Here is a 71,105-nt window from a genome sequence, read left to right on the forward strand (position 1 = left end):
GCACCCTGCTGCGTGCCTTTCGTCTGCTTCGGGGCCGCCGTCCCGGCGTGCACCCGGCGTTCCTTCGACGTGGCGTCTTAGGCGCCCACGTCAATACTACACCAGTACCTGGTCTGTTGGCTGGTGATTTGCCGTAGACGGAAGTGCGCCTCGACCTGCAGAAACCATGTGCTGGGGCTGTTGGGCCAAAATGGTGGCAGGTTGACATGTTGGATCGTAGCGACCGCAGCACCGCTAGGTCTGGCGTCTTCTTGGGCGTCAGGAGCGGTAGGATTGGTGGCAGAGCCGGCGGGATCCATGCGGGATGATCGGGGCTGCGTGTTCTTTATCGGGTCACCATTAACTGTCGGAGCTAACGCGAGAAAGATCCAGCCCTGACAGCGTTCAGTTTTCGAACTGATTTTTTATTATTGCGCTGCACCCGACGCGCGGCCGAATGCCAACTTCTTCTTCTTTGCCGAGCGCCGCATTCTGAGGCGCTACATATATATATATATATATATATATATATATATATATATATATATATATATATATATATATATATATATATATATATATATATATATATATATATATATATACATATATATATGTATATATATAGTCTTTCCTGTCGAAAGACCTTATTGTAAACTTTATAACTTTATGCTTTCTCTTTGTATGAAAGTTTCCGATTTGTGACGAATTTGAAATGCGTAGGACACCTAATAGATCGTCTGTGTTCAGTCGTTCAAAAGTTAATGGCAACGGAGAAACATGTTTTCTCGCCAACCAGTGTACCGAGTTTAATGAAGATTGTTGCATTTCAGTGAAAAAACGAAAAAAAAAACAGCAAAGAAAACTTTAGGCAGCAAATTTATCATTTAGGTCGTCAGTGTCTAGACAAACAAACAAACAAAAACACCAGAAAAACTATCCTACGAGAAAATTGACAACTCTGACTCGACAGCAGCAACAAAAAAGTATATATGTACATTTTTAGAGTGCCGCTGATAGAAAAAAACAAGTACTTTGCACCGCTCTTATAAATCATTCATTTGCATGTAGGGTTTCTGCGAAACCATCGGAAACTTAACAACCATTTGACGTAAGCGACAGTTTTTAATTAAATGTGTCGGCTTCAGATGTCCAAATGGATGCAGTTCGCTGAACTGAGATGCGTCAGCTTGTTTTATACACATGATACGAACACGTCAGAACGTACAAATTTGTTTGGTACACACAGTAACAGATCTCTAGGGGAAGGAGAAAAAAAACTATGGGGGCACCCAAGAAATTCTTATGATTTGTGAATGCGAGAGCGTTATTGTCGCTGAGTTTATACATGCCACGGTGGTCTAGTGGTTATGGTGCTCAATTGCTTACCCGCAGGTTGCGGGATAGAATCCCGGCCGCGGCGGGCCCATTTTCGATGGAGGCGAAAATGGTTGAGGCCCGTGTACTTATATTTGGGTGTACGGAGTACCCCAGGTGGTCGTAATTTCCGGAGCCCGCCACTACGGCGTCCTTCATAATCATATGGTGGTTTTGGGACGTTAAACCCCAACAATTATTAGTCGCTGAGTTTTGATCCAGTTGCGGCGAAATACGTCGTCAAGAACTGCGCGGAATTTTAAACGCGGACAAAACGAAGTGTAAAAACGCAGGACGAGCGCCACTAATTTTGTAATAAACTGATAGTTCATTGGAAAAAGGAAAATATATACATGGAAATTGCTTGCAATTGCTCATGCGCATATATCTGATCAACTGTCCGGAACGCTCACATAGAAAACAGTTACATGTGCGTATGGTTACATATTATGATTTATCAAGTAACATAAGCCCTTTATCAGAAAAAGATACGGAAGCTATCTGGGCTGATGCATTGCTCTCCCAACTTATTAACGTTGCACGCGTTTATTATTTCTCGAGGGAACTGACCGTTGTTTTTGAAAGATTGCTGGTCTTATCTATGTTGCTGAATATGTTGTTGAGTTCACTGCTGCTGCTTTTTGCTTCCGTATGTTGTGTTGCTGTGCGCGAATGAGGTCACAACAACGCAAGACGAGAAAACGGCCATATTATGATTTCTCAGCTGAGATTAATTTGCGGAGTTCTCATTCAAGTATTTTTGCACATCGCGTTGAACCTGACCAGCTTAACATGTGGCCCCATATGTTCATCACTGTAGTTTGTTTATGCGCACTGGTAAGCTTGATCGGCCACTGAGCGGTGGCAGTGGGGTAGAGACAGCAGAGTATTGGCATGGCGGAGGAGAGTGGGAGGTTTAGTTTTTCAATTTTGCACTTGTATACGCATACACGCAAAAGCATGTGTGAACATACATAAAGGGTGCTTGACCCACCTCTAAAAAAAGATTTGTGGCCACGCTCTTGCAGCAGAGAATCGAACCCTCACCGTCTCCACTTTTCTCGTAGTTGAAGATGACGCGATTCGCCGCCGCGGATGGCTCAGTGATTACGGTGCTTAGCTGCTGACCCGAAGGTCGCGGGTTCGATCCCGACCGTGGCGGTCGCATGTCGACGGACGCGAAATGCTACTTAGATTTCGGTAATATTATAGAACTCCAAGTGGTCTAAATTTCGGGAGCTCTTCGCTACGATGGGCCTCTTGAACATGTCGTGGTTTTGGCAGGTGAGATTCAAGGTATTATTAGGATGACGGGACCGTGGGCCGTTTTTCTGCCACAGCTTTGCGAGGACGTCGGGACCATGCAATGAGGCTCGTAATGCCCTCGCTTTAAAAAGGAAATATTGATAGCTCACTTTCCGCTGTTTTCGCCTTAAATAAAGGTTTGTGCATCAGTTGTTTTTATATTAAGCGATTTCCGGGAATTTTTCTTTTAAAATTTCAGATCTCGAATCAAAATCATGCTTCCCGCAGTCGCTGAAGTTAAACTTTATCTCTAAAACTCGACAAATTTGATTCAAATCGGTGCAGGAATTTTCTGAGAAACAAGCAACGTTTTGCATGTATTCGAATGGGCAGCATCGGAGTTTGCCCGGAACATGCACCGAGAGTAAGCGGACTGCCGCACCATTTTATCTCGGGTTGTCCGTACTCTCGCGTGCGTTCGTTATCGGTACAAGTCGCGTCTCTGGTCGCGTGGCCGATGGGGCCAATTGTCAGACGACGTAAATAGAGTGTACTAGAACTGTTGAGTGGCGTGAACGCGCCTCGCCGCCTGATGCCTTCCGCGTCGACCGTAGCGGCGGCGCTGCAGTCGCTCGGTACTGAAGGCGCGCAGCGCCGCGCGCTAGAACGGGCCGCTAGAACTGCTGGACGCGTCGGCGGCACCCGGCAATCGGCACTGATGTGGCTTTCGTTGCGTGTCTATCATTATTTAGCGTAGGAAACGTCGTCTTAAGCCTTGATGGACGACACTTCAAAGCTTTTAATGGATGCTTGCTTCATATATGCCTTTGAGAGATACTGCAAATCAGTTCTTGTAGCCGAAGTGACTGCTGGAAAGTACGCAAAATATAAAATGAAAACAGGCTGACACCGACCGTGAATATTCACGATCTCAGTGTAATTGAGCCGAACTCATTGCTGGGCTATTTAAAACAATTATTCTCAATTAACTAGACGCCGAACGACGGCTAGAAGAAGGAGACAGAGGAAACAAAAAGGGCGTGTCTTATTCTGATTTCTTCTGCCTTAATGCTTTTTTGGTGGTGATTCGGCGTCTAGTTTATTCAGAGTAACTGAGCTGCTTTAATGGAATTTAAGTGTGCTCAGAAAGCTGTGTGCTGATATTGTGTCGAAAGCACACCGAACATTAACCGCGCGTTGGCGAAGCTGCGTATACGGCGCGTATCTTTACAAATGCGCTGTAAATATGACTTCGACGTTACGAGGGCTCAAAGGTATTGGAACTCAAAGTTAACTCGACCGGTACAAATAACGGTCGTCCTCAGGTTCCTTGCACGGATATTTTATTAATTGCTAGGCGCCGGGTTGGGGAGGGGATACCTTACTGTCCGTATTTGTGCGTGTAAATATATGTCCACGTAATATATATATATATATATATATATATATATATATATATATATATATAATATATATATATATATATATATAATATATATATATATATATATATATATATATATATACATATATATATATAAACATAATCTCGCTTTATTATAATACAAAACGTTGTCAAAAAGAAGTTTTTCTAATGGCATCGATAGAAGATCAGGAAAAGTGCAATATAAGCTGTCCATTGAAAATGAGAACTGGCTGTAATGAATTTAGGCAGAATAACCGACGGGCTACATTTCCATCTGCGCATTTTAATATGCTTGAGATAAGCCCTGATGCATGAAGTTTGTGCCTCGAAGGCGAACACGCGCCTTCGGCTCGGCTTCCTGGCTCGCCTTCCTGGTATTTTAAGCCCTCAGAGGTCGCATAACCGATGCATCGTAACCGCGGAAGCATGCTGTTTATACAAGATAGCCTTTCGGCATTAAAGAAGCAGCGCAAAACTGGCAGAACTCAGCCGTCACTAATATAAATGTTGCAATAGAGTCATTTGTACTCAGGTTACTCACGAAACAGTCGAGCGCATTGGAGCTCATACAGAGATCAATGCTCTGGATATATCGTGAGACTGCCGGCAGAAGAATTGTAGGCTTTTTTTCGTCGCTGGTTCGTTAGTTCTTCGTAGTAAGTGGCGGCTCGAAGTGCTGCTTGCAAACCGCACAGCAATCAGTGAGCAGCTAGATGCATGTGCGCAAAATCCCATTGTCGCCTTCATTGGGGGTCGGCAGGCTCCAAGAACAGGGAACATCTCGGCGCAATTTTGGCACGCCAGCATATTCACTCATGCACCTGGAGCGTAGCAGGCGTTGAGACACCGATTGAAGCTCAGTAATGTATTAAACGCGCTCAAAACGTGCATTTACACGCTTTCGTAGGCTGCGACGAGCGCGCGCCAAATGCAGACGCTCTCCACAGCTTCGTACAAAGTGACTACAGCGCCGCGCTACTGTCGCCCGTCGGAGCATCACCCGAGATGCGGCGCGGCCGCTTCGTTCGTTCCACTGCCCCCTTCTAGTACACTGTAACGTAAACAACCGGTTCACCGCGAATCCGAAACTTCTTTCACGCAGCGACTCACTTGTTTGCCGGCGTCGAAGGAATGCGTGTCGCTGTGCGAGATATTCGCGCTCGCGTGGTGTGCTGTGCACGGTTAGGTTTGCGCTAGTGCAAGACGCTGTAGCTTGTGTGCGGTCGTCTGAGCAAGCTACTGTACGTGGATTTCGAGAAACAAGAACGTCTCTCAATCCCCTCTCCAGCAGTCTGTGTTTCCAGACGAGGTCATTCAAGAGGATCAAACTAACGGTACGTGTGTTTGACTATTCCACGGTCACATAGTTTTTGTTTCTGTACGAATGGTATTGCAGACGCATATATGCAAAATATCTCGTTGCTCTAACAAATTCTTGTTCATTTTATTTTTTTTAATCTACTGAGACTAACACCTGACATTTGTGGTGCGTTTTGCCAAGGATAATTTTTATATATAAACCGGCCCGTGCAAGTAACCGCTGCGCATACAGCCTATAATACATATAGCTGGTTTGACTGCATATACATAAATCGTTTGTTCGTTCGAATACACCCGCGCATGTTTGCGTGTGCGCAGGAAACATTGACGTCACAGTGAAGGTACTCGCGAAGTGTGGTACTCACTAGCGAAAATGAGGGTCAGCATATTTTGTATTTGCCCACGCTTTTATTTCTGGCACGCGCATGCGTTATGAGATACATGTAAAATGGTGACCCGCTGTTGTCTAATGTCGGGTGATGTTGCCGTTTCAACATCAACATCGTTTTCATTCAAGGAGAATCCAGAGTTTGAGTTATCTGTGTGTCGCTCTTTCAAAGTATAGGGCACTCAAACTGCTCTGTAGCGCCTCTTATGAGTCAGAGCTAGGTGGCAAAATTACCACTAAAACATAAATGATATTTTTTATTACTTTTGTTGAATATTTTTATTAGAATTACATTACACATTACAGCTGGCCGCGAAGGCAATGACATTACTTTGCCGTTACTTTTGAAATTAATACAATTAAATTACTTTGAAATTACTTTAACAAATGTTCATCATTCATGTACTAAATCATGTACGCTTTATTTACAGCACATAATAATTGAAATCTGAGATTTTTGTTGCATCGCAGAATCAGCTGAGGCTTAATTTCGCATTCCTTTTCTGGTTTTTCTTCATGCCACAAGGGAAGGGGACATGCTAAATTTTAGTAAAGTGCTAATTGGGAAAATTATGAGTAATTTTCTTGAAATTACTCGCTCGAAGTAATTCATTGCATTACTAAATGACCAACCCACAAGAGTAGTCCATTACATTACTCATTACAGTAAAAAAACATGAAAAATCCTCGGACAGGCTTTGTCGCTGGAGCCAACGTTTTGACAAGCAGATTTGTCGAGGCAGCGGTATCTCTTCAAGCTACCATCTTCCTCTGAACTTCTGCATTACAGAACAAAGTAATTTAATTGCTCTAATTTCATCACTGCCAAGTCTGTTATGAGCGCTGCTTTCCTTGCTGCATTCCAAAGACTTTGCGGCTGTCGATAAAGACATGCGGTGGGGTTCTGACAGGAAACTGGGTACGCAGCGTGGCGAACGGCAGGAAGTGTGAAAATGCTGCGTTGCGAAAGATAGCGGCGGCGGCTGGTATGATTTGTCATACACGAATACCGTAACGCGTTGTGCAATAGCTGCAACATTTCCTACCACGATTTTGTACAAAGAATGCTGGCGTGGCTGTCAGACATATTGGAAGCGAAACGTAAGTTGTTGTTTTTTTTTTTTTTTTTCTCGCCAGTGACCCCTTTCAGGGCAAAAGAAACGAGCGTGTGTCTGAAGGGATATGCTTTATAAGATGTGTGCAGTTTCATTTGAGAAACGAAACTTTAGTCACATTCAATCCCGTGGGCTTTTATGTCTGTGGCTTTTTACAATTCTTCAATTTATTACCCTTCAATTCGTTGTAATAATTTAATTCTTTTGTTGCTATTGTCTAACGCACGGTCTCGCATCACTCATCTGGTCACTGTCGCCGTAGTAGCAGCAGTAGTAGTAGTAGTAGTAGTAGTAGTAGTAGTAGTAGCAGCAGTTGTGCTACCCTGTGTATGACTCATACCCACTGCAGGTGATTGGCCGAGTACTGGGGGTATTTTTAAATGCGAAGCATTTCTTAGCGAACCTCTGGCACTTTGAGCGTTTCTATCTACGTATCTATCTACGTATCTATCTAGCCGCCTACGTCTGGGTGCTCTCGTGATCGCCTCCTTAACTTGGTGTAGACCAAAATTAGCATGGGAGGGTAAAAGGACTTGACGAATATCACTGTGTGGTCATGACATTAATAACGTGAAAATCCTGTCGCGTGCGTCGTCGAACCCTTTCCTCCAGACACGTGTGGCACATACCCGTTTACCACCGGCCGCGGTGTACGGGTATGCGCCACAGGTGATTGACAATTTATATCTAACCAGGAACGGCGAGAACACACATCGGTAATTTAAATGCGAGAGTGTTAAGAAAAACCGACATCGGCAGCGTTGACCCGACGAATGGAAAGATTAAAAATCAGGATCCAAGCAGGAATCGAACCCAAGAATTCTGCGTGGCAATCATGTATTCTACCACAAAGCCACGCCAGGTCTACAAACTGGTTTGGAAAAACAGCCTATGTAAGCGTAATGGCGGTGCAACGTCAATTGTGGTTGTGGTGCAGGGTATCTAATTTTACAAGAAAGCAATAAACGCTATATGTAGTCCTACAATACAGGCGTCATATAAGATTAACGTCCGTAATTCCAGTGTTGGCTCCACTTTTATAGCAGTCTGGAAAAACAGCCTATGCAGGCGTAATGGCGGTGCAACGTCAATCGTGGTTGTGGTGCTGGGTATCTAATTTTACAAGAAAGCAATAAACACTATATGTAGTCCTACAATACAGGTGTCATATCACATTAACGTCCGTAATTCCAGTGTTGGCTCCGCTTTTATAGCAGTCTAATAAGCACTACATTCTTATTCCTATGATTCAGCAGGCTATATTGAAGCATTGCTCGACCCTGGAGGAATACATATAACAAAAATTACGTATGATATTCACATCATCGCAGCGTAAAGTGCACTTAGTCCGCCAGAACGACGCAGTGTCCTCTTCATTTCTTACGAGGCTCGGCGATGACCTCATTCTGACCGACGATGATGAGAGATTCATTGACAGCCGCTTTGTATACTAGGCTAAGTAGCTCACATACGCCCAGGTAGGCTACGACTACGACAAGCGCCATCCACTCATGTTGGTCTACGTAGCCCTATCCAGGCCTACCAGCGTCAACGGCCTAAACCTCACCAACGCGATGGGTGACTTCAGATTCCGACATATCGCCGGCTCTATGGACAGACAATTTGTCGAGGAAATGATCGAGGCATCCACGATTTCTAACAGCTGTACTGTAACTCATACTTCACAACACATGGAGCCCTCGCCACCGTGATCGCGACCGGATCCTATAAGTTATGACCAGCGTCTAATGCTCACTGATCACGGTGATGATGACCTTGTTCGAGAACTGTTAGGAACCCCTTCCACACATGCACACGGGTTCGTGAAACTTGCGTGCTTTCTCCACGATAACGGACAAGCACTACATATCAGCTTACCGCTTCTGGTGTTGCTAATATCCACGTTGCCATTGGCAGCGTTACCCAACTGTAAACAACTGGTTTATATCACATATGCGACTGTTCAGCATATATGTGTGCGTATAAAATTTAATAAATCTTTAGCATCATTTAGTAGCGTTTCGCTCAATAAAATAAATACGCCACAGTAACCTTCCCGCCGCATGCTTCGCATAACATCGACTCCCACGGTACGTGGGATCTGCCGAATGTTTTTCCAATATTTTCTGTAGGGTAACATTGTTAGATGCTGCATATAATATATATATTTATTGGAATTGCCAATTATAAGTAATGAAATATTTAAAGCCGGCAGAATTGAGCTATATATGTCTGGGTCTCAGTGATAGAAATAATAATAAGTAATTTTCAGTAATAGAAGTAGCAATAGTTGTCGTCGTCGTCGTCGTCAACATTCGTCGTCGGCTCATTGAAATTGCTCATATTGGAGTTGATGAAAAAAGGCGCACAACAAAGGATAAAATAAAATAAAAGCAATGAAAAGGAAGACACTGAACGACTGAAGCTCGCATAGAAATGTAAAAATCAATTGAAATTTTATTTTTCTGAAAAAACGGGATGATAATTTTTGGTTCAAAGATGACAACAGCACGACAGTGGAACGCGTCGCGAATGATACTCGCGGACAACTTTTCTTGGCAATGAAGGGAAAGCTACGGGGGCGGAGCGTCTGCACATGTACTGCTACGCGAAGTAGTCCGGTTTGGCGCGCGTCTCGTAACGCCGTAAAAAGTGATGGCTAGCGTTGCATTTCGACGCAAACGCTGCTTAGCGTCTAAGGTACGGGTAAAAGGCGCGACTTTTTCACGCAAGCAAGAACGCAAAGTGACAACGTATAAAGAAAAATAAATACAAATATCTCGCTTGTGTGCGCTGCGTTGCGGCTCAAAAAGCTACATGTAGGAAATGAAGGAGTATGTTGTATATCTCACGCAGAAAATACGGACGCAATTGTGGAACTACATTCATTAGCGGTACGATACGTGCATTGCGGCTCTGTAGCCTTCGCTTCATTGCCAAGAAAAGTTATCCGCGAGTATAGTGTGTCTTACACAGAAAAAAGAAACAGACATGTATACACCATGGTCAGCACGCATAAGCAGCGTAACTATTTCGAACGCTTCAATGAACTTACCAAGTTCTGAAGAATCATCATCATCAGAATCGGACGAGCAGGAAGAGACATGAACACCTCACCGATAAAGTGCTTTACGTATTTGCTTGGCCGATCTCTCTCTCGAGGTAGGTGTCTCATTTTTATAGGGAAGGTAGCACTCCATACCAACGTCAGCACTCGATCATGTCGTGCTAGTTCAGAGGAAAGACGGGTTTGAAACGGTCATAGACTATGCTTGCCGGCCTCTGTCGAACGCGGAAGCCGATTTCAGGCCAGAGGAAACGAGTGTGTGTCACTCTTCTCTGTTTTAACTAATTTGAAGAACTTCTACCTTACTCTGTCTTACTTACTTTCTTAAGGTTGGTCTATTCACTTTCCTTTAACCTCCAGCTCCTTGGCCGGTCTTTCGTTGAGGTAATCGCCATGGTATGATGACATGGCAAGTGAGGGGAGAGCTAGGGCTAGGGGTGAAGTTCTGTTGCGCTCTTTAGACTGGAAGGAAGGCGACTATATCGCCTCGCGGGAGGTGCTTGAAGAGTGGTGGAACCAGACACGTACGTCTTGGGCAGAAAGGGGTTTCCATGACTTGTCTTCGTCGGGACGAGTCGGTCATTGCCAAAGATCTCTCATTGGTCCCTCCCCGCGTCATCCCTAGGTCCACGTGACAACGTTAACTCCTACCAGAGACATATTCCTGTTTTTACCATCGTTGATAGACATTTTGACATGTCATCTTGTACACCTCGCAGGAGGCATGCCAAAGCGCAAGAAGACTACCGCAGTCGGGGACACGTCGGAGTGCACAGCTAGGAGCGCTGAAAAGGAAAAGCCAGCACAGGAGGAGTCCGGCTTTCCCGACGATGAACTCGACACGCTCATTTCGGCAGTGGACACTATCGTGCTCTGCGTGGAGGACCGCAAGCACATTCGAATACCGGAAGGCTGTGTCTTCAACCCCGACCTCAGACGCGTGTACACCGATCCTAAGACCCTGGTGGCCCGCAAGGAGGCGTTTGCAAACATCGGCGTTTCGGGTGCCGTGTTCGCCGGCTGCGCCGCGTTCTCTTCGTCGAAGCCTTATCGTCGCGCCGCCATGTCGGTTCTGGCGACGGCACGCTATCTGTGCATCGTCCACAACAGGTTGGTGCACAGTCATCGTAATCATTATAATGTATCGTCTCTCTTGCCTGTGTCCATCAACGGTGCCTGTGTCCCCTTGTGTTTTGCGCTATTCCACAATGGGAATCATAATCCCTCGGTTACAACCTCAGAAAATGTTAACTCCACTCACAAAACCACGGCGTAGTAATCGTTTAAGGTTCGTTGTTACTGCCTAAAACATTACGTTTGGCTGAGCAATGGTGTCAGTATCCCCAAGTAAGTTTACCAGGACGTTCAAGTTTCCGACATAAAATCGGCGACACAAACGTGTGCTTGTATGGGAAAGTCACCTCTCTGAAAAACACGAGAACCGCTCGACGTCATGGAAATGAGTAAGTGCCATCGAATGGGGCATTTATGCAAATTCTCTGTAGGAGGCCCAGCGATATCTGTGGGCGGAGCGGACATTTTTTTTTTTTTTTTTTGCAACCGACTATTGATAGCTTGCACGTGACGTTGTGGACGCAGGTTCTTGAAGTACAGATACTCCAACATGGCGGTTATGACGTGAAGGCAGCATTATCATGTGGTATTTAACCTGCTTCGAAGTGACAACTACGCCGCCGTAACGTTATTGGCCTCTCTGCATGAATAACTAGAGAACCTGCAAGCAATGCACTGATAACATTAACCTGAAATTGCAAACTTCGCGTCCCCACGCCACGTTGGTACTCCAACATTACGGACTCAGTGACGTCAGTCACGTGCAAGACATCTATAGATATAGACAGCATGAACCCGACGAAAGAGGTTTTTTGTCGAGTTCAAAGCCTAGCGTTACCACCGACACTAAACGCTAAGCATGGTATCCACCGATCAGGGAGTACAGGAACAGGAGTCGAATTTGGAACTGACAGATACTCCCTCAAATGGAGTATTTCGCCTGTACCACATTTGAATACCATTTTAGAAAACTGTACTCCGGGGTACAGGCATATACATCCGCAAAGGAAGTGTTCTGTCTTGGATATGACTCCTAAGTTGAGAAGTTGAACTCTTTAAGCTAAGTACACACTCCCTCAAAAGGAGTATTCCGCGTATCCGATATTTTATCCCCATTTGCAGAAGTTCTTGTTCTCTCTGGGACTGGCAGTACTTTCTCAAACGGAGTATTCTGCATGTCCCAGAACGCCCTTCCTTCTCGCGAGATGCACGCTTGTGTTAGACGCAGAATACGACACGATTTCGTGCAGGGACAACGTGTGCAAGCTAGCGAGCTGGTTTCCCTCGGTGACGGACTTGACGCTGCCGCACAACCTGGCCTTCCGCAGTGTCTGCAGCCGTCAAGACTGCGACAGCCACAGCGGAAGAAAGGCACGTGCCTGCAATTTTTTTGCACACTCCAAACTTGCGATGTTGAAGCAGCGGCACGTTGCTTCAACATCGCAAGTTTGGAGTGTTTTAAAAATTGTTGTTTACATTTTCATTGGTGCTGTTGCTTTTTACGAGTGGCGTTCATGAAGTTCGTATTATCAGTGTGATAGATTTGTAAAAGGCGTACACGATAAATATCAAAATGAGCGGGCGTCTGTCTAGTTTTAGTGTAATATAAATCTTCTGTTCTATATAAGACCGCGCAGCACCGCTAGGGCTCCAAAACAAAAGTGGCAGCAGCCATCGGGGAAATCCGGCTCACTCAGCGCAGTTGACGGATGCTGCCTCCTTAGGCTACGCAATTTTGCCTCACCCGCCACATTCACCTGACCTCACACCAAGTGACTTCTTCCTCTTCCCTTGTATTAAGAGCACATTGCGCGGGAAACATTTTCGGGACGACGGTGAAGTCATCGCTCAAGTCGAGCTCTTCCTGAACTCTCGAAATGAAGAGTTCTATTGCGGTGGCCTGCGGCAGCTCATGCACCGCTGGCTATAGTGCGTGACATGTGGAGGAGATTATGTAGAAAAAGAATAAACTTCTCGAATTTCGTTTATTTGTCTCTCTTTCTTCATGCCAATAATACGAACTTTATGAACCCCCCTCGTATGTGCTCACAAGTGCGCGTGCAGCTTCTACTCTTATTGTATCTTTTTCTGGATATATCAACAGTCATCCCTGGAGCGGATCGCAGGCGATGCACCAGCATTAGGGTCGACCAACTTGGAGTTGGATGAGCCGCTTCTCTCCGACTGTCTCCTGATGCTTCCCAAGGCGAGTGTGTAAAACCGATGGGAATCGATGCTGCACAAACTGTGAATACGCATTGAGGTAGTACCGCAAGATTGGCGATATGATGTCAGTTCATAAAAGCTGACCTGATTCGCGTGGATAGACAATGTGTGGGACAGGACAAGCGCTCGTTCTGTCCTGTGTCTTGTTCCGTATTTTTTATGTTTTTTTTTTTGCTGTTGTAAGTTATGTACGCATATGTAAGCTGTCAGTACATGATGATTCTGGACACGAGAAGAATTTGTTCCTGGTGCCTATGCTTGTTAAATATGTTCTCCCTGGCACAGTGCTTTAAACATGAAGACAGAGAAGGCTGCGCATCTCTGTATCTTCTCTGACCTCTCTTCATGTTTCAAGCATTGCGTCAGGATTAACATCTTTACCAAGCGGTTCTGGACAATATGTTTCCGAATTGTAGTGCTGTAGGATGTCTACGCGCCCTTCTAAAGTAATGTTTCTAACCTGAATAGTGTATAATTAGACAACCTGTAGGTATTTGTATAGAAACTGTATAAAATAGTTGTATAAGTAATACCGGTGCACTGGTCTCTGGGCAGTCAATATACTTCGACTTTATTCTCTTTGTTGACTCGCGTATGTAGAAATGTGTCTTGCTCTTTCTACACAGAAGCTGTACTTTAGATAATGCCTGTAGACTGTCCCCTGGGTAGTCGAGAAATTTGCGGTCTTACACTTCTTGCTGACTGTTGCCTATTATGTATTGTTGTCCACCTGGACAGCGATGTGTCTATGGACAACAGTTAGCAAGAAGTGTAAAATGTGTCTATGGGAATGGCCAATAGACTGTCCTGTAGGGAATTCCCATGCAGAGAAATGTAAACTGATCAGTTGATATACTTGTGATAGTACACTCTACTTGTGACCGTACACTGTCTCTCCAATTTTGCTTATAGTGTTTATAGGAAATTTGTGTTGTCATTTCTTAAAAAGAGAAGAAAGTATTCGCGAGTTTAAAGGGACACTAAAGGCAAATAACAATTTATGTCAGAGTGAAAGCCCAATGTATGACAACTTCTAAAACGGCAATATTATCAACAGCAGTGCCCTACTTACCGAGAAATTAAGCTAAATGTATCACATGATGAGTGCCACGAGTGGGACATTTTCGAAGTGATCCCGATGACGTATGGAAGTCGGCCTACAATAAATCACTAGTAATCAAACTAGCAGCAGTAAAAAAAGAACATTCCGAGCATCAAAAGACGTAATAAAATGCTGTTTGTTCGTTTCCGCTTTATTCATGGAAAACAAAACCTCCGTGGCGTTGCCATGGGGAACGGCGCGCGTGGTTCAAAGGTTCCGTTTTCGCCGAAGTGCGCCTCGCCCGTCTCAGTGGTAGTTTCGGGATCGCGTACTGCCGTGCATGTTTTGCGCGCTCGTGAAAGTCGCTCTGACAGAAAGTTCGACAAAATGCCGCATGCGTGTGATATTGCCGGATGCCCGAATGGTGCACAACGCCAGTGCTGCAGCAAGGAAACCGGTGTGTCTTTTCACTGGGTGCCGCGGAATGAACCCTTACGCTCGAAGTGGCTTAGTGTCATGCCATTGCGCCAGTGTGCTAAACAGTCAAAACCTCTGCGTGTGTGCTCGCTGCACTTTCGTACAGAGGATTACGAGACCAACCGCAACTTGGTGAAGGCTTTGAATGTGCCCATCCGAGCAAGTCTTTGCCGCAGCGCCGTTGTTGCTCCTGTGGGTCCCGCTACTTCCGCTCGGCTGCTACTAGTGTTGGCGGCCGCGCAGTAAAAGCGGGCAACGTTGGGCATGGCAGCAGTGACGTATGAAAGTATTTTCAGTGACGTATGAAAGGCGACAGTATTTTCAGGCGGGAGATTTGAAGCGCGCTAACGCGATGCGGACCACTAAAAACGTGATTTTATTTCAAAATAAGCACTTCCTTGGCACAAAAGCAGCACTACGAGGTTTCTGGACCGCTATTTCAACAATCAACGTCGACTTAATATTTGCCTTTAGTGTCCCTTTAAATAGCGTCTCTGTGGTTGCATTTGTATGTCCTTCAGATAGTCTCCGTTCATGCTGCTTTGGACGCTGTGCTTCACGTTTGGGACGTCATCTCATCAGACGACGTGGTGCTGGACGACATGGACTCTGCCTACTTACGCAAATGTCCCGAAGTTATCCTAGGAAGCTGGCGCGAGCTGCCCGGCTCGGCCCCGTCGTACAGAGACACCGGCGTCGCCGAAATTGAGTGCGCCGGGCGTTTCTGTCCCGCTGTCAAGAAACTTGAGGTAAGTGCTCGTTTTTCGACTGTGATTTACGGTTTTACGCTATGTGTTTGTTCACACTCCGGTAGGCGCTACGCGCAAGACTGGGCAGATGCAATAGGACAAAGAAATTGACAGTGCTAAAACGGCACTGTCGGACTGTGCGAAGTACGATATACAGGACGACAGACATAGTGCAACATATGTATTAACGCAATAGCATTAAAGGGCTCGTTTCAATTCCAGCGTCGTTGGTTGCGAGAGGAAAATCATCATTTTGTCCGTGACCGAAAAATCGAGAAAGACGAAATTAAAATTTATTAATAACAAAAATAATCGGTTCGAGTGAGAATCGAACCCAGGCCGTCTGCGCGGCAAGCAGGTATTCTACCACAGAGCTGCGCTATTTTTTTCTTTATTGATTGCTTCAGACTGCTTCGGAAAAACACTATATGAATGTCATGTGGTGGAAGGAATCTCCTTAACGCATGTAAGATTGCGTCCAGAAGCGTAGAATCGCGCCAGGCGTCAAAACATGTGAATTGTGCAACGAATCGGTGTTTTAAAGGCCCACCCAATTTCTAGTCTCCCCACCCCTCCGTTGACCCCAGCAAGGACATGCATTAAAATTTTGTCTCCTCTCTTTCCCAAGACTTGGGGACATATAAGACGCCATTTTTCGGCGACGGCCACGGTGGCCCGCCGTATCTGAGAAAAAAGAAGAATTATAGCCGGTGACCAAAACTCAATATTGACATCAAAATTGACTCGCGCTTCTATACAGTAGAGACCCACTGCAACATTTTTGTGAAATTGTAGTAGCGTGACACAGAGTACGCAGGTTCCCAACGACATTTTAATATCTTACAACGCGGTGTGTTATATATTCAAATGTCCTGGGCACGCACGCGGTTTGTGGTGCGTTTCTGAATTTCTAACCCTATATAGGGTGTTTCAGGAGATGTGTCCAAAATCCTCAAAAATCACGGAAAGGCGATATTTGTTCGATGCCTTTACAGTTGCTTCTTCTGTCGCCGTAGGCATATTAAGATGGCTAATGAAACTTGAGGCAGTAATTAAGAAAGTTAAATTAACTTTCTAATTAGTGGAATGAGGCGGCTATGTCAAATGGGAGAATTGAAGTTCATCATGCGAAGAAACCGCTGCAGCTTTGAGATTTCGAAAAAAAGCGGCTAGTAATAATTGCGAAGCGATGAAATGCACCCAAATTCAGCGGCGAAACCGAAACCGAAATGCGGAAGAGCGCTACTGACATATTCTTCTGAGACGTCGAGAATGAATGAAGCGCCCTACACCTCTGTAATCGTTGTCTTGAACAGTGACGTCATTCTGGTCGTCTGCTTGTGGCGCTCATCGGTGCTTCGGTTTCGGTTTCGCCGTTGAATTTGGTTGAAGTTTATCCGCCACAATAATTACCAGAGGCCGCTTTTTCTATATCTCAAAGCTGCGATGGGTTCGCATGAAGAACTTCAATTCTCCCATTTGACATAACCGCCTAACTCCACTGATTAAAGTATTCATTAATTTAACTTTCTTAATTACTCTCCCAAATGATGTCTTTAACCATCTTAAGATGCCTGCCACTACAGGAAAAGCATTTGTGAAGGCAGCGCGCAAATGTCGCATTTTCCTGATTTTGAGGACTTTGGACACGTCCGTAGCAGGTCTGCGAGGGCAAGTTGCCATTGGAAATGGCTGGCAGCCTGCATCCGCAGAGTTGCAGCGGAGGCCCAACTAAAACTGTCTATTGTTCCAGTGGATCGCTATATACTATAGAGGACTGTGAGTAAGTTTTGAGAATTAGGTTTGTTCGCCAGATGTAACTTTTCTTCACATATTTCCTACGCAGCTACGGTGTGGCGCCGCGGCCGCCACCGAAAGATGGCGCCACGATAGCATGTCCCCAAATCCTGGTCACGACTTGCGAATCCCGATTTCCGCTATTCTCACTTTCTTTTTTTGTCGCAGGTGGTGTTCGCGAAGAAACAGGTTCTCTCCGCGGTCGCCGACTATAAGTACCTCACCAGCCTGTCCCTCAAGTTCGCCGGCGAGGGCAAGTGCGATGTCATTGGAACCAACCTGATGAAGATTGTCAAGAAGTTGGTCGACTTGGAGCGACTCGACCTGCAGTTCTTTAGCAACATCGACCTGCGGGAGATCGCCAAGAACTGCCCGAAGCTCGCGGACCTCTCTTTGCACGGCTGCACTCACGTCTCTGTTGACGTTGAAAACGAGGAGCTGCTGCCGAAGCATCTGGCGTCTCTCCGCATGGGGCTGCCTATCTCGCCTGTTGATCATTTTGTAATGCCCTTTACGCTTCTCACGTGCAACCGGGATACTCTAATTGACCTTCAAATAGAAGGTGGCGTGGCGTCCAAGGTGTTTCTCGAGATATGCTGCAGAACGCAGTTTCCGAGTCTCCGGCGTCTGACGTTGGACACGGACAAGTCCGTTCGTGGACTGTGCATCCCCCCGCAGAACTTGCACGACGTTGTCAAGAACCTACCCGCGCTCAAGTTTCTGGTCACCGACAGCTATGACCTGCGGCTGTTCTTCGAATACTACGTGCCCGCGGTCTCGATTTCCTGGTGCGTGTGCACGGTGTGCATGGTCGAGCGGTCGAGGCAGCACTTGGGCGATGGATGAAAATGGCCTATTTCTATCGTCACGGACTATATCTTTCAGTCATGATGGTTCTAATTTTCATCATATTAAACAAAGCTTGCTCCATAGCTTGAGGTGACCTTCGCCTTGAGGACTTCATTGTTCTAATTTTCATTATAGGCGATGGATGAAAATCATATATTTCTACCGTCACCGACGATATCTTTTAGTTATGATTGTTATAACTTTAATAATTTTGCTGTGTCATTTTCATCTGACCCAAACCTTCCGTACAATATTAAACGAAGCTTGCCCCATAGCTGTGGCTGACCTTCACAAAGAAGACCTGATAGCCACCGTATAGAAAATGTATGCTCCATATACATAATGCCACGCCATGGTGTCGCATACTGTATACAGGAGGCATGCCTACATATGATGCATATGTTAGGACAGAGGGAAGCATATAGTACACTGTCGGTGTTCATAGGCATTTACTAATAATGGAGAGAGCAAAACCTTCTTATCGCATAAGGCGGGGCATAGCACATGGTCGGTGCCCCTATACCAGGGCTCCGCTGGCCCTCGCCATCATCTCTGCCCTTTGGACCAGCCAAAGCTGATCCTGAAAGGTCGAGCTGGACAGCAGTGCCTCCCATTGCTCCTCTGGGTTGTTCATGTGGTGGTGTTCTACATTGTGTAGTGTACACTCAGTTTGTGTTTTACAAGTATGTTGCAAGACTTGAACGTCGCGGCGCAGAAACTGCTATCGGCAGCGGTGGTCTTGTGATTATAATGCTCGACTGCTGACCCGGAGGTCGCGGGATCGAATCCCGCCCGCGGCGGCTGAATTTCTATGGAGGCGAAGTGCTAGAGGACCGTGTGCTTAGATTTAGGTGCACGTTAAAGAACCCCAGGTCGTCGAAATTTTCAGAGCCCTCTACTACGGCGTGTAATGATATGGAGTTTTGGGACCTAAGACACCAACAATGATTACTAAGAACCTGCCGGCATTGAAGTGCTCAGGCACGGTGAAACCTTGTAGTTTCAATTATGCTATAACCGTCTATAAAACGGTGTACCTTGTCCATTGGTTCCAGGGATCGTCGCAAGTGATGCCGTAGGTGCTTGTATCGATGACCGTTCAGACTTGTTCCTGGGGCGCTCCACTTATGTCGACGGTTACATTCGTGTGTCAACCTTATTCAAGCCACTGCAGTTACAATACTCGGGTGTGACAAAACGGCTATCACGCGAGAATTGGCCGTCATGTTCTACACATTTCTATAAGAAACTCTATAGAGTATCTTTATGTTTATTGTTTTTGTAATACATATACAATTTTATGATTTGCTTCACGAGATCGTGCGGAGACTCAAAAAAGCTCTCCGCGGTTATTATTATTTATTTGCATATACTTGAATTTGCGCTCACGGACAATCTTGATTTTTTGCTCACAACCAACGACGCCGACGCCGGAATTTCTGCGAAACTCTATCGCGTTAAAATGAGAAACTGCACTTGGAAATATTCAGCCAAACACGTTATTTTTATTAGAAGAATATAATGAGCATGCATCGCAATCACTGATTGCGGAACTGAAAGAATCTTGCGGGATAAGGTTTATCCTAAGTAATTTAGAAACTTTAGCATGCAGGAATTGTCGCTGTTAAGCTTGCGTGTAATTGCAGTAACCCACACTTAGCAAAGATTGGCTAACGGCTTCCTTGACTCGACTTGAGAAAGGTTGTTATAGTCGGAGCATGAACAGTTCGATGCCATGGACAGCTGTTGTGCAACAGTTTGTCGTTTATAGACTACATTTCTGGTTTAATGTGTATATATATACTCATTATTTACGCATATCATGCTGCGTCTGTTCCGAAGATCAAGCAGGTGGGAAACTATTCGATGTATGCGCTGGGAGCAGATGGCACTGCTAAATATATAAGGGACGAGTTTCAACTTCACGATACAGTTAAACCTGGCTATAACGAAGTCGGTAACATCGGCAGTTTGCTTCGTTATATCGAAAGTTCGTTAAATTGAAGTTCGGCCTATTAAAGTGTAGTCGCCAAAGGCTTCTTGTGCTGCAGAGGAAGTGCTGGAAGAATGTTTGAATATAATGGCAGTACAAAAAACTAATTTCAATACCGCGAAAAAAAAACGGTTTTCTTGAATCTGAGATGCGGTGACCGCAGCTGAATGCTACGCCGGCGAAGATATCTTCACAGCGGCCGAACGTCACACGTGAACACGAAATAAATGCAGGTCCTACGCACTGTGGTAATATTGGATAAACATTTGCAAAAACCGCTTGCAACTCAACAATTTACGCCTTGTCCCAGCGGAAGTTTCAATTAGCCCCTTGATCTTCCTCTGGCACAGCGCTGACACTTCGTTATATTGAAATCACGGATAACAGGCTACGTTACATTGAAGTTCAAAGTACATGGTATTCTACGGCATAAAGTTGCGAGAAGCGAAATACTTCGTTATATTGAGAATTTCATTACATTAAAGTTCGTAATATCAAGGTTTAACTGTGATTGCAGCGGCCACTTCAGACAAGCGAACAGAAGCAAACAACTACAGATAAAGCAAGCTACACATTGAAATGCTCCAGTCACAGAGGCAACGATCGATCACCTACTTAGGCCCTGTCCGAGCCTTCACAAGGCTCGCACCCGCCACCTACGAGGCCTTGACTGCCGTCCCGGTCGACCACCTGACTTAACGCGCTGGGCGCACGGGCCTTTGCATCGACCGCTCCTGGCCTTTATCCGCGAAACTGAACTCTTTCTTTTCATTTAACTTATGCCGTAGGGCATACTGGCGCCAATAAAAAAAATTTCTACGGTGACTTAAAAAAAATCATTTATTGCAATGAAATAACAGTACCGGACAGTGAACTGCAACGTTAGTTACACCTGCAAGTGTGGTTTTTGAAATAAATTTATTTACGAACATGCATTATACGGGCGATACGTTTATATAAACACGTTCATATATACATACGAAACATTTTGCGCCATTCTTCACGTAATGATCTACATAGCACTGGTTCTTAGAGAGGAGGGTGACCCTGATGGTGATCACAGTAAATCACAATATTTAAAATGAACATTAAGTTCAATAATCTTATATAGTATATACATACGAAATATTTCGCACGAATCATCACGTAACGCACTACATAGCACTGGTTCTTAGCAGCATGGCCCTGGTCGTGATCACAATCAAAACGAACGTGAAGTTCAGTAATCTTATATTTGTATCGCGATCGCATAAGTACTCGTCATACCACGTATAGCTAACTGAGCGAAGGTCGCATTCTGGCTAACGAAATTCCCTCGCCCCCCAGACAACAAAAACGCTAAAACATTTTTAAAACTAATGAGAAGGGGGGGGGGGAGGGTCGTCCTCTAGTGCCAGAAGGAACACCGGCTGCCGGACCACATCGCCTGGTTCACGGAACATTGGAACGCCCTGGCGAACAGCCCCGAGTTTCTCAGAGCGCCGTTGACGATCGTCTCGGCGTCGCGCTGGCCGCAGTGGTTCAGCGCCCAGAGTACGAAGAAGAGCTCGGCGTTGCCGTAATCGCTGTGCAGGCGCACCCCCCGGCCGAGCTCTTCTTGCAGCCGACGCTTGTAGAGCACCATGAGGGGCTCCAGTAGGGCCGACTCGAGAGTGGTCCGAGCGGCGAGGGCCTCTGAAAAACAAGTGGTCGCCAAGTCGCCAAAAGCCGTTTAACTCAAGTCTCACTGTGGCGCATTACCCGCCACAACGGCCTTGTTGTTATGGTGCTCGACTTCTGACCCGATGGTCGCGGGGTCGAATCCCGACCGAGGCGACCGCATTTTCGGTGGAAGCAAAAATGCTTGAAGCCCGTGTACTTAGATTAATGTGCACGTTAAAGAACCCAATGTGGTCAAAATTTTCGGAGCCCTCCACTACTGCGTCCCTCGATCATAATCATATCGTGGTTTCGGGACGTAAAACCCTAACAATTATTATTATAACTGTGGCGCAGTTGTTACTAGGGGATTACACAGTATTAGTCGTCCGCTCATAGTATACATATACACGCTCAAAGGTTAGCGTGGCCAGACTGGCACCAGCGAAAGTCCCGGCGCTTCGAGACCGTTATAAACAAGGACAAATTAACACAAATGCACAGGGACACAAACAGACGAGACAGACAAGCGCCTGTTGTTGTCTGCCTCGTCTTTTTGTGTCCGTCTATATTTGAACTAGTTAGACTGTTATAACGTAATGCCAACTTGTTAAACAGTCTGTCCTAATGAAGTGTACTTCGAGACCAATTAATTCCCTTCGTCAGGAGCCCTTCCTTAGGTAGTCAGGTGTCCCTTACTTAAGGGCCCCTTCTTCGTGTTCCAACGTTTCTTCGACCGCTTCAGTCAGCTATTAAAAAAGGAATCTGCTTTGAAGTGCCGGGACTGCGTGCTGGTGCCTGGTTTAGCCTGGACGTCCAACCAGCCAGCAAGATTTCTGTCGAGGATCTTTACATTTAATGCTCAAAGGAGCGTGCAGTAGACGTCGCAGCTGTAGGGCCAGTCTTCCGAGTATAGTTGCGGCAGTATTCAACCAAGTTTCTCAGCGTATTCTGCACGCGGTAAAAACGGTGGCTCTCGCTGTTCCCTGTGACATAAGGTTAAACCCTATAGTGAATAACGAACCTTCCACGTCGTCGGTGTCAAGACCCGAGGCAACGCAGTCCACGAGGGCTCGTAGGTGCTGCTCGTTGCGCGAGCGCCACGCGTAGGGACCTCGGCTTGTGGGCATGAGAACGCGCATCACCTCCCGGCCAAGGGCGGGCACCAGCACCGGTTCGATTATTGACGACGCGTTCAGCAGGAGACCCAACAGCCCCAGGGGCATGAGCAGGGTCTTGCGCTCCGCAACGTACTGGGCCTGTACTCAGCCAAGCAGAGGAACAATTTGGTATCAGCGGACACTATATAAAGAGAAAAATGGTTTCACACGCATAAGTAAATTGTCCTGTCGCAATGCAGAAAGCACCACACTTTCCGCTAGAAGAACCTTGATGAGCGAGAAAATGCGTAAAGAGGAAAATATTCGGCGACGCCACCTTGAGCATATTATGGCTCGATACATGAACGACGTGTTTTGTACTGCTGCTGGCACAATACGTAGAGGCTTTGCACGAAATAGTTTTATAACGCTTTGAACCGTGCAAAAGAATTTCATGCTTGGATTGTTTATGCGGCAGGGTTTGGTGAAGTTCATGAATAGACTTGACAAGTTCAACTGATTGCGTGTTTTTGGTGCGATAGGCAATTAGACACTGAAGACCCGTGTACGTCGTCGCCGCTGCCGTGCTGTCCATTTAACGGCGCATGCGCGGGAATGATTCGAGTGTCTCCGGACACGGTTAGTGTGCTTGACTGCAACAACGCGGGCCAAGTTAGCGCATTTCTTTAATGGTTTGATCGAACGATTCGGTGACTGAGCATGCAAACGCACTGCTTGCTGACGTAGTGCATAACTGTGTACTATATGTCAGTTGCGCTTACCGCGGTTTGCATGAACGTGGCGCGGATACGCTTTATAATCTCGCTAACATGCCTGCCGAGCTGCTCTGCGTATGCTTTTGCCTAGGCAGAAAATAGCATATTCCACTGGACTTCAACTCTGATGGCGACAGTTTTCCGTCTGTCCCATCTCGTTCACCGTTGAACTCAGTGCAGTGCCGCTGTGCATATTCTGGGATAGACACGGACTGCACAGGGCGGTGCATGCGGCCAGTGAGCCTTGCGTATGCACTGCACGCGGCAGTGTGCGAACAGTAATGGACAGGTGGTCAAAGAGGCCCACAGGCACTCCTAATCATGGATGTCAGCGTTGTGAGACGCCTGTGAGCTGCCGGGGTGCTGCTCCTCATGACAAGCAGCAGTTACCTTCTATGCTTTGTCGCGCCGGCGTGTCCTATGTGCCTACAGTTGGAATGTTGACCAAGCAGCGACGGCACGGTTCCTAACGGATTGCCTTGGCTTGGACATGCCTGGCACAACGAACCAGGTGACGCTTTATTTTTTTTTTTAACAACACCGACTTGTCCTTTGTGTTACTGTGTGTTAAGCTATAAATGTCTTGAATGGACGCGTCCCAGAAAACGTCCCACAAAAGTGCTTGCGCTGTTCTAAAATTGTTACATATATACAGCTTTATGGTGTGGGGATACGTGCCTGCCAGGCGTAGGCGCTATCGTTGGACGGCGACGTCGTGTGGGCGTCGTCGTGTTGCAGTAGGCGGACCTCGATGGCTCCGAGTCGCTGAGAGGCGCGCTCACCGTCTGCGCGCAGCTCCTCCGATTCCTCTTCGACAATCGACCCAGTGACGTTGGGTCCAGGATTGGCGAGCCACGCCGGAACCAGCGCTCGCATGACCTGCGCGACCAGCCGCGGTGCGGTGTCAGTGTGATCGCTACGGGCTCACGAAGCTCGCATGACTTTTAAAAAGTGAAGCTTTTTTTCTTGCGGACCTCCTGTGAACATTCGAAAGATTGAATCTTAGTACACGTATTTGTAAAATATTCGTAGATGAAGATTGAAACAGCGCTTAAGACGGGACGAGGTGAAGACACTGTCTTAAGCGCTATTTTATTCTTCATCTACAATGCACCAACCAGCCCAGTCAAGCACACTGCTCGAATATTCGTGTTTTCAACTCCCAAGCATTTTTGGTGACCACCTTTGTTCAGCTTTTATTCGCCTCGTTTTCCAAGCGCACATATTTTGCCAAACGTAGAAAGGCAGACGTGCGTTATATTATTCTATTATTACTGATTTAATGCACAACGTTTTTGAAATTATAGGCAAAATTTTAAGCGAATGCATGTAAACCGTCATTCCTATGCTGGCTAAACGGCCATAAAGAGGGCTCGCGCTAATGTCATCCCAGTCGCCATGTTATAGCAGCACAGCGATGAGCTGCATGAGCGACGTCAGGTTCAATCAATCTTATTCTTTATGGCGCTCCACTGCTGACCCGAAGGTCGCGGGATCGAATCCCGGCCGCGGCGGCTGCATTTTCGATAGAGGCGGAAATGTTTGAGGCCCGTGTACATAGATTTAAGTGCACGTTAAAGAACTCCAGCTGGTCGAAATTTCCGGAGCCCTCCACTACGGCGTTTCTCATAATCGTATCGTGGTTTTGGGACGTTAAACCCCATATATTAATGTTACTGGACCCAAATGAAGTAGAAGTTCAAGCCGTTGCTGACTGTTATGCCAAGCATTTTTCATCTGTTTATAAGTCTACAGCCTCTGTAGCTAGTAACGGTCGACAGGTTAAGGCAGTTGGCACAGCTGATGCTGTGTCGCTAGATGAAGATTCCATTTCGGAATGCATTAAGCGCTTGAAACCATCCTTTTCAGCTGGCCCAGATGGCATCCCCTCTGCCATACTAAAAGCCTATGGCAGTATACTTGTACCTGTATTGACTACCATATTTAATAAGTGTCTGCATGCTTCAACTTTTCCTAGCATGTGGAAAACTGCTCGTGTGTTCCCAGTGTTTAAGTCTGGCTGTAAAAGTGACGTCTCCAACTACCGCCCTATTTTCCATCTTTGTGCCGCATCCAAAATCTTTGAGCTTGCGCTTCACAAAATGTTGTCTTTTGATGGAAAAAAATTCATTGATTGTGAATCAGCATGGGTTTCTCGCTGGCCGCACAACTGTCACTAATCTTGCCAGTTTTATGATGGAAGTCTCCACGCCTATTTCGCAGAGAGGACAGGTCGACGCTATTTACTGTGACCTTAGCAAAGCTTTTGATGTTGTCAGCCATTCGCTGCTTGTGGATAAACTTGCACACTTTGATGTTGATTCTTCAATTGTGAATCTCCTCCATAGCTATCTTGATAGATCATGTTATGTTGCCGTTAATGGCCAAACGTCCTCTTTGTATAAAGCTACTAGTGGGGTTCCTCAAGGGTCGGTACTGGGCCCACTCCTCTTTTTAATTTATGTTAATGATGTTTCTTCTGTCATTCGGAATTCTTCTTTCCTTTTGTATGCCGATGACATAAAGATATTTAAGGAAATTCATTCAGTTATCGATTGTCGCTTGCTGCAATCTGATTTGTGTTCTTTTTCTGAATGGTGCAGGAGCAATAACCTCTCCCTAAATATTTCAAAAACCAAGGTAATGAGTTTCACTCGAAAAACATCTAGTGTGCCATTTTTATATTCTGTCAATTCTGTGTCGTTGTGTAAGGTATGTGAGATCAATGATCTAGGTGTTCTTTTTGATAGCACTTTACACTTTCCTGCTCACGCTAAGCGTGTTGCTTTGCGGGGTCTTCGCACCCTAAGCTGTGTTTGCAGAATGTCTAGAGAATTCCGTTCTCCTGTGCCCTTTCGAAAATTGTACACCGCGCTATGTCTTCCTCAACTTGAGTATGCATCTGTGATCTGGAATGGCATTCCCAATTCCAGCAGCAACGCCATTGAGCGAGTCCAGAAAAAGTTCCTAAGCATTTACAACCATCGTTTCGCTAGAAATGACTCTGGATCTCGTTCTAACGCTGCTGGATTATTATCATTGCCATCACTTTGCTGCCGACGAAATCGCGCTGATCTGTTATTTCTTTACAAGCTTGTGCATGGTATCATATCCTGCCCTGTACTGCTCAACTGTTTTAATTTCCGAATTCCACGTAAGCTGACCAGAGAGAATAGACCTTTTCATGTAACCGCCTGCCTCTGCGAGCATTCGACCATTGGCAGGATACAACGTCTTTACAATGCTTACTTTTTGGAGCTCGATGTTTTTCACAGCTCCCAGTCGTTGTTCTGCTCCGAGCTTTGCACTGTACTTACATAGTCTCGTACACTGTTGACATTTTTTTTTCTGCCTGCGCATAGTTGTATATGTGCAATTTTATAACGTTTTTTATCCCTGATATTTTATTATGAATGTTTGCCTTTGTTTTTGTTTTTTTCCGTGCGCCAGTACAAAGACCTCACGGTTGTTCCTGGGCACATTAAATAAACGTTTGATTCATTAATTCATTATTATTATTATTATTATTATTATTATTATTATTATTATTATTATTATTATTATTATTATTATATTATTATTATTATTATTATTATTATTATTATTATTATTATTATTATTGTTGTTGTTGTTGTTGTTGTTGTTGTTGTTGTTATCAATCCACCTTATGTAGCTGGCTTGCACTGACGTCAAACCAGCCGCCATGTTAGAGGACAGCTACGTTTACGTCATAAGCAACGACGCGCGACATCGTGTGCAAACGATCGTTTACATGGCTTGGACCGGCGTCATCCTGGTCGCTATGTTAGAGGATTAGGCACTGTGATAGGCTCCATCGGTGACGTCGTATACACAAGTTCTCAATACCTCGATGTTCGCTGTAGCGTTATTTTTGTAGAAAACTAGATGTTCGCTCGAACAATGCAACGCTGATATTGACACGCGTGCTTAATTCTTTATTTTTGATGCGATCAGGTTTCACCCGAAAAAAATTTTTACCACCTCCTGTCGCAGGCCGCGCCGTAATGTTTAGAATATTCGCGATTGTTTTATACTGTCCTGTTAAGATTACGCGCAGGACGCGAGTAACCGAATTTATTCTAGACCTAACGCGAGCACTAGCGATGACGCTGGCAGGTTCGATAAGGCATGTATAAAAGCTGACGCATTTCACATGCTAGTAAATTAGTCGATGCCCGACATCCGTGCTCGCCGTTAACATTGTACAGCGAGTTTTGCTTGTACCTTGAGTCTTTCTATTACTGGGCACAAGTTCGCCCAATAAAGCGTTTCATCTTTACTGACTGCGTCCTCCTTTTTAACTGTCACGAACACGTGACAATGCTCAATCTTGCCTGGCCGGCCTCCCAGACGAAATGAGTCATCGTGTCGTCCAGGCTGTCCACGGCATCCGATAGCGCCGCCCTGGCGGTTTCGGCCGTCCTCTTGCTGGACACGTCCTCGAGAAACCGCAGGCAGGCCCTGACCTGAGGCCTTGGGGAAAGCCTCTTTTGCGCATGCTCTACTAACGGCCGAGCCTGCGTCAGAGGTTGGGAGGCTCATTCATTTCGGCGACTCAAAGAAGTCGCACGACCAGGTTGGTCGCAAAATGTTTTGCCGCACTCAAATAACAAAACAACCGGTCGCAAATGGCGGAAAATCATGCATCTGATTTGGCTCGATGCTCGATTTTGCAGTCACTCCGCTGCAAAATCGAGCAGTGGGTGAATGGACTTCGGATAATCGCCAGTGTGAATGATCCTTTAGTCTGTATCAAGCGTTCTTTACACAAACGTTGTTAGTTCATCGGTAATAAACGATAACTCGCGAGGTCAACAACGAGGTCAACCTTCAATGTGTACTAAAGTAATTGTGCTAGCAATAATTGACATAACTTTAGAGAGGGATATTCAGTTTATTCCTTTAATGGTCGTGTTTGTTGAGCACCGTGCTTACGGTGCTCAACAAATGCGAGATTGTGGTGGCATGTAGTGAAACCTCGGTGATACGAATCTCACGGGACCACCAAAAATATTCGTATCATCCGAAATTCGTATCACCAGAAAGCATGGAAAATTAGCATGCGACAAAAGAAAGCTCGAGTACATTTTCATTTTTTTGTTTTTCAGGGCCGCAGCAACGTCAGGAAGAACCCTGAATGATTGTCGGTTAAATTTTTAGATGTCGGCAATCATACGAGCACCCGTAAATATACGGTCCGTATACGCGTATTTAATCAATGAACCAGGTGCGTTGTGACCCGCGACAGCAGTAGCCCCTTCCAAATTTTAGTATGCTTTTTTGCATGATGCCGGAGTACTGCAGCAAAAGTAACAAAAATAAAAAGCGCTTTGACGCGATGGATCAAGGCCACAAAATTACAGAACCACGGACCTGTATTCTGGTTTTCTTATCGCGTAGGTGTTGGGGATGCTTTTTTGGGAGATTTACGACCGTGCCCGCACAAGTGCGACCTCAACGGTGCCGTATATTGACGTTGTGAGGCCTGACTCCTTCGCCAAGACCGTCCTCGCCTTCTTTCGGTCCTTGTCCACCTTCGAAAAGTGTTTTTCTTACTAAGTGATTCTGACGATTTGGCGGTGCGGCGCGTATTCCTACGCTTGCGTTCCCGCGCTCGCACGTGCTTGGCGCTTCTTCCGCGACAGCGCGAACAGCACCTCTTCGTACCTGGGTGGTAGCGTACGTTCGTATCAAACGTCGCTGGGTGAAAATCGGTTCGCAACAACCGTACTCCATTACGCTGCAGGCCAATGGGCCTTGGCCGGGACCAACGAAAAACTCGTATCACCCCGAAATTCGTATGAGCTGTGATCATATCACCGAGGTTTCACTGTATAAGAACCGACACACACGAATGCAAAGTTTAAAATTTCCGACGTCATTTTTAAAACTTTGCAAATGTCAGCGGTTAGTACCTATCGCGAGTCCTGATAATCATATCATATCATATATGTTATCATATATGTTGACCGATAAGTTATACGGGTGTCATACGCTGTACTGCTGATTGCAATTAAACCCGATCGGGATCAAATTTCTCAACAGTAATTGGCTGCCTTCTGGAGCTTGCGTAAAGCAGCCAATCCCAACCAAGAAATTCGATCTGGATCGCGGCCGATCGCGATCAGGAGTGACAGCGTGACACCTGTATTACAGACAAAAGAAGAGTACGCATGGCTTGCCTTATTCCCCATGAGTGGCGCGAAGTAGAGGACCTTCCAGAGCTGCTCGTAAAGGGCCTCGGCTTCTGGACGCCGGGTTGACCGTTTGTGACGCCTCGCCAGGTGGCAACGCGCGGACATCGCTACCCAGCGGCATAATCTCGATAGCCACCCGGCAGAAGATGACTTGGACGATGCCTTCGCCGCGCGCCTTAGCGGGTGCTTCTTCCAGTTCAGGTCGCCTGCAAAGCTGTCGGGAATGCTGTAGAAGGTATCACATCAAGTGGGCCCCTATGAAGACCAAATGCTGGCCGTCCAGCACGCCCGTGGTCGGGCCGGCAGGTTAGACCTGTCGGTCCCGTCGTGGGATTAGCCGGGTGCGCGATTAATCGCGTTTTGCTGGGCCCAGTAAACGTTTATTCATTCACTTACTCACGTCATGTGCACAACCGCTTTTCGTACAAATGTTACTGGTGGCGTTAGCTTGTTGCTTGTCTTTTGCGGAAACACATTCGAGAATTTTTTTTGTTGAAAATTCACGCGCTTACCTTTTCACAAAAGCAGCGTAGTCATGGACGCTGGCGTTGGGGTTGTTCTGGAAGAAGTCCTCTGATATGCGCAGCGGCCCTTCTGGAACTGAGTTCGGACAAACCACGCTCTGGATGCTTCCGCAGGCGCTGCGCAAATTACGATTTCAAATTGCTCATTCGTTTACATGAATGATCTGATGCTGTTCATTTTTGTTCTCGTTCTTTGAAGAACGTACTGACGGTAGGTCTCACGCAATGTTTAGATAATTACCTTCTGGCTCATAGGGTTCCTGTCTATTGTCAACCATCTTCAATGATGTCTTTTCATTAAAAAGAATGTGAATGAGCTTCAGATTTTTTCACTAAAAAAGCTGTGTCTAGGTCCAGAAAGCCGAGATAGTTTATGCTTTTTTGATACATATATCCGGTGAAATGTGTTTCGCGGAGGTCTCTGTATCGCTAAACACCTTAGACATTGAGTACCTTGATACACATGGGTAAAACTCTGACTGAATACTTCTGGTTCTTTTTGTTTTCATTTTCATTCCGAGACGTGCCGTGGTCTCTTAATGATACTCGTATATAGAGTTTATCACATAAGTACAGAGGTGATAAAAGGCGCGGATAGATAACAGCTCATAATTGACAATTTTAATTTCCCCCTCGCCTAACAGTGTAAACAAGCAACAACATGGCAGCATATCGCATAGAACAAATCAGTTTTCTCAATTTCATGCTCCTTCGTATACAAACGTACAATGTTCATGGCATTTGGTGTATCAACTAAAACGAATAACTCTGGCTTTCGTTCCTCTTGACGAAACAGACTACACGAAACCTTCATGATACAGTTTGCTGAGAAATGAGGAATGTGTTAACTCAATATATGAATGCAGTTTTTTTTTTCGTTTATATTCAATGGGGATATTTATCTGTGCATACACCCCGCGATTTTTTTTTCTTTCGTTCTTTACATAGACAAGAATTTATAGCGATTGTACGGCGCACCCACCTGTTAACTACAAAAGAAGCCGCAAAACGTCGAAAAACGTAAAAAGCAGAGCGGCAGAAAACAGAGACAGAGCGCAGAGCTGAGTGCCACGTCTCTGCGCTCTGTCTCTGTTTTATGCCGCTCTGCTTTTTCCGTTTTTCGACGTTTTGCGGCTTCTTTTGTAGTTAACTAAGTATGTACCAACTTGCCCAACAAGCAACTCTCCTGCACCCACCTTTAACTGGGCACAATGAGAGCTGATGAAAAGGTCACAGCCTGGTTTTACCGAAAGCTTGCCGTTGGTTCTCCTTCACAACTTCATTGTCAGCACCCAATTCATCAAGCCTGAAGTTCTCTTCTTGACGCAATTTCCACCATAGCGACCAAATTATGCCTCGTTAAGAATCAAATCGAATAATAGTTCGGCACAATATATTCACGAAATCAGCCAGTATGGCTATCACATTTCTGAAGGGCGTGTAGAGTGGGACCTGGAAATGTAGTGCGTTATTTGCCTCCAGTGAAGGAGCGATTTCTGTTTACTAATTTACTGACGTCACTTCCGTGACAGAATTGATGTCAGTGGATTCTTGGTGGAGCCCGGTATAAAGCTTTGTTAAAAAGAAAGCTCCATACAGACCGTGTAATGTCGTCTTCAGTGATGACTGTGGCTCCATCTAAACATCGCTGCAGGAGCATCGCGTCTCTCTCCGCCCGTTTCCGTTCGGAAGCACCCTTCGGAACTTCACTTCCGTTTCCGACAGTTTCTCTGAGTGCAGCGAGGAGCCGCGTCTTCACGGCGTCCATAAGGCGGGCGACGCCATCTTCGTAGATCGACTGTTGCCGGGAGCCGCAGACGTGCTCGTGAAAGTCGTCGCAGGGGTGCGGTGGGCTGCGCATCTGGCTTTGGATATGGCTCGAGCCGCTATCTCGGGAACGGATGTAGTCTCGAAGCCAGAGGCAGCCTACGGTGTTGCACATGTGTTGCCGACGCTGCCAGCCTCTGAGGATCAAATCTTTGGGTGAGATTTCTTCCTGCATTGGAGGACACCGTATAAAAGAAAAGCGTCATTGCCACCGAGCATGCCATCGCGCTCCTTCAGTTTAGGATTGAATGAGCGAATACAACACATTTCTAGAGTCAATCCGGGAAATTCGACCTCGAGCCACCTCCTGAATTGCAATGATAGAACTGACAGAATCCTTGAATGTACACGTTCGACTCTTGGTAAAAAGGACAGTGGGGCAGAGGAGGAGAGAGAGGGTTAAGACTGCTTGATGGGGGGGGGGGGGGGGGGGGTATAGCCACTGAATCCACCCGCCACCCCACCCCGTCGATCGGTGCGTCTCTGCGCTGCAAAAGGCATGTTAACATTCTTATGAGCGAATAAATGGTGTTTTGTTTGTCCGATTTATCCGACATTCCCTTTAAATGGTTAGAGTGTGTCATTTATGTGAGGAAATGAAATTTCTTGCGATGTTTTTTTGCCGCAAGTAAACATGAAATTCGACTGAGTAGTCACTCTTAATCTCTGACATCAAGCCGATGGACTGGCGCAAAGGTGTTTCCCAGTGGATATAAGTTTACGTTTCAAGCATTCTGTGATCAGTTATAAGTGCCAGCCTGTCCCGTCGCGTTCTTTCTCTGTGGTTCGTGTTTCCCGCTGGTTTTTATCAAATTCGACACTTAATCTCGTTCGATTAAGTTGAACATAAGCGTGCAAGAACATTGCTCCCACGTTGTGGAACTTACATAGAGATGGATTGATATTAATAGCTAGCGAAGACAGCACCATGCCTCCTGGCGACAGAAGGCAACTGCTGACGTCACCCGAACGCTCCCTCTGCAACTTATCGGTCTGCCACTCGTGACGTCACTGTGAGGCTTCCACTACAGCTTCTTGAACCACAACTTACGAAGTCATAAGACGGCTACAGACGTCGCGCCTCCTTTGGAAATTCATATTTGAACTGACTTGTGCAGCGCAAGATGCAACTCGTACTATGTAGATACACACACGGACAGTGCTGACTCTCAACTAAATGTTTATTGTATCAGTCAGCCGTCGGTATCGTTAGCGGTATGCGAATCGCGAATTCCTCATGAACACGCACAAGCGTTAAACAGACACGGTGCCTTTTGTATTTTCTTCTCGCTTGTTATATCGCTTTCTAATGCGCATGCGTGTACACGTTCGCGTTTGTGACGTATGCAATAAACAGGCAGTTGAATGTCATCGCTGTCCCTATGTGCTTCTGTGTCATCCGCGTTGTACCTTGCGCTGTAGAAGTCAATTGAAAGATGAATAAAGACAAGCTAGCCCGCCTGCCATTTCAATTTTCCTCTGAAGCTTTTCGATATTATCACTTCCGGCATCAGATTGCAACTTCTGGCATCGCGCGTCCTTCACCCAGATTTTCGGAGAGCCACCCACCAGGAGAAGGTAGGAGTCCTCGCCGTCTTCCAGGTAGAGGCCCGGCACCAACAGCCGTCGCGCGCTGTTCACGGTTTTCGTAACCGTCTTGTGGAACTTCGTACGTGTGGACGTGAGCCAGAAGTAGAGCAAGATGGTGTCGATGATAATGAGCAGCACCATGGTTACCGTGCCCACCTTTATGATCAACTTCTTCGGCGACCCAGAGTTCGAGGGCGCCCCGCCTCCGGCAGTGCTGGCCGTGCTGGCCGTGCTGGCCGAGGGCATCTACATGTAATCGTCAGTCATTGTTATTATCATTATGACCCTAGTTACATTTTATGCCTACCTTAATTATGTAATGCCCAATGCAGCATATATGCTACCCTGCTGCGATAGTTTTAAATTCGCAGTTATACGTGGCAAACGTAAGTGTAATCTCTAAAGCAGCGATTTGGATAAGCTGAAGAGAGTTATAAAAAAAAAACCAATTACGATTTGGACAAGCTGAATAGAGTTATAAAAAAACGAATTACTCATAAGTAAATTATTTAACCTAATAAAGTCATTAGTGAAATAACATTTGATTGCTTGTTTTTCCTGACAACTATACTCTCTTGTCAACAGAAATGAAAGTAAACTAGCCGTCCAAACCTTTCTTGATGTGGAATCCAATTTTGGCATTACAGGATTAATATGACTGCGTCATAAGTACCGGAATTCTTTAATCACATCATGACAGTGCTCAATTTTTTACTAATCAGTGTTAGTACTCTGACCTCAGAATCTGACATCAGATGCCGAATAGCACTGACAGGAAAACATTGTCCTCAAGAGCGAAGACAAATCCAGATAAATTTTTCTAAAGAAGCTGCATTGTTAAGCTGCATTAATAAATATATCAATCCTCCACCTCCGCACTACATATCGAAACGGATGTACGAAGTACGAAAGTTAAAGAAAGTGAGAGGGTGGAAATATTCATATGAATATTGCCGTATTCTTTTGAATTATTTGTTTTTGCCCAACGCGGTTTACTAAAAGAATGAGCTGTTTGATGAGATCGTACACACGTCTAATTTCTTGGACAACGTTGATAGAATATTGTGTACCGGACCTCGTATGCGGTTCTATGTTCCGTGCTACGGATGTTGCACGTTACGTGCAGTACCTTGTTACCATGTTGTGCCATGTGCTCTGGTTTAAGCGTTGCCTTGCGCTCTGTGTTCCGATCGCACTTTTGGGTGACGTGTTTCGCGTTTGCTGGTGCGTTCGCTGCGCCCTCTTTTTTCCACGTTATGTTGGTATTAGGTTTGTATTACTTCTTCCATGCTACGCTGGTATTTGCTGTTTTTGCGCTGCTTTGCCCTGCCTGCAGTGTCTGTGCGCACTTTCTGCAACTCATGCACGCACGGCCACTGCCGCTGTTAGGCCTAGCCACTGTCCAGCTCGAAGCCATGACGCGTCGCGTTCGGCGGCGCGTACGTTTTAATGGAGACATCCTTATCCGTCCTTACCGATGACATTTCGCTCGCCTCGCCCATGATCGTCCTCGGATGACTGCGATGCTGTGCGAGATACCGACGTCGACTCGCTAAAAACGCGTTATTGTGTACGCGAGCGATAGTAGCACGTCCGAAGATGGCGTTTCCAGTTCTTGTTCCCGAGCAACAGAACTACACCCACTACGGACTTCTTACGAGAATAAAAAAAAAATCATGGGGCAGTTAATCTAGACATTTTTATGTTGCATCCTTGCATTTGCATTCATTTTTATCGTGACGTAATATTTTCCGATTCCTTTATAATCTCTGTGAAGCAGAATCTGAAGTGGACGGCTATTCCTTCATTTGCTTTTTGCTCATTCGATCTCTTCCCCCCCCCCCCCCGGAAGTCGCGCTCCGTTGTCTAATGTGCGGCCATTTTTAATGTTCCTATCGTGTACACCCGGTCTTTCAGACCTGTCTCCGCCACTCATGGGGTAATATAGGAGGATGTGCTCTACGAAGCTTACCTGAACTAGCTAGGTGTCTATTGACGCTTTGAAATGCCACGAGGCGCTATTCGTGACACGGCAGAATTCACCTTCTCGTAAATTTCGATGATCTGTAAAAACGAGCAATGAATGACAATTAAAATATGTTCATAATAGTGGCGAAGGCTTTTGTCAACTGAGGGTAAATTGATGGCGCAGAACGATAGCTAATAAGACGATAAGGGAATGTAGCAACATCATTCTGTGACATTTCAAGATAGTAATTGGAAGTTCACCTGCTCAATCCTTCGCCAGTCCCCCAATGTGGGTACAAGCCATGCTATATAAACAGCAGCAACAACCATAGAGTTTCCTACAATACTTACTAGAGGGAATTCTGGCGCTAGTGTCTATGGGAGCTGCAACGCATGACGCTTCAGCCAGCATGGGAATCATGGGTAGTACACAAATTTGTCTAAACTTCGTACTTTCGGCTCCGTTTGGCTCCGCGTCGGCTGCATCCGCTTTGTCGCAAAACGAAGTTCAGCAAAAGTCAGCAGTTTCACTTCGCCACTTTAACTTCTTTAGGCACAGCGATTCAAACCTGGTCACGAAGTTCACAACGGTCTATTCTTTTATCCGAAACAAACGCCAAAACACAGCAATAAACAAAGCCACAAGTACGTTTGAAGCCGCAAGTACGAAGACTAGGCAAATTTGTGTACTACCCATCATTCCCATGGTAGCTGAACGATCGCAGCGCCAGAGTCCCCTCTAGTTAATTTTAGGAAACTCTATGGCAACAACAACATCATCGTCATAGTCATTATCATCATCAGAACCACCACCACCACAGCCGTCGTCATCATCATCGTTAATGTGCCATCCCCGGATTGCAACTCTCTCGTGTTATTACCTCTTGCAAACGTTTCAATATGCTAGTTGGACTGCTCAATCTTCCAGCATGTTCTCTTATTACGTAATTTATTTCAGCTTGGATTTTATGCCCCTCTCAGCATAATACATCCTTGTTGTATACTCCCGCCGCCGGACCCTTGACCGATTCCCTTTAGGGTTTCTTTTTTTATTATTGCGATAAGTCTTGCTCTTAAGGCATAAGCATTGCGTGTATATGTGTATTAGATGTGATGGCAAGGCCTGTGTTGTGTGTGAATTGAAGCAGTATCTCGTATAGAAGCTGTTGTGTCCCCAGCGATCATACCGGGTCGTCACACGGTAGCGAAGGCGGACTTGCAGTTGGAGACTGGAGCGTTCTGATTGCAAGCCTCGACATGCCCATGTTAGATGGCGTGCATCTGCCTCCATCACCAGGACGGAGTGCAGTGGACACGTGGCACCCAGTGGTAAATGCGACCACTTGTTCGACGTTGAAGTCTACGCCGTGACATAATGTATCGTCGTTGTTATCATCACCATCGCCAACGGTGCGTTCCTTTAGGAAGAAGAAGAAGAAACATGTGCCTGGAGTCTTCTTTACTATAAATTATCTTTTTCGCATATTCATTTTAACTTATTTTTTCACAAAGTCTACTGCCGCACGCTTCGTGGCCGATCCCCCGTAGTGGGTTGGGCTATTCCCCCAAGGAACCAACCAACCAACCAACCGCGTCTTGTGCTCTCGTCCGAATCGAACTTTAGGAGAACAAGGTCGCCTAGCTCTGTAGTGGACACGAAGGGGGACACCGTAGACAGGCCATCGCTGTCCAGGCGAAACCGTCGTCCGATCCATGACACCGAAGATCATGAAGAAGCCGGGCAGGGGTGCGGTGAGAGGCGGCGGCAAGCAAGGCGGCAAGCCGCGCAAGGTGGGTGACATTTCATCACTTTGAGGCAGAAGGTCAGGGAAAGATGGAAACTTGAAGGGATGAAAAATTCTTGGGCACGGGGTTCGCTAGAGGCAACGTTTCCACAAGCGGTCTTGACCTTTTCAAGGCGGCAACCTTGAAGTTGCAGCGTCTTGTCTTCGTCAAGCGGTCTTGTCTTCTTCAAGCCTGTAGCCTTGCAAGTTGCAGCGTCTTGTCTTCTTCAAGCCTGCAACCTTGCAAGCTGCAGCGTCTTGTCTTCTTCAAGGCAAGATGCTGGCACTGGCAAGACCACTTGTCTTCTTCAAGTGGTCTTGTCCTTTTCAAGGCTGCAAGGTTGAAGTTGCAGCGTTTGGTCTCTTTCAAGCGGTCTTGTCTTCTTCAAGGTTGCAACCTTGAAGTCGCACCCTTGAAGAAAACAAGACCTCTTGTCGAAATGGTGGCTCCAGCTACACCCCGTGTTTAGGAGTTTTTCATCATTTCGCTGCTTAGCATTTCCAGTATTTCGGGGTATCTGTACGTGGCGCCAGCTCTCGGCGGCTGCGACGGCGCTTTGCCTTAAAGGGACACTAAAGGCAAATATTAAGTCGACGTTGATTGTTGAAATAGCGGTCCAGAAAGCTCGTAGTGCTGCTTTTGTGCCAAGGAAGTGCTTATTTTGAAATAAAATCACGTTTTTAGTGGTCCGCATCGCGTTAGCGCGCTTCAAATCTCCCGCCTGAAAATACGACTTTCATACGTCACTGCTGCCGTGCCCAACGTTGCCCGCTTTTACTGCGCGGCCGCCGACACTAGTAGCAGCCGAGCGGAAGTAGCGGAACCCACAGTAGCAACAACGGCGCTGCGGCAGACTTGCTCGGATGGGCACATTCAAAGCCTTCACCAAGTTGCGGTTGGTCTCGTAATCCTCAGTACGAAAGTGCAGCGAGCACGCACGCAGAGGTTTTGACTGTTTAGCACACTGGCGCAATGGCATGACACTAAGCCACTTCGAGCGTAAGGGTTAATTCCGCAGCACCCAGTGAAAAGACACACCGGTTTCCTTGCTGCAGCACTGGCGTTGTGCACCATTCGGGCATCCGGCAATATCACACGCATGCGGCATTTTGTCGAACTTTCTGTCAGAGCAACTTTCACGAGCGCGCAAAACACGCACGGCAGTACGCGATCCCGAAACTACCACCGAGACGGGCGAGGCGCAGTTCGGCGAAAACGGAACCTTTGAACCACGCGCGCCGTACCCCATGGCAACGCCACGGAGGTTTTGTTTTCCATGAATCAAGCGGAAACGAACAAACAGCAATTTATTGCGTCTTTTGATGCTCGGAAAGTTCTTTTTTTACTGCTGCTAGTTTGATTACTAGTGATTTATTGTAGGCCGACTTCCATACGTCATCGGGATCACTTCGAAAATGTCCCACTCGTGTGGCTCATCATGTGATACATTTAGCTTAATTTCTCGGTAAGTAGGGCACTGCTGTTGATAATATTGCCGTTTTAGAAGTTGTCATACATTGGGCTTTCACTCTGACATAAATTGTTATTTGCCTTTAGTGTCCCTTTAACTGAGTGGGAAATAGGCGAAAAAAAAATCATGGTCTGACGAAAAGAAAGACTGGTTACCAAAATCGACTTCCGGTTATATACATGAAAGACCGACTGGAACATTCTGCTGATCGTGACAAGCATTTCCAGTCAACCGCATGAAGAAAGACGACACGCCGCAGGACTAGCAACTGGAAGTGTATTGATAGTTCCTGTGTCCTTGTTAGTGTGTTTGGCTGGAAACCCTCCTCCCGATGTGCAACCAACTAGCTCTGGCAAGCACTGCTCTCAACTGACATTCTGGTGAGGTCGCGATATTGTCGCACTACAAAGTGTGTGACTTCCCAGGGCATTGGAACACCGCCTGTAATAAACACATGGACCACATTGTACGATATTAATTATGCAGGGAAGCTACGCGCTTTTTGCCAGAATTTTTCAGTGGGGCTGTATTGAACCTTGGGTTGTGTTTGATAACTAGTCTTTTTTAGATGCGAAGCAGCTTATGGCGGAGGTCAATCCGGTCGTGATGTGCGGCGTGACCACCCTTACTGCGCATGCGCAAACCCTCTCCACACACCTCTCCACGCGCGCTCCCCCCTCTCGCCTCCTTCCCTCTCGCGCGCCTCATTCTCTACTGCGCAACGCCGCGATGAGCGCCAGCGCATGCGCGTCCCCTCCCCCTCTCTCTCCTTTCCTACTCTCCCCCAGCTCGCGCGCCTGTCGACCGCGTTCCCCGCTCGCCCTGTGAGAATTAACGGCCAGACTAGAGGGAAGACACGACGCGCGTAGCGTTCCTCTTCGCGTTATACGATGCTTTGAATGGATGGATGCAGCTTACGGCGCGGGACTTCGCCCCAGCTGAAGAACTTGGCGAGCCAGCTCCTAAAAAGAATTACACCATCTCCCGCTCAAGCGAACCATCTCCCCGCTGCTTCGCATCCACACACGGTTCCCTTTAGCGGGAGATGGTGCAATTTTTTGTCAACTATGATATTTTCCCGTTTATTTCCCGATGAGTTACGGCAGAGTGCCGCTGCCGCCACCGAGAGATGGCGCCGCATGCACTTGTCCCCATATCCTGCTCGTGCTTAAAGGGCACCTGCATCACTTTTTCAGCATGGTCAGAAAGCGCTGCCGATCGGTAGTCGAGGCTCCTGAGAACACGCTAGCCAAACATTATAGCGCCGCACACGGCCTGGAATTCACAATTTGTGAAATTAGCTAGAAATCGTTGCCTCTTCTTTCGACAAATGATGATATAAACCCAAATGACAGCGCCATAATCCCAAAGTCCACGGCCATTGGCCGATTTGAGCATCGTGAACTGCATAGTTACTGTGGCTGCCGCAGGATGCCGCCACGTGCCTGCTGGCGATCACACTGAAAGTAAGCCGCGCGTTCAAATAAAAAGGAAGAGAATGTGCTGAAGTTAATGACGCGCGCTGACGAAGGGACGCGTCTTCTTGCCCCCTTGTCATCTCCCTGTGTAGCTTGCAGCGCGCTCGCTAGTATGAAAAGAGAGAGAAAGCGCTCGAAGCGTGCTGCAAATCCATGTAACTCCGCTCGTTCATCGCGGATTCTGAAGATTTTCGTGGCAGTCGATTCGTGAGGCAATAAGCTCTTAATGAAGCCATGCGGCGGATACTTGGAAATGTGTTGCAGGGTCCCTTTAAAATATATTGTTAGCATGCACCGTCTAGTTGCTGGCGATTGCTTGTCGCATCATATGTATACAGACACCTGCGAGACCCTATCTACTCCCTCTCGTTTCCTTAATATTGCACTATGGGAAGTACCAGCGTCCCAGCGTTCTGAATGGAAAGTAGTGACAAAGGGAAGGCAGGGTATTTATAAGGTTGCGCTTTGTTTTCCTTTTGTCTTTGCTCCTGTAGATTATAGCTGAAGACGACGATGGATACAACCTCGGCGACAATCTCCCGAAGCCGGCTCCAGAGAAATTCGAACCTGGGCAATCGGTGTGCGTCACCAAACACCGACCTTCGATACTGGACATGAAGAAGAAGGTGAGTGCTCGCTGTATTCCTTTCTGGTAATATTCCTTTCTCTTTTTGAGAAATGAAATCAACATACTGTTTTTTTTTTTGTTGCAGCTAAATATGTTACCGCAAGACTCACAGGGTCCCTTATGCACTCCCCTACACTCTAATACCCCTGTCACACAGGACAACTTAAGTGCACTTTGAGGGAGTGCACTTCGCTGCTACTGTCATTTGCACGCTGTCACACAGGAATGCTTAATCACACTCGCTGCAAAGTACACTTGCCGGCAAGTGCGTTCGCCAAACTCACTTCGCTGCAACGGAGTGTCTAGCCTCGGTAGCAGTGGCTTGCAGATAAATACGCTAATGAAAAACGCGGTGATCATAGTATTTTTAAACCATCGTTCTCGTTATTAGGAATACTGCCATGTATTCAAACAAATCATACTACAACAAAAAAAATCACAGCATATCCACGGAGTGAATTATGATGAGTGGGCGAAGCTGCGGAGGTTCATCGGTAAACCGTGAATCTTCCATGAATTCTGCCCAGTACATCCTCACCGACGTGAGATCGGGCGCGTTTATACTAAAGGTTCGATGAGAGTTATGACGACTTGCAGCTCACTTTAATTTTACATGTACGCTTTAAATTTTCATTGTTTAATCACGCGCAGGAGAAATCGCACACACTCACTACCTTGGAGGTCAAAATCCAGTGCCTATATATACGGGGTGGTCAGTGAACGGTTGTGCAGCGCGAGCGGTCGGTTTTTTCAATCAAGACGCTGCCGCGACGCTGCCTCGCGACGCTGCCTGCGTCGGCGCCGCAGCGCCGCGAGGCAAGATAGGGGGGGGGGGGACCGTAGCCATGAGGCGATGCGAAGCCGGAGCACTTCCACGATCGCGTTCCGTTGGCGTTCGTTGAGCATGCTACCGACCTCGCGTTGTGGAACGCGAAGAGGGACGCTACGCGCGTCGTATCTTCCATCTAGCCTGGCCGTTAATTCTCACAGGGCGAGCGGGGAACGCGGTCGACAGGCGGGCGAGAGGGGGGCAGCGTAGGAGAGGAGAGAGAAGGGGAGGGGACGCGCATGCGCTCGAGCTCATCGCGGCGTTGCGCAGGAGAGAATTTCGGCATGTCTAGCCCGCGTTTCAGAGGAAGAGTGGAAAGGGGGAGGGGAGAGGGGTAGTGGAGAGGGGTATGGGAGAGGGGAAGCGCAGAGGGGTATGGGAGAGGGGAAGGGGACAGGGGAAGGTGAGAGGGTGAGTGGAGAGGGAAATGGGAGAGGGGTAGAGGACATGGGGAATGGTGAGGGGGACTGGAGAAGAGGTGTGTGGAGAGGGTATCCGCATGCGCAGTAAGGGTGGTCACGCCGCACACCACCACCACCGGACAGATACTGCATTTTACTGCCGGCTGCCGGGAGATACGCCGGACAACGGACGCGTGACAAGGTTAGACTAAGAGGAGCTACGCCCCTAAAACCTCGCTACTCTAGCCCTCGGGCAGTTTGCGGTCACGTCCGCTAGGGGAGGAACAAATGAGCGCTGCCAAAACACGCGCCAAACGCCCGTCACCACTACGCTACACTGTAACTACGCGTCCCTTCTGCACCGAAGTCCGCCATTTTTGTTTTCGATTCGTCTTCGATATGACACTGTCTTGTCTCTGCTCGCGATGACCAATGATGTTATCAGGCTGCAATATTTACTTCATTTGCGCGGAAAGTTCATTGTAAAGTATGTTCATGCCTATAATACGCTATTAAACAGCGAGCATTGCCAACAATAGCAAATATATGTTGCGCTACTAAACCACCATTTGCCACTGCCATCATTTCCAAAGCACACTTCTCTTTCTCGTGTAGCAACGCGCCGCCAAAGTGACACTCTGTGAGCGTAAGTGCACTAGCTCAAGATGACTAAATTTGCCAGTGTGACCGGGGGAGTAAGTTACCGTTTTCGCTGAGTCCTGGCTTGCCACTTATATCTTTAGAGCAGGGGTCTCAAACTTACTTCACTTACCAAGGCGTTGGACTGGGCTAGTTGTTACATTGTCAAAATGGAGAAAAAACCAGTGGGAAACACAGAACACAGTGAAAGAAAACGACGGGACAGGCTGGCGCAGCACGCCAGCCTGTCCCGTCGTTTTAGGGGCGAAGCTCCTTAAGGCGGCACCCGTTCGTCCCTCGTCGTGCTAGTAGTAGTGAGTAACAAGTCTTACCCTTTGACCTCCAAGGTGGTGCCGGTGGGAGATTTCTCCTGTGCGTTGTTGAACAATAAAAAATTCGCAGCGTGCGCGTTAACTAAAAGCCGAATTCTTCTGTCTCTGTAGAAGTGTAAGTGTTAGCTAAAAGCCGACTTCTTCTGTCTCTCATTCCCATTAGCAGCCATTGTTTACCTCCAAGGTAGTGCCTGGTGAGATTTCTCCTGTGCGTGATTAAACAATAAAAATTTTGTTCAAAACGCCGTTGATTGATGAAATAAACCAACGAAAGACGCCAGATGTTTTGTAAAAACAAAACGAAAGAACGCCAGATGTTTCTAAAGCAAAACGAAAAAGACGCCAGCTGCTTAACGAAAGACGCAAGGTGTTTTCTAAAGCAATGGTTTTCTAAACAATGAAAATTCACAGCGTACATGTAAAATTAAAGTGAGCTGCAAGTCGTCATAACTCATCGAACCTTTAGTATAAACGCGCCCGATCTCACGTCGGTGACGATGTACTGGGCAGAATTCACGGAAGATTCACGGTTTACCGATGAACATCCGCAGCTTCGCCCACTCATCATCATTCACTCCGTGGATATGCTGTGATTTTTTTTTTCTTCTTACTTTGTCCTGTGTTTTCCGCTGGTTTTTTTTATCCATTTTCACTTCAGCTAGCGTGCCGCAGTCACGAAATTTAGTCTCCCGCAAGTGCCGGGACAGTGCAGACGTTTGGAGAAAAAGAGGGGAGGGAGGGAGCGTAGATTGAACAAAATGTCAGCTAACGTTCCCCTTTGAAAGAAGGCCTTTCCCATATCTCGCATCTGGGTCGTTTCTGAAAGGGATTTGATGTCAGGATTCGAGAAGTATATCGATGCTGATAGCTAGAATGACTGAAATAAAGAGCTTCTGTCCCACGCTTATGCTTCTACACATGGCGACCGCTTAGGGTGCCTCACGAAAAGAATTGTTTGGGTTTAACTTCCCAAAAACACGATATGATTATGAGGGACGCGGTAGTAGAGGGCCCCAAAAATTTTGACCACCTGGGGTTCATTAACATGCACCTAAATCTAAACCACAACTATTTTCACCTCCATCGGAAATACGGCCGCCGCGGCCGGGATTCGATCTCGCGACCTTCGGGTCAGCAGTCGAGCACCATAACCACTAGACCACCGTAGCGAGCCACGAGGAGAATGCTTGAGACCGGTCACATCTCTGTATCTCAAAAATATACGTATGCGGTGAAGACAGTCATTGGCTGACCGTGCCGCTAGCGAGAGGTTCGCGGGCCGCGTGTTTGAGACCCTTGCTTAAGAGACACACTAACCCTATTGTGGGTCACACGACTCTCCTACGAGAGGATAATGATCTCTAAAGAGTTCACGTGCCTCTTTAAAGAGAGCCATACTCGTGACGAGTCAGGACTAAAAAATGTCACAGGGCTCTTTTTTTTTATTATAGTGTAAGACTAATTGAAGGCGAAAGTCATTCGGTGCGGCTTTCTTACCGTGCACCTTATATCGACGTCAAATGTTCATTAACTATCGCTAACTCTCTCACTACTAATTTACTATCATTTGATGTATGCACAATCATGCTTTCACTCGCTTGTGTGCGGCTTTCGCTCCCCTAGACGTCACGTGATCTTTTCTGCTTCTCTTTTCGCTCGCTGGCTTTTCCTTCAACGTCACGTTTGCATGAAACATATTATTACGCTTTTGTCCTAAGAAATCTACTCAGCTGGACAGCTCGCCTGATAGCTTCACAGGCCGCTTGCATCTGTAGAGAATGAATGAATGAATGGTTTAGCTGCCAGTCAGGGTGATCACTGCGAACAAAACTGCAGAAAAGGAGCTGAGGACCGTCTGAGTCCTGGAAACGATCACGAGCATAGTGGTTGTATGCGGCGTGTCAACATGCTCTCAACCGTGCAGAGTAAACGATAACGGGGCAAGTCCGACATAGTATGGGGAATATTTGGCGCCCCCCCCCCCTTGGATGATTAGAGGAGGGGGGGGGCAGCCGCCCCTCCTTCCCCCTCCCCCCTCTGTGCGCACGCCCATGTTAACCAATGTTTAATGAGATTGAGTATAGACAACAGTAAACATAATTACAAGTTTATGTATATATGCGCAGACCCTACTTGTCCGCTTTGTACCTCTTCTCTGCGCAGAAAAAGCCCATCAAGAAGCCCGCCAGAAAGCCGGCAGAGGGCAGCAAGATATCAGGGGTATCCACCATGGCGCCCGATCCGTTGTCGCCCGCGTTCCCATCGGCGGTCACCAAACAGAGCGAGTTGGCGTCGCAGGGGCGCGCCAGTTCCAGTCGAATAGAGCAGGCTGACAACAAGGGCGCCAACGGGGCGCGGAAGCCGCCCGCCCCGCAGGAGAAGCAGCCCGCGGAAGGCGGACAGTCGCAGCTCACCCACAGTCATCCGTCGACCTCGCTGCCCTCCGGCGGCGCCAGCTTGAAACAAAGCCAGACCACCTACTGGCATATGGTCTTCATCGTTTCCGCATTCGTCATTGTCGCGATGACAGGCGTGGCCGTCTTCTTGATGGTCAGTATGTGGCGCAAGCAGAACAAGAAGGCCGCCGTCAACGCTTCCGCGCCCGTCCGACTCCGGAATGCCCGATGGGTGAAGAGGCCGGCGAAGGTGTCCGAGAGGCTCGAGCGGACTTGGAAGCGTTCTTTATCAACGAGAAGTCAGATATATGCATCAGCGCACCGTCGATTCTTTTTGCACAACGCCGAGATTGACTACTTGAACTAGGTGGCCTGAAGCATAGAGTTTCCTACAATACTTACTAGAGGGAACTCTGGCGCTAGTGTCTATGGGAGCTCCAACGCATGACGCTTCAGCCAGCATGGGAATGATGGGTAGTACACAAATTTGTCTAAACTTCGTTCTTTCGGCTCCGTTTGGCTCCGCGTCGGCTGCATCCGCTTTGTCGCAAAACTAAATTAAGCAAAAGTCAGCAGTTCCACTTCACCACTTTAACTTTTTTAGGCTAACCAAATCAAACCTGGTCACGAAGTTCACAACGGTCTGTTCTTTTATCCGAAACGAACGCCAAAACACAGCCATAAACAAAGCCACAAGTACGTTTGAAGCCTCAAGCACGAAGACTAGGCAAATTTGTGTACTACCCATCATTCCCATGGTAGGGTGGCTAGAATTGGGAGGTGTGAAAACCGGTCGCTCTAAGTTGGCCCCCATTCGCGATCCCGCAGCGGTGGCGCTGTAGTCAGAGGCGCTGCCAGCTTGCGCTGTGGTAATGCACTCGCGCATGGGCGTCGGTAGGATATGGTCTTCAGGGGTCCAAACCTGTGCTGCATCGCGTATGGTGGAGTGGGGGAACGCTGGCGTAGCTTCAGGGAGGCGGGGAAATGCCCCCTGCCAACGACCATGCACTCGCGTCGGTCGTTGCTAGATTTTCGCCAGTGAAAGAGCTTTATCGACATAAACATTTTTATGAATTGCCAATACACTTATGTCTCACTGAAGCATCACGGCATTAGTGCGAAGCTTTCGGAACAACCAGGCATAATTCGAGCCTCCATAATGAAACCATTCTTCGATGAAGTGTTATTTCGAATGAACCAATGTTTACATATTTGATGAAGGCAAAATTATCTTCATCTTCATAAGATTTATCTACACATTTACAGAGTAAAAGAGAAAGCTTCTTCCTGCAGGAACCTTTGATACATTGTAGTTACTCGTACTGCTAAATATACCTCGAGAGTGCGCCTTGCCTTGTTCGTTTGTTCCTTGCCATTTACTCAATGCTGAATTTGCATTACACTTGAGGTCGCGCCGTCACGGAGCCAGTATGCTCACATTTGAAAAGAAATTGAGACAGCAATTAGTTTCATGGCTTCAACAAAATTTAATTAGCATCATTTTCTGAGCAATACACTGGTGGATACTCTTGTAGGTGATGCGCATGTATTCAATTTTTTTTTAAAATTTGTCCTTGCTTTACGCCTGGTTGAGCCCCTTGAAAGGAAAATGAACCCTCGATCGTGATGCAAAAGAATTTGACCACTGATATTGTCAATTCTTCACGTGTTTGACGTAGCCAATTTCTGCAACACGCTCCTTGCAGAGCTGCAACAAGCTGCCTACTATCTTTGAATGCAAGCGCACTGTGCTGAACACAAGTCAGCCTGCTTTACATATATATCTGTGTCAAGTTGTATAGTAACTTTGATGGATACAGCAGCCCTCAAATATCCCATTTGCTAGTTATCTGACTTTGCAGCTGTAATGCAGTGCTTTCTATTAGCACGATGCGCGCATTTTTGCAGTGTGTGCAGCCCGATAACAGAATGCGCTTTGTAACTGTGTAGCGCGCGATTAAATACACAAGGTGAGCATCGCTGCGTTGCTCTTTATAGTCGATGAAAGTATAATAAATAAAATAAAACGGAAGAAGAAAATAAAACGTTCAGATTAATTCATTTATCACTTGCTCGTGCTTGTGACAGACGCACGCAAAACCTTTGCAGCACTTGAACGGGTTCAGTACATTTACCTTGTGTCAAAATGTTTTTTCACAGATGGCCGAATTCTCGCTGCATCGCTCTGACGGCCTTTGCCCGCTTCCAAACTGCTAATCTGTCTGCATGCCGGCGCACGGGAAAGTAACACTTCTTCCGCACATGTTCTGCACACCGAATTGCAGCGCCTGGCACAAAACACGGTCCTTGTGTATATCTTCTTTGTCTCCGTGCGTTTGCGCGAATCCGTTAAGGTGGTCTCTGAGTTTCTTCTTTTTTTGTACACGTCATTCCTCTCAAGGAACACTAACACAGGGAACTCGTAAAAGCACGTGCACGCCAACTAAGCTGACAAGCTTCCGTCGCTAGCGGGCTAGGCAGCGCCTCCGACTGTCGCGCTATATCTCGACCTAGCGGAGGGATCGCGCAACGCGGCACCTTCGGGCAAGGGAAACACGGCTCGCTTTTCACACCTCCCAATTCTAGCCACCCTACCCATGGTAGCTGAACGATCGCAGCGCCAGAGTCCCCTCTAGTTAATTTTAGGAAACTCTATGGCCTGAAGCGTGGTGTTGTACAGTAAACAAATAATTTTTGTCGTTTTTTTGAGCGTTCGTATTTTACTTTTGTGGTTTTTCAGCTTTGCAGGAGAACCCGCCATGGTGGTGTAGCGGTTATGGTGCTCGACTGCTGGCCCGAAGTTCGCCGGATCTAATCCTGGCCGCGGCGGCCGCATTTCGATGGAGGCGAAATGCTTGAGGCCCGTGTACTTAGATTTAGGTGCACGTTAAAGAACCACAGGTGGTTGAAATTTCCGGAGCCCTCCACTACGGCGTCCCTCATAATGGTATCAGGGTTTTTGGGACGTAAAACCCCAACAATTGCAGGAGGAAGAAGGTGGGAAAGTTGCGCGTAGAGTCACTTTATATATGGGAGGGGTGCAGAGTGCAATAAAAAAAGCTTTGAGGACGTTTGAGCTTCGCTTTCAAGAGTAGAGCGCGATAGCGTAATCGGGTCGCGTGCGCATCGCCTTCTCAACTGCTAGCCTGCCTTCGGTTGTCGGTTCATGCCTCAACCGTGGCTTAAGGAAACGAACGACTGTGCGCGTAACATTGGCCGTTTCAATGTATCGTATAATGCCTACTGCTAGTACAGTTAAGTCGCTAATCAGCGAAGGGCCCACTACGCGTCCGCAAGGCAATACGCGAACGTACGCAGCTGCTCACTTTGTTTATGCTTTTGCTGCTGATGATGATAAAATATGTCTGAAGGCTTTGTAATGGATGAGCCTTTAAAAAGCCCGCTGGTTGCGCAATTTACATGTTTTGACGCTTCTGCACGCAATATTACATGCGTTAAGGAGACTCCTCCCACTACATGATATTCACATGGCGTTTTTTTTTTTCGAAGTAGTTTCAAGCAATGACATCGCTTTTGGTAGAACACCTGCTTGCCACGCAGAAGGCCTGGGTTCCATTCTCACTCGAAACGAACATTTGTACTATTTATTTTATGTGCATATTTCTCAATTTCTCGGTCGCGGACAACGCTGATTTTTTGCTAACAACCAATGACACATTCACCGACATCGACGCCGGAATTTCTGCGAAACGAGCTCTTTAACGCTGTCGCGTTAAAAGTTGGTAGTGGCGCTCATCTTCGTCTGTGTTCTTTGTGTGTGTGTGTGTGTGTGTGTGTGTGTGTGTGTGTGTGTGTGTGTGTGTGTGTGTGTGTGTGTGTGTGTGTGTGTGTGTGTGTGTGTGTGTTAGTTTTCAGCGCTATATTCATTTGTAACTACGGTATACTTACTAGTCGAACAAACTGTCCTTCCGAAGAGGCTGGGAAATGCCGCAGGAATGATTTCGCAGCTTCCTCGCCGCTTACTGTCATATCGCCAGTTTTGGGTCTCGCGGCCATGAATTTGGAAGCGGACCAAGGCCTCTTCATCGAAGCCCGACACCTCGAGCGGTGACGTGATGAAAGTCCAAGGCGGTTCAGACTTCTGACTGGTCCGGTCACCTAGAGGTGTAAGTGAGGTTCGGATTAAGGCACCCTAAAGCTGGACTTGTGAATGTGACCGGATGTAACGGGATCTTACACAAAGGGCTGTTTACTCTATCGCTCTTTTCTGATAAGCTGCTAACAGACGTTGTAAGGTATACACGCTGCCGGTTAATCGATGAGTCGACTCACTGTCGATGAGTCGACTCATTCAGGCTCAGAATGGGCCGTGAGCCTGAGTCTGAGTGAGTCCGGGTAATATTCTGGTGAGTGAGTTCGAACGAGTCCGGTCTGAATCCGAGTGAGTCCGGTTGAGGAAAATATTGGTGAGTCTGAGTCCGAGTGAGCCCTAAGCGCAAAATAGATTTCTTGAGCGAGCCTGAGTGAACTCCACCTTTTGTTGCCGACTTATGGTCGTATCTACTCATCTTCAGCATTACTGTCGGCCTTATATCGGCTTACATTTATACTCAGGTCTATTAACACGTATCGCAGCACACTAGCATTCAGCGCCACCTCAACATTTATTGATCAGAGGCGTGAGTTAGGGGAAGGGGTGGCATGACCTCCCCCCGCCAACTCTTTCATTAGAAGTTCTTGATAAAACTATCTCGTGTGAGTCGCGTATTTCATAACAATGTCCTTACTGGATCGATATATGATGATGATGATATATGATAATGATGATATATGATGATAACTCGTATTTGAAGGTGCAAGAACAAAAGTCGTATCACTGATTATGGGAGATATTGGCGTTAAAGAGGATTGACACCATGATAGGAAAAGCTAATTTTACGCCAATGGACTCGTGAGTCGACTCACTCAGGCTCACTCAGATGAAACCGTGAGTCTTAGTGTCAGTGAGTCCGGCTGAGTAATACGTTGGTGAGTTTGAGTCTGAGTGAGTCCGGCTGAGAAAAAAGTTTAGTGAGTCTGAGTCCGCGTGGGCCCTCGGAGCAAAATATATTTCTTGAGTGAGCTCCAATATTTTTGCCGACCTATGGGACGACCTCTCAGCTTTTCTGTCATAAGAAATCTCTCTCTCTCTCAGCCCCCTGCTCTAGCGCCATCTGTGTGAGGTCCCAAAAAAAGCAATGGTTTGAAATAAAGTACAATAACAGAAAGACTCCACGTAAAACACTTTTACTTTAAGAGTAAGTGCAGTGCATCAAGAATCATCTTAGTGGCCCAAACAAGTTGAGCCACTGTTGTGTGACTATTGGTCACCGCTCTGTTGATGACCATGCGATTAGATGCAGCGGCACTTGCCCTCTAAGGCGTGCCGTTAGAATTTTTAGGGGTAGATCGCGAAAAAATAGTGTCATAGATTAATTAACTAGCGCATCTAGGAATTACGCTGTACAGGAAATATTTGAAAAATTCACCCACTACTCGGTCGATCCCCTGCACTGGGTATGTGCCTTACAACAACGACGAGGAACGTACGCACACTTGTGGTGGTGTGCCCCCTTTCGTCAGGCTATTCCATTTCTCTGTTTTTCAAGTTGTTTCTAATATAAAGATGTTTATTGGCGGACACTCGGCGAAGATGAACGACAGCAACAGTCAAGGCGGGTACCGACTCTCAGCACGAGCTGCGTTCTCTCCGGAAAGAGCCGAAGAGGGCGACCCACTAGAAGAGGCTGGAGAGGACGACCCACTTCAGAGTTCCAAAGCTTCGCTACACTACGTATTTCTGCGTTGTGTCATTGTTGTTTATTTGTTTGTTCGCTTGTTCGACGGAAGTGCTCTTGTTTAAGCGAAGATGCACGCTCCCTCAGGTCAATTTCGGCACTTCCATTCCAATATGTCACGCGTTTGCGACTGATAACAAGCGCCTAACTCGGTCGCAGCGTGTTATCGAGGTGCGTGTTATCAGTTTGCAACACGTCGTCTTTTGAAATCTTGGTGCCGAAAGCGCCCTGAGGGAGCGTGCATCTTCGCTTAAACAAGCGCACTTTTCAACGTTGTTAGTCGTGCAAAACAGGCCTGCATATCTATATATAGGGCCGCGCACGCTCCTAGGCACACCACGTCAGAGCCCGCAGCTGCGGAAAGGTGTCGCCCAGCAGAGCAAGGCCGGCTGTACAGTACACCCTCTTTCCATCCAAACGAACGTATACAAGCAACGCCAGCTAAAGAAACTTGACAAAGTTTCTTTAGGTGGCGTTGGTACAAGGCATGCTACAAAGACGCTCCTCACCTTCTCTCCCTCAGAGCGAGCCTCCCTCTCGCAACTCTCGATGAGGCGCAGCCCTTTCTCCTTCCTACCGAGCCCCACTCTCGCCACACCGCATGGCCAGACGACTCAGGGCGAACGTGCGGGTACAGCCACTGTAGTGCGTACGTATCAGCTGTGCGCTCTGCGTCACGACCATGTACACCGTCGGACATGGCTAGCCCCTAAACATCTCCGTGGTAAAAAAAGCCTAGGGACTTCATTTGAAAAAGGCGAGGTAAGCTTGGCATACAAAGCCGGTAATTGTTCTACCCGAGCAGCTCACGAGTTGATGTGTGGTTGTACCGCTAGCTGACGCTTAAGTATGACAAGCCAACAAGCAAGCCCACATCGTGATCACTGTTTCAATAGAAACCATCCGTCCCCTGATTCTCGTTCTCTTTTCATCATCATCATCATCATCATCACAAACGGATGTGACCATCGTTACTAGATGAGCTTACTAGACGTAGTCTAGTAACGTTGGATGTGACGTAGTCTGCACACGCGCGTTTCGACACGTGCGAAGAAGACGAGGGCGAAAACATCCGAGAAGCGCGGCCATCGGATCTTCCTGAACTGTCCTGTCGATGCTGTCGAGTCCTCGATCCCGGTGAACTCGTCACTTCTGGCGGCGTCTCCACGGGGACTTCGCGTCTTCCGGAACGTCAGGCGCTGTACTCGACCAACAGCCGCGAAAGGAGAGCTACACATAGCTCATCGCCGAGGCCATGGGCGAAGTGCACAGGCGCGTTAGAAGGGAGCCCAGCAGGAGGCGGCGTCATGACAGGTCATCGAAGGATGCCAAGGTCAATCTAGAAATGGTCAGTGTGACGTCATCATTGCTCACTTTGTTAGCACAGAGATCTGGGCTAAACATTACGGTGGCCGCAATCTTAAGTGTGCTACACGTAGTTTGTGGGCGCAAGTTAGGACGCAAGAAAGACGGACAATACGCTCACGCACGAAGCACCACCCACGTGTGTGTGTTGTTCGTCTTTTGACATTTGCGCCAGCAGTGTTTAGAAAGTCGAACGAGCCAGCCTTAGATGTCCAAATGATCTTGGGGTATGTAATAGCACCCCGAGAAGCGGCGTAAACAATGAACATAACAGCGTTGAAGCCATAGGCGTGCGCACGGAGGGGGCAGGGGGGGGGGGCGCCCCCCTAGTCACCTAAGAGGGGGCGCAAAATCTGCCCCATACATTGACCCCCTACTGACCTAAGAGGTGGGGGGAGGGGGCGCGAAATCTGCCTCGTACATTGACTTAGTAGGGGGGGGGGTGCGCTGCGATGAACCTCCCCCCCCCTGATGGGGGACCCTGCGCACGCCTATGGTTGAAGGTATGTACTTAACACAGAGCTACAAAACAGTCACCCGGTCCCTTATGCATTTGCCTAAGATGACTCGAAGGCGAAAACCATTTTCTTATGTTTCTTCTCAGTTCATTTTATCTCGCCGATATTAGAAACTCGACCTGTGCGCCGGTTCAGAAATCGCCGGCGGCGACGCGCTGGCTGGTGTTTTCAACTCCGGCGGCGGCGCGTGAACGGCGCGGGGTTCAAGGGATCTGCGGCGGAGTGACGCGGGGGGTGGGGGATGGGTGTATGAGAGGGGGTATGTTAGAGAGTTGGTGGGGAGAGAAATTTGTCCCTTGAATTAAAAAGTTTCGCCAAACGGGCGAAACAGTGAATGCGATAGCAACAAGGCGTAATGTTATATGAGAAGAAGGCTCTTTTGGGTCCGATCTTGCGTAACTCTACAAAACGCTGGTGTATGGGAATACGGCCGCTCCCGGGCGAGAAGCGGTTTTCGTTCACGAAGGGTTGATGTCACAGCGCGTTGAAGGGTATACGAGCCGTTTGCTGATGTCTGCTGAGATAGCGCGCGCTCGCCAGCGCTCGCGACCGTGTCCTTATAGTAAAGGTTCACAGTTGCTGCTCGAGCCACGCAGAACCCCCCCCCCCCTCCCCCGGCATCCCTTCATGCTCCTTCGACCAGCTAAAGGTGGGCGGGTGGGCTTTTCCTGTCTGCTTGTGGAGCAATCGACTGCAGGCCTCGAACGCGGTGTGATGTTATCGTATGCGCCTCCGTGCGACGGAGATGGCCAGCTTGAGTCGTCTCTGCTTCAGCCGCGCTCTGCGCGTAGCGATGTTATCGATTTGAACTTTATACGGGACATGACGGCGACGACGAAAACTCGTCGAGGGTGTCCATATAATTGCTATCTCAATAAAAGATGTGCAAAACTCATGGAAGCGGGCTCACCTTTCTCCTGGAGAGCTGCATCGTCTCCGCTGTAAAGAGTTCGTCATTAGAATCATAATCCGGCGCCTTTTTCATTAGGGCCCCCAAACCACTCAGAGTACAAAGGGTGGTTTCTTTCTCGCCTTCGCTACCCTTCTTACAGGCAAGCGCACGTACAATGTCAGCACTGAGAGTTGAGCCTATCAGGATTTCGCTCTTGTCGGCTACACGCTATCTCCGCTTCAGTCGGAAACACACCAAGTGGCGTGGAATCAGCTGATCGCGCACGATAGTCATGCGAGAGAATTAAAAATGGGTGGTCCACTGTATGGCAAGGCAGGGCGGGGTAGGAGACAATTCACAACTGTCATTTCTCGTATATGAACCAATCGAGAGTATGTACCCGAATGACGTCACGTGAATCACTGTTCTGGCGTCGTCACGAAGTGCGCCAAAAAGACGAGAAACGCCAAGAGAGAAAAACGCGCTCGCTTTTCTTTGTATTTCCAGAGGCTGTTTAAAGGGGTCATGAACCACTTTTCCAAGTAATGATCTAATGGCCTCAGTATCGGAGTGTACTGCCTCCCGAATCGATTGCCGCAAAAATTTCTCGAATCCGTCAAGAATCAGCGGAGTTACGGGGGTTTGGCGCACGCTCCCAGCGCTTTCTCTCTTTTCTCGTGCCGACGAGCGCACTGGAAGCTAGACAGGGAGGGATGGCATGGGGGAAAGAAGTTACGCCAGCGCGCGTCATGAAACGCGATCGCTCTCCCGCTGTGATTCGCTTGCGCGAGTGCGGCTACCGTGTACTGAGGAGTGCGGCGCCGGCAAGTGGCGGCACCCCGCGGCAAGAAGCGCATCTGATCCGAACGCCGCTCTCGATTTACGTCGGCTATCGGCCAATAAGCATGCTATGTCTCTTGCGACGTACAGCGGACAGACGCCCCGCCCACCGACGAGAGTGAGAACCGGCCTCTGTTTGAAAACAGGGTGCCTGGGGAAACGGCAACTTCGCGCTCCGCTTGTGGCCATTACGCGGCGCGCACGACTGTAATATTTGGCAGAGCAGTTCATAGCCGTGTCAGCTTTCCGCAGGATGTGTTTTTTCAGTCAGCCCAAGGGGTGCTTCATGACCCCTTTAAGGGCCATTTAAAAAGACAGGGCGTGCAAACACGGACACAAGTGAGTAGTCAAGACACCACAAACGCCACTAACAATGGAAATTCGTAGAACGGCGGAAAAGAAACTAAACACAAAAACTTATCTGTGCATTCCCTCGAAATAAGCGATACCTACCAGTCCAGCTCGTGGTGGTCTACGTGAGATATAAACGTTCGCTTTGTTGACTTCTCTCTCGCGTCCGTGTTTGCACGTCCTGTCTCTTTAGCACGAATACTCACCAACTAGCTCAGCTATCTTCTAAGTTTTCATTGTCTTTACTTCTAAATTTATTTATCAATTTACTAGGCTATAAATGAAAGGAGAAAAGTGTACTAACGCATCGATATACTGTATTACTTATCTATTTTATTTATCTACGCACAGTGTACTAGGTTCAAGACTCCAAGAATATACTATCCAGCGAGTTGGGTGGTCGCCCTTTGATGCTGGAGGACGCCGCAGCGTTGAGGTCAGGCAATGCTCGAGAGACTTCTGCAGGAGAGAAAAACACGACAACTTCCGGGGAGCTATTCTCGATATGTCCATCTAAGGGAGGTGCCTAATTCGGCAGAGCGCATTCAGTTACACGAAAAAGCGGCGAGCCGTGACGTCATCACGCTCTTGACCACGTCGAAGCACCGAACCCGCCAGTACATTCCCAGCGTAAGAAGAAAGTTGACGATGTACTGTAACAGGACACTTATGGAAACTTGACAAGTCTGAACTTGCAATGAACGTGTCCCAGATGTTCCAGAACGCTGCAGGGAATGCGTACCGACCTTCACAGGTGCGTTAGGCGGGCGGCCGCATTAAACCTAATTCGAGGGTCAACGTGACCAGAGTTCATGCACAGCCCCCGAGATTTGCACCCTAAAGCTGATCTCTGGGGTCTGCGTTCCTTCCGCTGAAGCGCATTCCGTTCCTCTCACTTAGTGATAGCTCACGATATTATTGAAAAATTGCTAGGGTCTACATAATTTGGTTGATGGTGACGGTGGCGACGATTTTGTATTTTTCCCAAAGAGCAAAGCACCTAATTTAGACGGATATTTTCATTACGCGTTGCAGGAGGCGGAAGACAAAGAAGCGCTGGAAGCCGAAGAAGCCGATGGGCTCCCGATCCAGCCATCTACAAAGGGCGTTGGCACGGCTACACGAATGCTAGCTACCAAGCACGCACCTACCATACTGGAAATCAGAAAGAAGGTTAGTGCCTCTTTGCTAGAACATCTTAGAACGATATTAGCAACACTGGGACGCATCGTGTTCCTTTACTTCCGAAGTGAGCTGTTGTGCAAGAAGATCGAGGGAGCTGGGAGGTCTCACACTTCGGAAGCGATTGAACACCCAGGTCTTGTACTACTACAGAATGCTCTTGCTGCGAAAAATATGGCATTACCCTCTTATGTATGTAGGCCCACTGTGAGAAGAACAAGACATAGTCCCGGATATTTGCTTGCGCCAATTTTCGCTACAACAAACGCTTACAAGTACAGTTTTACCCACTCTAACGGCGAAGGAGCGGAACTGCCCTACTATTGGTGTATCTGAGTAAAATGATTTCATGGTTGCTTTCACAAACCATTTTTGTGAATGTTAGCGATGTCGAAGTGTGATCCTTGCTTCTTTTTATGCGTTATGTTCATTTCATGCGGTATTGTTTACGCATGTTTGTATTTTGTTTTTTTTTTTATTGCTGCAACGCCCCTACTGCTTGGGCCAAAGTATTGGTCTGCAGCATTACTAATAAAAAATGAAATAAAATAAAGTAATGGATATAACCAGGAAAGTAGTTCCAACTAGAGCTGTGCACTGGCCGTATTTCCGAGCCCGAGCCCGGCCCGGGCCCGCTGACTTTGTCGAAGGCCCGCCCGAGCCCGACGGCAAAGGGCTGCGAGCCCGCCCGGCCCGGCCCGACGTACGAAAACAAAACCCCGGGCCCGGCTCGGCCCGGCCCGGCTTTTACAGCGAAAGCTGTTATGAGATCATTTCACCGGCCGTTCTTGGCGCCGTAGTTGTCCGCCGCCGCCGCCGCCGCCGGTGTCCGTAACCAGTATCGCTCGAAATAAGAAAAAAAAAACGAAAGAAGAAAAAAATTCCAGGATGGAACGAGGTTCGAACCTGGGCCCTCTGCGTGGGAGCCCAGTATTCAACCTCTGAGCCGTGCCGGTGCTTGAAACTGCTTTGCAAAAAGGTCCTATACAGGGTTCATGTCGGGAACGAACCACATTAGCATATGAAATATAGCGTGGTAGAAGAGTAAAATAAGCACCATGCGTCGCACAACGCGAATTCTTTAACCAGGCGTCACACAATGCGAATTGCCCAACGAGTAGGTTGTTGAATGCTTCCAACCAAGGAGGTTTAAACCTCCTTGCTTCCAACCCATTACAGGGCTCTGCCATAATTCTTCGTCGTCATCAGGCACAGCATCAACAAAGTGTGCATAATGCCTTACATGCGTTTAGCAGGTACCGCGGCTCTCCGTAGAATGACGAAAAATAGCACAGTGTCTGTTGCCTTACTTCTCAAAAATTGCAATAATTTATAGCGTAGTGGGTTCTTCGCAAGTGCACTTGTATTGGTTGCCAAGGAAGCCCATAAGCGCATGATCCATTTCCTCGGGCTCTCAATAAAATTACAATGATTTATAGCGTAGTAGGTTCCTCGCAAGTGCACTTGTATTGGTTGCCAAGGAAGCCCATAAGCGCATGATCCATTTCCTCGGGGTCTCAGTAAAATTCGTTGCCCCCCCCCCCTCCCGTCTCTCTCCCACGTCAACGTATGTTATACAGCATGACGGGAGAGGGAAATAGCGACCGGGCATCACCCAATGCAAATTACATTACTGGTGGGCCGTTTAAAGCTTCCAACCCATTACAAGGGGCTGAGCCATAATTCTTCATCGTCATCAGTCGTCGCGTCAACAAAGTGCACATAATGCCTACAGACGTGCAGCTGGTGCCTCGCTTCTCCGCAGAATGACAAATAATGGCTTAGTAGGTGCTTCCCAACTTCACAAAAATTGTGATTTATGGCGTAGTGGGTACCTTTCTAGTGTACTTGTATTGTAGCCCCAAGAGAGCTTACAACGGGCTCTAGAAACGCCGCTCTTCCAGCTTTCGCTGTGACTGTGCTGCGGTTTCAGCGCAAGCCTGGCGTCTTTTTTGAAGGTTCGCTGCGAAAACAAAGCATCGTTTTCCGGTAATTTGGCACTTTGTTGAGCATATCAAATATGATCAAACGACACACGAAGAACAGTCTATAATACACACATTACAAATTGTCGAGCAAAAACAGCAAGCAGTCCAACGATTCCGGCTTCAACGAACTGCGGTGCTTTTGCTATACAAGTATATGGCCTCATGCCAGCAGCAATGGAGTTCGCTCGCCAAAGCCGTCACGTGTATGGGGTATGCCCATGCAAGCGTTAGCTTGCACGAAGGCGATATACGTCGGGTCGCTCGTCGCTGTCGCGTGCATTTTCACTCATATGGGATTTGGCCTTAAATCTAACGCGAACAGTCGCGTGGCGCCTTCACTAGCTCAGGTGCTAGCTCAGGTGCTGAACGATATCATAAACGTATGTCAGCTGTAATTTCCACATGTAATTTTCAGGGCGCTCGGCGAATACTTCTCTGTTTGTCGGAGTGCAACAGAGGCAGTGGTTTACCTGCTCCCGTGTTGTTTAAAGTAGCGAATGGAAAGGAAAAGCGGTGAAGGGCGGTCGCGGAAAAGGCGCTGTATGCGTGCTGTAAAACAGTTCCCGCTCATTCTCTATATTTCGGGCTTGAGTCGGGCTTTGCGCCGGGCCCGAGCCCGGCCCGATAAAACTCCAAGTAGCCCGAGCCCGGCCCGGGCCCGAGGTGAAAATACGTCGGCCCGCCCGAGCCCGGCCCGCGGGCCGGGTCGGGCTCGGGCTTTCGGGCTACCCGGAGCCCGTGCACACCTCTAGTTCCAACAATATGTTGACTTGGGCGAGGAAGTTCGTACTAGGAGAAATGCAGCGCAGCTTAGACAAAGACAGGATGCACAGATAGACACAGACGAGCACCGTCTGTCTCTATCTGTGTCCTGCCTTTGTCCAAGTCGCGCTGCATTCCTCCGAGCAGGAAACTAAACCTTTTTTTTTTCTAGTTTCGGGGCTAGAGCTAGCATTTTATCTAGGACCTGGTTAAGAGTGCATAGGCGTGACCATCTTTTCCATTCTACCACGTCACCACACTATCTGCGTTACCTCTGCGCATGTTGTATAGTTTACAGGCTCTACTCTTGCAGCATTGTTTTTGCTGTCATCATTCTTACTATCCTTTAATTCTCAGCTAACTCTCCTCTCTATATCCCTCTCTCCTCACTGTCTACAGTGCATACACCCTATCCCAACGACTGAAACTGACTGAAGTAACCAGTAACAGCTGTCTTACTATATAAATGCTGCAACTTTCTCATTAAAAAAACGCCGGGAAGATTGAAGCTTGCAATGAAAAAATCCGTAAACAGGGTGTGTGTGCTCGAGCTGACGTTTCGAAAAGCGGACTTGTCTTCTTTATGGCTAGAGCTTATTTCCTTAGCGCGTGTGTGTGTGCTTCGTATCCTCCCCTCCGCCTTTCTTTGGACTGGAGGAGAACGAAGCATATAGGGTAAGGCGGGGCAAAACGCTACAAAAATTTGAAAATAGTGAATATCTTTTTTTATTTCACTTGTTACCGTAAAATGTCAACACAGGAACTTTCTATTGGGTACAAGGTATGTGCTACATAAATGTTGCCATGCTGTGACGGTTCAAAGTATTATTTTAAAAAGGAACAAAAAATGCACCACATGTCTCATTTTGCCCCAACCTGCGGAGCAAAACGAGACGCTGCGTGAGGCAACACGAGACAGCGTGAAAAATTTTATCCTTTCAGTTCTTGCAGTAGAAGCACTTCGAATTCACTCTGTGGGCCGCCACGCAGTCTTCATGCGCCCAGTCTTGGCACTCCACGCATTGAATCCACACAGAACCCGGCGCTGTGCTGCTCCGAAACTCCTGAAAAGCATTCGGTGCTTTTTTCATATCGTTTTCCTCCCAGGAAACTCTAGATGATATTATCTTGTACGTCCTCACCATCCTTAACAAAAAAATATATCATATATAATGAGCGTAAATAAATGGTTCACTTAATAAGACACTCTCTAAGGCAATACAATGCCTTTTTGTCGCGTTTTGCCCCTCTCACATGCCCGAATTCAAAAAAATTTCCCCTTTGGCCCACGGCACCAAATGCACTAAACTTTTGGTGGCATGTAGCTAGTAGAATAAAGTAACAACATAAACAATTACACTGTTGTACTGATGCCGGAGTAGCTTCATGCACGGGTCCGAAAATTTGACCGAGCAGTATTTCGCCCGTTTTTGGCGGGTCATGAACACCCTGACATCAGCCCCGCAATTTTTCCCGCGCGAACGCTGTGAGCAATCAACTTTTACGCATAAAATGTCGAAACCTACCGGCACCTATCGCTGAAATAGAGAAACAACGAAAAGGTACTTTTTGCATTAGCTATAGAGGGCGGCAACCGCGTTTTGCCCCGCGTCTCATATTGGCCCGCCTCACTCTACACACGAGCGCTAAGGGAATCAGTTCCAGCCTTGAAGAAGACAAGTCCACATATCGAAACGTCGGCTCGGGCACACACACATCCTGTTTACGGATTTTTTCAGCGCAAACTTTCTTATTAGTGGCACGAACACGAAGTGACACTTTTGTTTCCCTGCTAAACACTTCCGGTCGAGCACTTACTTCCGGTTTCCATAACATTAGGAAAACCTATTTTAAAAAGGAAACTGGTACGAAATCGGTAGTTCTTGTTCAAGTCAAGAATTCTATTGAATACGTATGATATCGGAACATAAGTTTAGATAAGGGCCCGTTAGCTGTCGGGACAATTAGTGAACATTGATGGAATGACTTGAAAGATCGGACGCTTTTCTTGCGAGCAGCCGGGATCGCGTGGCGGCACCTTATGTGAACCACGCGCTTCTTTCTACATGGCCTCTGAGATCCGCGTCTACATTGCGAGGAAACACAAACGCAAAAAAAGAATGTTCCACACTCACCTTCATGGCTACGAGCGCCGCTGACTAACATTCCCAGGTTTAAACGCATAGATATACCCAACAATGTGGACGGGAGGACGACTGCCGCCGTAGCTCAATCGGTAGAGCATCGGATGTGTTACCCGAAGGTTGCAGGTTTGGTCCCTGCCGGCGGCAAGTTGTCCTTTCGTCCACATTAATTTCTTCACATCTATGTCATAATTACTACAAAGTAATGTCCCTTATACTTTTCTCGGCTTTCTTTTCTGTTGGTTCTCATTAAGGTTGCGTCTAAAATTCAACTTCTATAAAGTTGAAGCCTAAGGCCGTGAAATTCAACTTCTAAAGTTAACCCAAGGAATTCACCAGGGCATACGAACGCCGACGTTTTGCGTTCCGCTTCATTTTAACAATGCTGCAGAAAGCTGCGGCAAGACGCAAGAGGGCTCAGCAAGCCGCAAAAGAGCCGCACGGTACTTCTCGCACTCATGAAGGGACCAGCGTCGATCCGTCAGCACCCGCGTCCACCGTGCATTCCGGAGCCAGCTCGTCTCGAAAAGAGGGCAGTCTCCTTGGAGGTATACAGCTTTGGTCGGGCACGGCGAAACGAAACCTTACGCCAGTTAATTCCACTCAGCGTGAAAATCCGCAGAAAGAGCGGAGCTGCGGTGCCCCCGTGTTTCCCTTGTGATTTTCCATGATGTGCTTTTCTGTTGGTGTACGTGAGAGTAGAGATGCGCGGGAAAGTATGTGTGGCAGCCCCTGCCACACCCGCCCCGGCTACAGTGACTTTAGGCCCTATTCAGTCTCGAGCCCCCCTTCCCCGTTTCACTGTGCGGCTACCACTTCGCCCGCGATCGAGGTTGTTACGCCATCTATGGGTGTATCTGGGAACCGGAGCGTGACATACGACGCGGACACTCATCTGTCGTCACGCCCAGCCCAATAACAGCTCCCCTTTAAAATGTTCAAACCGTCCATTAACTCCACTAACCGCGAGTAACAAGGTAAAGGGACACTGAGCCGAAAATCTTCCATTGCCGTTTTTTTTTTTGCGTCAAATGAAATGCCAATCCTTCAAGAGCCTAGAAAATGTGCTGGTAAGCGTGAGTGCACCCTAAAAAATTATTTACATGTTTTTGAATGCCAGTTTCAGTTCCTACTGTACCATGACGTCACGACACCGGGTATGAACTTCTCGTCACGTGCTCACGCAAGATATCATGACGTCTCTACGGCTCCGTGGCTGCGTTGGTGATGCACGAACAGCCATTTTGTATTATTTGGTACTTGACGTCATCGCAACTAGCCATACTGGGGGTGCTATTCTGGACATTGTCGAATTCCGCCGTGTTGAATTCCGCTATTAATGAAGTCTGATTGGACCGGTGGGCTGCTACGGCCTCTCCGATTGGCTTAAAATTCCGCCATTACGAAATTTGGCAAGATGGCGGAATTCAACAGTGTCCAGGATAGCACCCCTGGTGCGTGAGGTCACCGGAAATTGTACTGTTGCCTGACGACACACTATGGTGTCCATGTCGGTAGGTGCGCCATACGAAAATTGACTTTAAAATTTAAATAAGATATCGGCATTTACTGAGCTTGTCACTTGCTCAGAGGAGTCTCTGTATACAGTAGATTTGCATGGCCGAGTAAACTCAGCTTCGAAAAATGGGGTCAGTACCCCTTTAAAGCTTATTCAGGTGTTACTGAAATTATTAACGAACTATGCGTATTCATTTAATCGCACATTTTATCAGCATTAATGCCTTTAAGGGGCAGGAGTGTAGTGGAAGGTGTACATGGCCCACGAAGGCACGAAATTCATCTACTACAAGACAGTTCGTATGAAACGACACACAACAAAACCCGTCTGCGGAGCACCCACTTTATGGAACCATCCGAAAACATTTTTGGCTACACCACTGCAAGCGGAATGTATTTGCGGTAATATTCCGCGTACTAATATGTACTTATATAGAGTAGTGTTCTTGAGCCTGAAACTGTTGTTTTATCGCGCTCCTCATTTGTCATTGTTACGATATATATACCTCATCAATGATAGAGGGGCTGCGTCCTGTTCAATTTTCACTAAAACAGATACGTCACATTTATCTCATTATCCCAGGTAAACAAAATAACATATTTCTGCATAGATTCTACAGAACAGTGGATGAAGTATGAAAAGAAAAGTTCCAACTACCTAGTATGAGCACAAGCGTGCGCAGGGTTCCCCATTAGTGAAGGAAAAGTTTCATCGCAGCGGATCCCCCCCCCCCGCCTTATTGGTAGAATCCAAAAGACAACAAGATTCGCAATGGATGAAGAAAATGAGGCTATGACGTGCTTCTCAACAAGGGTGTCATTGCAGGCTAGTTGGTATTTCATTGCAGGTTTGGGTGTAGCGCCTCGTAAAAAAACGCTAAGAAATAAGGCGACAGGAAAGAGGCGCACTTGCAACTAACCTTTATTTTGCGTCGATTGCAAATATAAAGTCATGGAAAACGCCACGTGTTACGATAACCACCTGAGCTGGAGAAGACGCGAGTACTAAAAAGATATAGAAGAAAACAAGAGAGTGAGTTATTTGAAGCGTATGTCATCAACAAGTTGGGGAGTAGATGCATTAGCAAGCCATCTCTTGACCCATTTTCATGTGAAATAGACTATCTCGACGATTGGTGCGGTGGGCGGTTTTATCTAGTTTTACTATGTGGCCGTGTTATCGGTAACACGTGGTGTTTTTCATGGCTTTATATTTGCAATCGACGCAAAATAAAGCTTAGTTGCGAGTGCGCCTCTTTCCTGTCATCTTATTTCTTAGCATTTTTTACACGGCGCTACTGCCACGTGCTTCTCGCAAGGGCCTTTGGTCTCAATGGACTTCTCACAAAAACATGCGCCGCCATAATTATGCTCTTTAAACAATGATGCGACAGTTCCTGTTCAGTAAATGTACGGGGAAGACTTTGTGCCCCCTCCCCTCCGTCGCTTGGGTGATAAGGGGGAAGGGCTGCCCTCCCTTGCTCACGCCTATGCGTATGAGTATGAGCTCTTTAATTGCAAATGTGCGCTTTGCATTTCATCGTCATGACGAAAGATCACACACCATGCTAGGCCCTGTTATCAAACTTCGCGCAGAAAAAGGCCAAGATTCCCGTACGGCGGCCCAGGACAGCAGGCACACGGCCACAGAGAGCGACCGCCTTCGCAGCTGTAACGCCGGCAGCCTGCCCAGCACTTCGGCAAGCTGGAAGAAGCGGCTCTGCGTCGCCGTCGCCCTTGTGGCCGTAATGGCGTTTGTCGCTGTGGCCGGGCTCCTGAGTTTTCTGTGGTCTCGCCATCGCGCTAAGGAAGCGGCGATGGCGAGTGCCAACAAATCGGTCCCCAGTAATACCACCAAGCAGAGCGGAGGCCCCGTAAAGAAAGAAAAACCAGCGGTTCAAGCCATCGTCACCAGCGTGGTCAAGATCCTGGGCATGGTTCACCGGCTGCTTCACTGAGTGCCAAGATGCTCGTTCTGACTGTTGAGTCGTGCGTGGGTCGGTCCAACTCCTGAGCCGACTCGCACCTCAACCCGGAACCTTCTTGAAACGATGCTATCGTGAAAATGGTATTAAAGCCTAGCGAAGTATGTTTTTTTTTTTCAGTGTAGAATACAACTTCGTTCACAAATGTCTCCGTGTGAAGAAATTGCTCTAAACAACAAGGCAATTAAAGCTCGCCTTGATTGCTTGTGTCGCTGCTTTGTCCTTTAAGGTAGAAGTAGGGCAAAACACAAGCTTGAAGCGTTGAAAAAAATTCTTGAACACGCGGTGCCGCTGGGGCCAATTAACGTTTCGACAAGTTGTCTTTCTCAAAGCTACTGCCTCGTAGAAGGCAAGGCCTCTTATCGAAACGTTGATTGCACCGTTGATTGCACCGAAACGTTGATTGCGTTGAAGGATTTGTCATTGCTTTGCCGTTTGATGCTTAAGGACGTAGCCCTATGTTCATATCTGTCAAAAGACGGTGTTTCACTCATGAGACCTGCAGGAAGACTTCTCAGTACTCGTTATGTTCTTAGTTCACCAAGTGGAAATATTTGGGACCTACACAGACAACGTGCCATTGGGAGAGCAAAAGAAGGGCAATTTAAGCGCTCGTTCTTTCTTTGTTAGACACAACCTTATTGAGAACCAACAGACAATCAAGCCAGGGAAAGTATAGAGGACGTTATTTTAGTAACTGTGATATAAACGTGACGAAATTAAGGTGGACTGAAAGTCAACTTGTCGCTGGCAGGGACCGAACCTGCAACTTTCGAATAACGCGCCCGATTCTCTACAACAGCTACGGCGGCGGTCGTCCTCCCGTCCACTTTACCGGGCATAACTGTGCATTTAAACCTGAGAGTGTTAGTCAGCGCCGCTCGTGGCCATGACGGCGAGTGTGGAACACTTTTTTTTTATTTTTTGCCTGGCGTGATGTACGTGTTTTTCGATGGTTGCAGGTTCGGTCCCTGCCGGCGGCAAGTTGTTTTTTCGTCCACCTTTAATTTCTTCACATTTATATCATAACTACTAAAATAATTCCCCCTCTACGTTTCTGGGCTTGATTGTCTGTAGCTACTCATTAATGCTATTGGGAAAATGTTACATTAGGCGAGTCGGTGCATAATTAACGAAATAATTGTGGCGCAAACTGAGAACCAAGGAAAAAAAAACGAGGCGACAGGATAGGACGTCAGCTGACGTCTTAAGGATGGATGGATGCTATGAGCGTCCCCTTTATAACGGGGCGGTGACATGTCTGCCACCAGGCTCGAAGGCGAAAAAAAAGAGAAAGAAGAAAAAAAGCTTCCTTGTTTCATGTTGTCCTAATGCCTTATCTACATTGATTAAATCTATGTTATTATACCAAAAAATATAAATTCACGGTCCATCTCTCTGCCTCTTAAGGCAGAATGACCTTATTTTCCCCCATTATTTATTTTTGTACTTTATCTCTACTTTTCTGCCACCAATACTCTAACCGTCTCTTACTTATTTCTATCGCGGACGTGTTCAGCTTTCCATTGTTGTCCCTAAAACCCAAGGCTTCATGTAGACTCGTGCCCACACGTATACCTGGGTGAATATCGCCACATTCAATCAGTACATGTTCCATCGTTTCCTTAGTTCCCCCGCAGCATGTACAATGTTCTTCTTCGTTACTGAATCTCGCTTTATAACTACGCGTTCTAAGGCAGCCCGACCTTGCTTCAAACAGTAAAGCGCTTCCCCTTGAATTATCATAAAACCTTTCCCTCCTTATTTCGTTTTTTCCTTGTCGGTAGTTACTCAGAGCCGGCTTCTTTTCCATCGCTGTCATCCAATAAGTCCTCTCCGCCTCTCTGACCTTCCGCTTAATGCTCCTTGTTGCCATATCGCCCGCACTGCCAGCCGTATATTTACTGGTGAGCCTCCTAGTTCTTTTTCTCCACTGCGTGTCAACGCTTTTTCTATACAAATACCTGAAAACCTTCTCTGCCCATCTACTCTCCTTCATTTTCCTCAGCCTCTCTTCGAATCTCATTTTGCTCTGCGCTTCCCTCACTTCAAAGCCTGTCCATCCCATATCACCCTTTACCGCCTCATTTGTCGTCTTCCCGTGAGCGCCCAACGCGAGGCGGCCCACCGTCCTTTGATTTACATCCATTCCTGATTGCACCTCTGACTTCATGCACACCACTGAGTTCCCAAATGTAAGCCCCGGAACCATCACACCCTTCCACAGCCCTCGAAGCACCTCGTACCTATTGTATCCCCATAAAGCTCTGTGCTTCATAATTGCAGCATTCCTCTTTCCCTTTGCTACCGATGCTTTCTCTTGTACCTCCATATATCTATCCCCCTCATTTACCCACACTCCGAGCTACTTGTACTCGCTTACCCTCGGTATTTTCTGGCCCTGTATTAAGACCGTATGGTCTCCGTGATCATTGAATACCATCAATCCACATTTCGTTGCACTAAATCCTAGTCCTAGAGCCTCACACTCCCTTCCGCATATATCTGCCAGTCGCTGTATATCATCTTGACTGTCCGCAAATAAGACAATATCATCAGCATAAAATAGACCTGGAAGTTTCTGCTCAACCATCGCTCCGACCTGTTTGTGTGACAAATTAAATCCAATGTTGCTACCTTCTAGCGCTTTTTCCATCCTCGCCATGTACAGCATGAATAACAGCGGGGACAAAGGGCATCCCTGTCTCAGCCCCTTGCTAATTTCAACGCTGTCCTTGCTACTTATTCCTTCCCATTCTATACAAACTGTATTTTCTCGGTATATTTCCCTCAAAAGCTGTACACAGTCGTCACCTATGCCCACTTCCTTCAATATATCCCACAAAATTTCCTGATTAACGTTGTCATACGCCCCGGTGATATCTAGTTGTTTTTTCGTCCACCTTTAATTTCTTCACATTTATATCATAACTACTAAAATAATTCCCCCTCTACGTTTCTGGGCTTGTTTGTCTGTAGCTACTATTAATGCTATAGTAATGCTATTGTGTAACCCGTCTTGTTTGCCCGCCACGGTGGTCTAGTGGCTATGGTGGTCGACTGCTGACACGCAGGTCGCGGGATCAATTAAATCCCGGCCGCGGCGGCCACATTTTCGATGTAGGCGAAAATGCTAGAGACCCGTGTGCTTAGATTTAGGTGAACGGGAAAGAACCCCAGGTGGTAGAAATTTCCGGAGCCCACCACTACCGCGTCTCTCATAATCATATCGTGATTGTAGGACGTTACACCCGAACGATTATTATCCTGTCTTGTTCTTTCCTTGATTCTCAGTTGGCGCTACAATTCTTTCGTTTAGATACTTCTGGGAAGCCTGGTCGTTTTTCTGTGTCCTATATAATTTGACCCTCGATTTAAAGAGCGTTCGCCTTTAGGCGCACGTACAGAATCGTTTTAAGCAGTTATTGACGTGTCGTGCTTGCGACACTAGTTTTCATATCGATCTGACTGTACAGACGTCGAAGGTGCCGGGTGGGAGGACGATAACCCGCCGTTTCCCTTGTGACGAACATGAATTGTTTTCGAGTTTGAAGCCACGTGTGGTCTTTGTCGGCGGGTTAGTGTATTCCGGGGTCTACTTACTTGGTTTAGCGCATGCGAAATGGCAGCGCAGAGAAGCCTTATAAGAAAACACACAGGGTCCCGGCACGCGTTGCCCTTACATTAGATTATTTCCAACCACCAGCCCTCAAACACGCATCTCGATTTGGAGCAAGGCAGTATTAAAGGGTATTATGACTGTTCTCTGCGAAGTCAACCCCTTGATGGTAGCACTCGGGGGTGAACGCAGGATTTTTCCGAAAGGGGGAGGGGTTATCCTCTTGGCGGTATACATTCAAAAACATTTCGCTGACTTAACTTCGGCAGCTTCACTGACTTAACATCGCGAATAGTTATTGAACAGCGGAGCTGGTAGCATATCATTTTGTTATTTCATTGCTTGATTTTGCCCTACAGCTGCTTTGCCACCATCTGCACTGTTTTGCCACCGGCTGCATGTATATTGGGCATCCTGATGCAGATGTCCAATATACATGCGAACACTTTGCCCTGTCTGAAGCCGTGCATGACATACGTATGGCTATCGTCTTGCAATCGTGTTATCTTCGAGCGCTGCTACGATAATGTGGTTTTCTATGGACGTGTCGAGCTCGCAAGCTCCTGCGTGTGAATGCTCCTGCACGTGGTTTCGCCCCAGCGTGCACTGAGCATTTCTTGCGTGCTCGTTGAGCGAGGAGCGATGAACGTGCGTGGTAAAGCGATTAATACATAGCGCAAGTGTTGGTAAGTGTCGAGAAAATCGAGTGCTGTGTAGTGACCGATTCACGAAGACGTTTTCAGTGGCCGCTGGAACGCCGCACCGAAGACTTCGAGCAGTGTGTCTACGGGTATACCATGGCTACCTTGAATGACCGTCATGAGAGCTGCACCGATGCAATTTGAACTGTAAGTTTGCTTTCGGAATACAGCACCCGCAGTCAGGGGCGTAGGCAGAAATTTTTTTCGGGGGGGGGCACCTCCTTGATCTGTAGTGGGGACGAGCAGGCAGATGTGGTCGAGTGTCATTTTCTGCTCTGTATGCTATGGCAAAAAATAAATTTCGGGGGGGGGGGGGGGGGCACGGGCCCGGTGTGCCCTAACGTGGCTACGCCCCTGCCCGCAGTGTGTGTGCGGATTTTATCGTTTATTCGTGCCGCCCAGTGGCACTTTGCGTGACTCTTTACACGTCATTTCCTTGCTGCGTAAAGTGCACTCGTGTAAAGTATGATCAAGTCTTGCTTCGACCAGTCCACAAGGGTTCCCCGACGCATCGACGGCTGAGAACCACTGCTCTAGGGCTTAGTAATTGCAGACCTCGATAGCCAGGCGTACACATGATTTGTAGCGCAAAAGGATAGGTTTGTACAAGCACGAATGTGTTACATGACCGCTACATTGCAACGGAAGATTTACTGAAAACGCACGTTGTATAAATATGGAACTGATTACAGTGAGAGGGCCTGCCACTATAACAAGTGTACTGTAATTACGGTGTGACAGCTATGTGATACACGTACGGCGACCGAACCGCATGTTACGTGCGCCTAAGTGACATGGGAGGCAACTCCCGCTTAAGTAATGCTGTGTGGCCACACGGTCCGGCCACCGCACATGTACGACGAACTTGTATGAACTGTGGCCACTGTGGTCCCGTCACTGGAGTGCAGAAGTGGCGGGCCCCGTCACCGCAGTGAGTGCCTACAAGTATACAAAACAAATCAAGAGACTGTTAGAAGTGCCAAGAACAAATCAGTTTTTGCAAGGGAAAATTTATGTCTTATCTAGAAAATGTCTTATTTTTGTATTATCTAGAAATTTATGTCTTATCTAGTTCGAGCTATATATGACTGGCTGACGCGCACCTGCGAACATTTTCGCAATTTGGCAAGCTTCGCTGACTTCGCGGATTCGGTGATGCGTGTGCCTCATGAGTACGCAAGTGCGCATAAAGTCTCGTGAAAAACCACGTGGCCGACAATGAAAGGCTCCATAAAAGAGAGACGATGTGGCCCTTTAGCGAGTTATTTTACATCAGGCGGACGTTAATACAATGAGCAGTTAGGCCCATGTATGTCATGGTACATGCTGGTGGTATATTTTAATTATAAACCTCACTCTTAAAATGCGGCTAACAAAACACACGTAAACGCTGCTGCAGTGAAGGTTTACCTATACACATGCACTTTTGGGGAACAACGGTGATATGCGTGACAGGTAATGTGCATTCCTTGAAAAGCCATCGAAGTTTTTACCTTGCCACCTGGATTTCCTATTCTGAAAAATGGTGCCCTGCGCAGCGCGCGCCGGCGGCGGGCGAGGAGAATCGAGGAAAAAACGCACGCGTGGAGGACAGTGTCGTTACTTTCCTAGGTCAAGGTGTTTTAGATCTACCTTAGATCTACCGAACAAGCAGCTTCATCTGCTGTACGGCTTTGTAACTATTTGCTCCGTGTTCGCAGCGCACGCTGACCGAAGAC

General features: G+C 47.3%; 4 protein-coding genes across 4 annotated transcripts; 2 read left to right on the forward strand and 2 right to left on the reverse strand.

Moving 5' to 3' along the window:
- Nucleotides 1-5,089: 5,089 nt before the first annotated feature.
- Nucleotides 5,090-18,233, forward strand: LOC119401442 (uncharacterized). The gene is made up of 6 exons (XM_037668262.2): nucleotides 5,090-5,361; nucleotides 10,637-11,027; nucleotides 12,242-12,362; nucleotides 13,096-13,197; nucleotides 15,258-15,485; nucleotides 17,451-18,233. The coding sequence occupies exons 2-6, from the start codon at nucleotides 10,642-10,644 to the stop codon at nucleotides 18,126-18,128; spliced, it is 1,515 nt and encodes a 504-aa protein (XP_037524190.1). The 5' UTR covers nucleotides 5,090-5,361; nucleotides 10,637-10,641; the 3' UTR covers nucleotides 18,129-18,233.
- Nucleotides 18,234-20,958: 2,725 nt separating this feature from the next.
- Nucleotides 20,959-23,157, reverse strand: LOC125759613 (uncharacterized). The gene is made up of 2 exons (XM_049418625.1): nucleotides 22,787-23,157; nucleotides 20,959-21,798 (listed from the first exon to the last, which is right to left on the reverse strand). Exons 1-2 carry the CDS (start codon nucleotides 22,986-22,988, stop codon nucleotides 21,512-21,514), a joined length of 489 nt encoding a protein of 162 aa, XP_049274582.1. The 5' UTR covers nucleotides 22,989-23,157; the 3' UTR covers nucleotides 20,959-21,511.
- A 1,057-nt stretch (nucleotides 23,158-24,214) lies between these two features.
- LOC119401443 (uncharacterized) lies at nucleotides 24,215-33,938 on the reverse strand. Its single transcript, XM_037668263.2, has 6 exons — nucleotides 33,777-33,938; nucleotides 31,982-32,376; nucleotides 30,369-30,497; nucleotides 29,842-30,070; nucleotides 27,994-28,176; nucleotides 24,215-24,517 (listed from the first exon to the last, which is right to left on the reverse strand). The coding sequence occupies exons 1-6, from the start codon at nucleotides 33,936-33,938 to the stop codon at nucleotides 24,296-24,298; spliced, it is 1,320 nt and encodes a 439-aa protein (XP_037524191.2). The 3' UTR covers nucleotides 24,215-24,295.
- Nucleotides 33,939-61,946: 28,008 nt separating this feature from the next.
- On the forward strand, nucleotides 61,947-65,128 carry LOC119402611 (uncharacterized). The gene is made up of 2 exons (XM_037669741.2): nucleotides 61,947-62,112; nucleotides 64,679-65,128. Exons 1-2 carry the CDS (start codon nucleotides 61,947-61,949, stop codon nucleotides 65,038-65,040), a joined length of 528 nt encoding a protein of 175 aa, XP_037525669.2. The 3' UTR covers nucleotides 65,041-65,128.
- Nucleotides 65,129-71,105: the final 5,977 nt, after the last annotated feature.

This window comes from Rhipicephalus sanguineus, chromosome 8, assembly GCF_013339695.2.
Source record: "Rhipicephalus sanguineus isolate Rsan-2018 chromosome 8, BIME_Rsan_1.4, whole genome shotgun sequence".
NCBI lineage: Eukaryota > Metazoa > Arthropoda > Arachnida > Ixodida > Ixodidae > Rhipicephalus > Rhipicephalus sanguineus.

Coding starts and splice junctions, on each gene's coding strand:
- LOC119401442 (XM_037668262.2), top strand. CDS start 10,642: ATGCCAAAGCGCAAGAAGACTACCGCAGTCGGGGACACGTCGGAGTGC. Junction 12,363..13,095: donor ACAGCCACAGCGGAAGAAAG/GCACGTGCCTGC, acceptor ATATATCAACAG/TCATCCCTGGAGCGGATCGC. Junction 15,486..17,450: donor CCGCTGTCAAGAAACTTGAG/GTAAGTGCTCGT, acceptor TTTTTGTCGCAG/GTGGTGTTCGCGAAGAAACA.
- LOC125759613 (XM_049418625.1), bottom strand. CDS start 22,988: ATGCCCCTGGGGCTGTTGGGTCTCCTGCTGAACGCGTCGTCAATAATC. Junction 21,799..22,786: donor TGACACCGACGACGTGGAAG/GTTCGTTATTCA, acceptor CTTGTTTTTCAG/AGGCCCTCGCCGCTCGGACC.
- LOC119401443 (XM_037668263.2), bottom strand. CDS start 33,938: ATGGTGCTGCTCATTATCATCGACACCATCTTGCTCTACTTCTGGCTC. Junction 28,177..29,841: donor CGCCACTCATGGGGAATAAG/GCAAGCCATGCG, acceptor CCTCTGACGCAG/GCTCGGCCGTTAGTAGAGCA. Junction 24,518..27,993: donor TCGTCTGGGAGGCCGGCCAG/GCAAGATTGAGC, acceptor CTGGTCGCGCAG/GTCATGCGAGCGCTGGTTCC.
- LOC119402611 (XM_037669741.2), top strand. CDS start 61,947: ATGCTGCAGAAAGCTGCGGCAAGACGCAAGAGGGCTCAGCAAGCCGCA. Junction 62,113..64,678: donor AGAGGGCAGTCTCCTTGGAG/GTATACAGCTTT, acceptor AACTTCGCGCAG/AAAAAGGCCAAGATTCCCGT.